This window comes from Eurytemora carolleeae, unplaced genomic scaffold (genome assembly GCF_000591075.1).
Source record: "Eurytemora carolleeae unplaced genomic scaffold, Eaff_2.0 scaffold60, whole genome shotgun sequence".
Classification (NCBI taxonomy): Eukaryota; Metazoa; Arthropoda; class Copepoda; order Calanoida; family Temoridae; genus Eurytemora; species Eurytemora carolleeae.
The window spans coordinates 131,101-203,189 of record NW_019396087.1 but is presented as its reverse complement, the minus strand read 5'-3'; the positions used below and the strand labels follow the sequence as shown (position 1 = coordinate 203,189).

The following is a 72,089-nucleotide window of genomic DNA, read 5'->3' as shown; positions in this document are numbered from 1 at the left end:
CTACAGCAGGAAAACATATGGTGATTATCCTAATTTTATATTTTTAAACCTTGTAAATCGACAATATCTTTAACATTATTCATCAGATATAGGTTTAAAGGGTGCAGTTGTGAATTGGGAATTGTCATCTTTGATGGAGAGTCACTTAAATCACAAATATAGTGTATTTAATTATTTAGGATAATCCTTTTTAGGTTATTTTTGTCTTAAAATGTGGGGGGGGGGGGGTTACTCCCTCCGCCCATGATTTTCCCTTAGAGTTTTAGATCACTTACTTTAAAACTTAAAGTGCTGACGCGGTTCAAAAATAGCTTTAAAAAAGTACGAAACAAAACTTTTTTGGAAGTTATTGAAACATTGTTATGAATACTTTAAAATATATTAATTTTAAACTATAGTTCAATAAATGAAAAATTTAATGGCTTTTCTGATTGTTTATAGATAATAGACTAGAGGCACAAGTCAAAAAAGTTTTTTTTCTAAAATTTGTCAATCTAGACTATATCGAGTATTCTATCAAATTCTAGACCTGAAAATATTGTAAATAACAGTGAGCCCTTCCAAAACGATTTGAGTTTTTGCCAGAAACTCAAATTCCTAAATATTGAAAACATCGGAAGGATTTATTAAATGTCGTTTTCTAAATCTCCAACAATGGAGCTCTTAAAAGATTTTCCTCGCATATTTCGTGGCTATTTATTTATTTTTAAAGAAAAGAGACCAAAAATTTACATTCGGGAAAAAATATCACTTTCAACAAAGCCATTTTAACTTACATACAGTGAAACCCTTAATAACGAAACATCAAATGTCGTATTCTTCACTTTCTGATAACGGAATGTTGCAGATGTTTAGTTTTTTAATTAAATGATTATATGGAACTCTTTAAAACTATTCCCGCATATACATGGCTATTTATTTATTTTCTCAAATACTGAAATTTACGTAATATAGTATAAAACTTGAAAATTGTTAAGACGACATTTGATAAATTCTTCCGATGTATTCGTTATTGAGGGTTTCACCGTATGTCCCTTCGTTATGCTGCAAGCAGCTTCTTCTGCAAAATGACAGCTTGAGAAAATATACGACAGCTTCAGCACATTCAGTACAATTACTAAGATTTAGGGATATATTGCTTCTAGTTTTAATATTCTCAGTAGGAAAGTCCATTAAAAATGTTCAAGGCGACATTTGATATATTCAAAATTAGACTACTTGATCAAACAGAATATATATTTAGAAATATCTACGACATCGGGTTGCAAAAATATAGGGATTAGAAAATCAGAGTTTTTTGAAAAAACAACTCATTTTCTTTGGGTTGGTTTGGAATATTAACTTAGTAAACTGTTCTATAGTTTTCTTCCGATTGTTTTTAGCTTAAAACTTAACTGCCTAATGCCTAATGACCAGAATTTTTAGTTGTGATTCCAAAAACTTTTATTTGTGACTGAAAGCGAACGAAGAAGTCCTTCATTTTATGTTATTTATCAATAAACAACGCAAACTAAACAGTTGTCTTCAGTTTGCTTAATCCAATTACTTTTAAACTGTAAGAATTCCCAACATTTTGTGGATTTTGACTTTGTTTCCTTTTTGTGGCTTACTTACACTTAAGTTAGTTTTCACTGTTCATGATCTAAAAAAGCAGGTTCGTCGGTTGAAAAACAAACTTAAATTAATGTTAAGGATTGTTTTTAACGCCTAAGTGTGGAAGAAGAAATGTAGCTGGAGTTGGAGCTAGGATTCAGGGGTTCACTGAGGGAGAATCTCAGTTTGGAGAATGGCCTCACATGTGTGCTGTATTGATTGTTGAAGAACTTGCCGAAGGTGTAACTGGGANTGTCGTTTTTTTCGAAATAACTTAAAAACGGCTGACATTAGAACGCTAAAACTTGTTTACCTTATCATCTTGATATATGTGAACAATTATTTTTTTTGTGCGCAAATAGGGTAGGGTGGAGGTCAGGAGGACACTAAGCGGCGGGTCGGTGTTTCAGAAAAATTATTTATATTAAATAAGCTACAGGGCTAAAATTTATATATTTGAAAAGCCTTTGAAAAATAAATGATATAACATGTGTCACACGTTAATATTTGTCAAAACTAAAAATACTTATTATTGAACAATTTTCCAGCGCACTTTTTGAACTTTTTTTTAAATCCTCCCTTGCACCCTAATCATAATCAGCATATGCCTTTAAAAGTTGGATTAGGGACATGGTATCACACCCCCCCAATCCGTATTAGACAAAATTAGCCCAATCGGGATAGGGTTAAAGATGCCCAGGCACATCCCTAGATTTTCATACTTATTTATTAAATAAGTACTCTTGAGAATTGATTTAAATTTTGTACATATATTTTGAGGAGTAAAAATACTTAAGAATAATTAAGTTTGTTTAATCCCAGTTCGAAATTTATATACATAATTTAAATCAATTCTCAAGGATAGTTTTTAATATTGGCATTTTTCAATCGAGTTGTCCGAAAATAATGACGACGACATTTTGTAATGTTGATGAATTCTTATTTCGACAGTCTTTGAAAATACATGAATCCTATACATGGATCAATAAACTAACTAATGTTATGAAATTAAATTTTGTGTAAATTTAATTTTTTCAGGTTTCATATTTTCTTTTGCATATAGTACAATTGTTTGTTTTCTTCAGAATTTGTTACGTGTGCAACATTTTGTGAAAAGCGAAGACGAGTTTGTGCCCATCACAATGAACAATGTAGTGTACATGAAAACATTTCAAATACTTTATTTTTCAAAATTAGACTTTTTAAGGTTATCAAAAGTTGGTGTTCCATGCCGGCTGATTTTAAATAGTTGCAGGGTTACTCAAAAGTCACAAAGGATGAGACTTCAATGCCACAAAAACTCTGTGAACATGAATATCTGAAGGTTTTCTTGGTATTCGCTATTCTGTCTTTAATTTTGCAAAAATTGAAGCAAGTTTAAAGCTGCAGGGAACTTTAAAGGTATAATGTACTACAAGATCCAAAACCATATTGTACAGTCGTCTTGGAAGTATTATCCTTTACGGCTAACCCTGTATATTAATGTACGTACAGGTTTACCTACAAAGGATGTGACTTCAGAGACGACTGCACTGTGTTCTGCACTGTATTTTGTATCTCTGTTTTCAGAGATTTCAGATTCCAGCCACAATAGCATAACTTGTTTCTTTCTTTGCCAAAAATGCCATCATAACTATACTTAAGAAAAAAGACTTAATTTAACCTTGGAATTGTCTAAATTTTAAATTCTGATTTAACCTTAAATGCGTAAACGAAAATCTTAAAAAACTGTTTGATTAGTTTTTACATCCACAAACCTAGTAAACAGACTGAATGCTACAAGAAAGTCCAATAAAATTTTTATTTTAATTTTAAATCCTCAAAAGATTATCATGTTTATTTGAGACACTGTGTCATTTGCAACCATTTTTGGTCTAGAGCAGACAACAATATGACAAATGGATAATTGCAATATATATATAAATAATTTATCTGTTTATGCCTCTAGGTTTATATCTCAACATATAACATATACAATACATTATGCGAATGATGTATGTATGCTCTATAATCTGTAAAACTTTACATCTATATATACAAGTTTGGCTGGGGTGGGTGTTTGTTTGTATCTAATAAACGTCAAAACGGCTGAACCGATCGGGCCCAATTTTTTCGTGGGATCTCGCTTGACCCCAGGGAATGTTTATGAATGATAAAAAATTTTAAATTGGTGTTTGAAATTTTTTTTTATTTTAGTAAAACAATTTAAAATCTTGAAAATCCGCGAATTTTTTTCAGAAAATCCGCGAATTTTTTTTTTTCTTTGTTTTTCAATGAGAACATGTTCACAATTGAAATAGAAGATGGGCACGAAGCGCCCTGAAAGCCTAGTTTAAGTATAAAGTTACTCGGCTTTCTATATAACAACAATTTTAGTGTTTGAATGTTGATTTTGTAATTCCATTTTTAATATTGTTTTTTTTTTAAATCGACAATTTTTTCTTTGCACAATTTTTCAAGTTCAGCCATAAACCTTTCCTTGTGTTACATCAGTAGCCATAAATTTAGCGCCTGATCGGTCTATGTTTTCCTGTGCACAATTGCATAGTAATAGCGCAAATTTAAAATTCATGGTGTTGCATGCCACAATAGAAAATCGTATTGCTAGTACAAAAAACCTGCTTTCCATTTTCTCTGTGCATTTTCTCGACGGCTATAAAATTTTAAATAACCTGATTTTTAATCAAGAAAAACAAAAATGTGCAAATTTCCTTTGACAGGTTGTTTGCAAAAAAATTGCAATTTTTTTCGTAACAGTTGTGCAATTCGTTTTCTTATGTCAAAGGCTTTCCAAAAAGCTAAATTTTATCAAAATCTGACAAGTGGAAGTAGGTCAAAACAAAGATTTATTTTGTTACAGGAAAAAGCAGTCATTCAGGCAGTTAGTATTAAAGCCCGGTTTTAGGCCTAAAGGGAAGTCTTTGGGTATGTAGAAAAAGTCAGAAAATTTCAACAGCTTATAGGGTTAGATAAAGATAGAAAGACAGCCCACCCAGCCAAGCTAAACTTATATATCTTTATCATATGAATAAAAAATCATACCATGAAAGTTATTTAAGTTAAATATAAATTAAGTTCAGTTTGTTGAAAGGAAACAAAAAACTTTTGAAGACTCAGAGTTGACATAATTATTGATTTAAGATTGTATGTAACCTGTAATTTTTTATAAACTAAAGCAAAAAAGTGCTTTTGATTTATAAAATGTACATGTCTAGGGTAATAAAAAAGTGAACTATATTGAGGTTGAAGAAAAGTCAATCCAGTCTTCGGATGTAATGCAACTCTTCTTATCAGTTTGGATTCTAGACATGTGGATTCTATTTACACTCCACTTTTTCTTTTATTTGTGAGATCAGAGCCATTGTAAGCAAAAAATGTGTTCTTTAATAGTTTCTTATAATATCTACAGACATGTGTTTATCTTTGCCATCTTTACTATACAGTTGAAACTAAATTATGTACAGAAAATGCAGAAAATTCATCAGATTTAAAGAGATTTAAAGTAGGAAGATGAACTACTAGCCCNACCTCCTATAAGATAAACTGCTAATCGAACAAGTTAGTTGTGTGTTGCCAATAAACATATCTAATCTGTCTGCAGGTCTCCTACTGAGACAACATATGATGGAAAAATGTGTTCAAATTATAATGAAAATTGTTTTACAGGCCGTGATCAGAGAATTGGGGGTGCAACAGTTTTATGTTTTATGTTTAGTCTTTGTTCGTAATTTTTATGTTTTTCATCTTTTGAACTATTTCATTTTTTATACATTTAAAACCTTGTTTATAACATCTGATAAAAGTTATATATATACGTACTGCACAGACTTGGTGTCAAGCTGAAAAAAAAAATTATATCATTGAAGCAAAAATAAGAAGAAATTAAAAAGTGCGACTTGAGAAAGCCTAGAAACTTAAAATTCCAAAAGTCCAAAAATGCGTTCGGATTTTGGCTAACTTCAACAACCTTTAACTTGTGGAGTTGTATTGTTATGTTTTTTTTTTTCATCTAAAACGCATCCACCAAACTAAAAAGTAAGCAAGAGAAAAAGTTAAAAATTCATGTCGGCCAACTTGCGATTGAGAGTCAAGCTTGCCTAGGACAGAAATGTTAAATTCAATTTTATCAAAAGCTTGATAAACCTCAATCTTTTAAATCTCTATCTCCAAGTTAAAAAAGATGGAGTAGTTTCGATTAAAAAATGATTGAAACTAAAGGATACAATATAATAGGACGGAATGAGGAGTAAATGTCTTTAATGGGTTTCCATATGTGATAATATATGAGCCACCATAAAAATACAGGATGCTTGGCCTAGGTTATATGGGAAGATTTAAGCTTAGTGAATTACAAAAAGATGAGGAAAAAACATTTTTTAGTTAATCTTAAGTTGAGTAGCCATGGGCAAACTATTTTTCTCGCTTTTCCCACTTTTTTACTTTGTTACCCAGCCCTTAATTATTCATTTTTAAGTACCGTCAAATTTTGTGAGTTTTAATGAAAAGTAATTTAAAGGATTTTTTGCAAAAAGAAATATTGTTTTTAACTTATAGGGTTGGGTACAGGGCAGAAAAAAAGTCCGGTCTGTGAAAAATCTAAAATAGCCCATAAATTTTTTGTGACTAAAGCTACAGATTTAAAACTATATTATTGAAAGCCCTTGAAAAATGCATGTAGAAACATGTGTCACACTTTGATATTTGTTTAAAAAAAAAAAAATTTTGACCCTTTTTAAGGCATTTTTTTCACCCTCCCTAACACCCAAACTATTAAAGTTATCGGTCTATTTTTTTTTCTTTGAGCTGGGCATGAAAAATTGGGCTATGAACATGCATTTCAACCCTATAACTATTCTCTAAGGTCTTTTTCTAGGGGAAGAGGGCGCCAAACGCCCCTCCCCCCAGGCTATACATAGATTCATACCCCCAGCCTTTATAGGGTTAAGCAAATGTCCACATTTCCATTTGAAAGAATATGACTGAGTTGTCAATTAACCTTTATTAATATTCTTATATTTTTCTTCATTTTTTTATTTAGGACATTTTTAGGGGTTCAATATACAATTTAAAAGGCTAAGAGGCTTATCAAATATCAAAAGTTCAATTACATTTTGTAACATTTTAAAAAAGTTTTAAAACAAAGTTATGTAGCAAATGTCTTACTCCAACAAGGTTCTGAATATTTATTAAACAGATACACCTCAGGATGACTCTCAGCTATAATACTCATGTCTGTATCAATGACGCTCTTGTATCCCGCAATATATGTATTGTACAGATAAAACTCGTGCTGACTTTCAGTTATAATACTCAGTCTGTATCAATCCAGATATAACGCTCTTGTATCCCGCAATATGTATCAAACAGATACAGCTCGTGCTGACTTTCAGCTATAATACTCAGTCTGTATCAATCCCGATTTGGCGCTCTTGTATCCTGCAATATCTATCAAACAGATACAGCTCGTGCTGACTTTCAGCTATAATACTCAGTCATGTATCAATCTAGATATAACGCTTTTGTATCCCGCAATATGTATTGTACAGATACAACTCGTGCTGACTTTCAGCTATAATACTCAGTCTGTATCAATCCCGATTTGGCGCTCTTGTATCCTGCAATATCTATCGTACAGATACAACTCGGATACAACTCGTACTGATTTCAGCTATAATACTCAGTCATGTAACAATCTAGATATAACGCTCTTGTATCCCGCAATATGTATCAAACAGATACAACTTGTGCTGACTTTCAGCTATAATACTCAGTCTGTATCAATCCCGATTTGGCGCTCTTGTATCCTGCAATATCTATCAAACAGATACAGCTCGTGCTGACTTTCAGCTATAATACTCAGTCATGTATCAATCTAGATATAACGCTTTTGTATCCCGCAATATGTATCGTACAGATACAACTCGGATACAACTTGTGCTGACTTTCAGCTATAATACTCAGTCTGTATCAATCCAGATATGACACTCTTGTATCTTTTAATATGTATCGTACAGATACAACTCAATCTCAAACTCAAGGTTCCTCAATAATCTGTATCTTACACTCTGTTCTCGTACATGAAACAAAGAATCTTGTTTAACTGACTTATATTTTCTTGGTATTTAATTAATAAAAGTAATTAAAGTAAATCGTAATACATGGGTAGTGGGTACACGTGGATTTAACGGTTCTCTGTCAATATTCCAGAAAGCTTTGACTTTCGATCACAATTTGACCCATTAAACATAATTTTTTAGCCTTTTTTCTTAATTACTTTTTTGTCGGCATATGCCTTTTTAATGAATAAGCATAGAATAAACAAATCTGTAGGGTAAAAGATTGTTGAATGATAAACAAAATTACGTTTGATCTTCTCAGAAATTAACAAACGTAAAAGTGTACAATCTTAACAAGCAGAATATATGGTTTACTACGACTATTTATCCCATCCCAGAAAAGCTGAGGACATTATGTAATTCAAATAAATAAATAAAGAGATTCTAAACATAACAGAAACAACAATTCTCTTTTTCTGCATTGCATTTTTGGACCAGAAACACTTTCTTATAAAGGTTTTGAGTCTCAACCACAAGCTAAGATTGTCTAATCTCTTTTATCTTTGCAACCTAATGTCGTAGATCTTAAATATTTCAAACTATGAATTCTGTTAAATTAAATAAGATCAAATATCAGAGTTAAAGATGTGGGACTTTGAAATTTGAGTTTGTGACAAAGGCTTAATTTCTCTCATCAACTTTACAAATATTTTTCGTACATTGTACAGTAAGGTATGGTACTCTAGATGCGCTCCGATGCACTTGAAATGTCGTCTTCATAGCAATGGACACTCAAAAGTTTCACTTAATAAGCCAAGTCTATGCCATTTTAAAGTTAAAGTTAATCTATACACATTTTACAATTTTCTCTAGAAGTAATTTTAAAATATAAAAATCACCAAACCTCTCAAGTTCTGTTTACGGATGAAACAGATAAATGCAGCCCCAGGCAGTTAATTGCCTGTTTTCTCTCTATTGTAGCTTTACATTTATTATGTTAAAAAACTAAATTCATTTTTATTTGAATATTTTTTTTACAAAATCAAAAAAAATTTTGACTTGAATTTCCTTTAGAGACTGGTTTACAGATCTAGGTTTAGAATTTGGTTCTGATTTTTTTTCTGAGGTTGAGTAAGTTTGATTCAGTGTTTGGTTTATAGTTTGGTTTATAGTTTGGTTTATAGTTTGGTTTAAAGTTTTGTTTCGAGTTTGGTTTAAAGTTTGGTTTACAGTTTGGTTTAAAGTTTGGTTTAAGTTTGGTTCAGTGTTTGGTTAAGAGTTTGGTTTAAAGTTTGGTTTAGAGTTTGGTTTAGAGTTTGGTTTAAAGTTTGGTTCAGTGTTTGGTTTAGATTTAAGTTTGGTTTAGATTTTGGTTTAAAGTTTGGTTTAAAGTTTGGTTTAGAGTTTGGTTTATAGTTTGGTTAAAAGTTTGGTTTAGAGTTTGGTTTAGAGTTTGGTTTAAAGTTTGGTTCAGTGTTTGGTTTAGATTTAAGTTTGGTTTATATTTGTTTAAAGTTTGGTTTAAAGTTTGGTCTAGAGTTTGATTTAGAGTTTGGTTTAGAGTTTGATTTAGAGTTTGGTTTAGACTTTTAGAGTTTGGTTTGAAGTTTCGTTTTAATTTGGTTTAAATTTTGGTTTTCAGTTTGGTTTGGAGTTTGGTTTAATATTTGGTTTAAAGTTTGGTTTGATTTTGGTTTAGATTTTGGTTCAGAGTTCTGTTTAGAGTTTGGTTTAGGGTTGGTTCAGAGTTTGATTAAAATTTTGGTTTAGAGTTTGGTTTAGAGTTTGGTTCAGAGTTTGGTTAAGAGTTTGGCTCAAAGTTTAGTTCAGAGTTTGGTTTAGAGTTAGGTTAAAAGTTTGTTTCGGAGTTTGATTCAGAGTTTGGTTAAGAGATTGGTTAAAAGTTTGGTGCAGAGTTTGGTTCAGTGTTTGGTTAAGATTAGGCTTTAACATTGGTTGTGAGTTTAACTTACAGTTTGTTTGTTTGCCCAATCATAACTCATGAACCTCGAGACCAATTTGCCTCAGATTTAAATTGAGGGTACTCGGTGGAAGCAAGGCTTGAGTTAAGTGGGTGTGTAGCCTTTTTTCGGAAAAACTTAGTTGCCAGGCAAAAAGGAGGCCGAATTTAAAGAATTTAAGCCGCAGCTTAAATTTGAGACGCGGCTCAACTATGGTTGGTTCCACTTGGAATTGTATTCAATGTTTCAAAATTTAAGCCGGCGCTCAAATGAAACCGGTTTTTGACGGATTTCAGACGCTGCTCAAATTCAGACTCTGGATACCAAAGCTGTTTAGTTTACTTTTATCTTTTCCTTTAATCTGTCTTCAGACTTATGGTTTAAAGTTTATAGAGTTTTGCTTTATAAAGTCTTTTTTATTAACGTTTAACATATATGGAGTGTGTTTACCAATTTACAAACATATTTTGTTTCAATACTTATTCAAGGCTAAAACATATTTCAATAAAATTGAATTTCATCATTTGCAAACTGTGTAAACCTCTTTTTTCACATTTCCTGGATTTGCCACGACTGACAAGCAGGTGTAAGGGGTTGTAGACAACATTTCAAATAATTTTTTTTAAACGGCATAGTTTCAAACCTTAAATCGAGTAGCAACATTGTCGGGTTTTCTTTCTTAAAGAGTGTTTTATAAAAGTCCACAAATCAATACAAGGAAACCACAGTTCACTATAGTTTCAGTAGAAGTAAATGTTTCCATTAACTGATAGCGCCGATATAAAGATTTATCTCTAATTGGATAATGAGATAGATAGAAAGATAGATGTTACCGCCATGCAATTTCTATTGGTTCAGACAACAAACACATGACTGAACTCTGATTGGATCAGGCGCTAATGGACTCGGCATACAGGAGTGAGTTAAAAATGAGGTTACAGTTGTGAATCCGATATGCCACACCATTAATAAAAGGTCACTTGAAACTACGTCAACTGTCCTCTAAGATTAGGAAAAGATATTTTTATTTCAATAAAACTAGAAATCTGTGCAATCTGTTCTCAATTATAAAATAATGTAGAGAAGAATAAAGTTTAAGTTACACGAATAACCTGAGGCAGGTCTGATGGTTTAAATATTAAACCATGTTGTCGATTTAACGTTTCATATTTTTAAACTGGGATATTTATATTGTAACTAGCCTTATAGGGCGCTTCGCGCCCATCTTCTAAATTAATTGTGAACATGTTCTCTTTGTGTACATCGTAAAACAAAACAAAAATAATTCGCGGATTTTCACAAAAAATTTTGTGGATTTTCAAAATTTTAAAAAATTTCATGAAGATCGAATTTTGATGGAGACAAATATTTAACATTTTGATCATGCATAAACCTTCCCTGGAGTCCCTAGATGTCCCACAACAAATTTTGGCCCGATCGGTTCAGCCGTTTTGACGTTTATTGGATACAAACAGACAGACACCCTGACAGACAGACAAACAGACAGACAAGCCAAATTTATATATAGATAGTAAATATTGCAGATAGATAGGTCATTGCATGTGGAATAAAGTTTGATTTAAATATTTCCATTTATATTCTATGTATAATGTATATTCTGACAAGTAGGGAAAATATTTTTATCTTGTTAGGAATAGAACTTTTGGGTTGAGAATGAGATCTATTCTAAGAAATTATAGTTTTACAGTTTTAGAGTTTATATCGGCATATTTTTACAGTTTTAGGATATATTTTATCAACCTACAGAGTGTCTAAAAAACGGGGAATAAGGCCGGTCTACAGACTTGTGTGTAATCGGTATTTCAAGATTGAAACCATTTTTGATATCTACGTATAGTGAGGCCAATTTTAGGCTCGTAAGATCTTAAAATAACAATTTTATAGGCTCCTAAAGTCTGTAGATCTTTTTGTGCAAACGGAGTCTGGAGATTATCTTTATTTTACTCACTCCAGTTGGAAACTTTAAGAGCCTTTAAAATTGTCATTTTTAAATCTACAAGCCTAAAATTTTACGAGTCTGTAGACCCTTTTTCCCTGCTTTTTTTGAGACACCTTGTAGTTTCCCAGTTTTAGGATACATCATGTCGATATTACTACGATTTGGGAATTTTTCATACTTATTGCAGTTTTTAAGATATTTATACTTCGTTTATTAATTACTCAACTTTCTTTTCTATTTACATGCCCGTTCCACCCCCCTCTATTTACACACCCCCCTTCTCTGCAAGCTATATATGGACCAGCATGTTTGCTCAACCTAATTGCATTCTAGATAAAAGTTTAGAATGCATCTTTATATTCTCATAAAATAGTTATTATGCAATCTCTCCTACCCGCCCTATATACGCCCCTAATCAGGAGGAACTCCGCCCTAAGGCGCCCATTTGGTAAGATTAAAAAATAGTTTCTTAAATTTTCTAGAAAATATTGGTTTCATTACTCAAGGTTAGAAGGGAGTTTTTAAACCGAAAGATTCTTGTGCAATATAGAGACATCTCTTAAACTTACATTCATTGTAGATCTTGCAAATGGTTCAGTTCAAATAAATTTTACATTTAAAAAAAAAACTTTTCCTTTTCACCATTTTAAATTGATTTGATTCTCCTTGTTACTTTTCCTACCATGTCTTTTACTGCTCTTCCACGTCAAGCTAAATCGTTTGGAACGTTACTTAGATGTTTTTAATCATGCTCCTTTTACTAAAGTGATACGGAGAAAAACATAAGCTTTGTTTCGGATATTCGGTATCCCTGGTATCCCTGGTATCCCTGGTATCCCTGGGCCTGGTATCCCTGGTATCCCTGGTATCCCTGATATCCCTGGTATCTCTGGTATCCCTGGTATCCCTGGTATCCCTGGGATCCCTGGTATCCCTGGTATCCCTGGTTCCCTAATCATGCACTTCATACACAATATATAAAAACTAGCCTATATGTACTATAATAAACCCTTTATTCTACATGAATAGGTTGAGCGCAGACATAATAAAAGTGTCTGTTGTCTGCAATGCTTGCATCTGCTTGTTGTCTGTATGTTTGTCTGTCTGTCTGTCGGTATTTCAGAATTTACAATAAAGTCACTGAGTCTTCTTTGTTATCATGTTGTACTAAACATTTATGCAAATATATTTAGTATTTGACCAGACTGATGCATAATAGTGGCATCATGGTGCAACCAGATTATGCTGCACATCTGAAATTTTACATATACAGGTCCTGCCTCTAATGATCGAATTTTGCATGGAAAACTGAAAAAATAAGGGTTGTATCAAGGACTAAGAAATGCTAATGATTATTTTGTACCCAGAGTCAGATCCGAATATCTTAGAAGATTTCCTTTTGTCTTCTTTCCTTCCACTTGAAATAATTTGTTTGTTGACATTAAACAATCTTAGTTGTTTAAACACTGAATTTGTATCGTTCAATAACCAACTCGAAATAGCTTATGAACATCACTTTCTTCGCCTATATGTTAAAGTCATATATAATGTATATTCGATATAGCTTTTTTGCAGTATTATAAATGGGACATATTTTCTTACGAACATTTGACTCTTTTCCATTCTCCTTGTTAAATATGATGATGTTTGTTGTTGTAATTGGTTTGGGGTAATATTTTGTTAAATATCATGTTTAAATATGTTTACCTACCGTCCTACCTACTGACCTACCTACTGTCCTACCTACCGCCCTACCTACTGTCCTACCTACCGTCCTACCTGCGGTCCTACCTACCGCTCTTCCTACCATTCTACCTGCGGTCCTACCTAACGTCCTGCCTACCATCCTACCTACTGTCCTACCTAACATCCTATCTACTGTCCTATCTAACGTCCTACCTACCATCTTACCTACTTTCCTACCTACCGTCCTATCTACCATCCTACTATCGTCCTACCTACCGTCCTACCTATTGTCCAACCTACTGTCCTACCTTCCGTCCTACCTGCGGTCCTACCTACTGTCCTACCTACTGTCCTACCTACTGTCCTATCTACCGTCCTACCTACCGTCCTATCTACTTTCCTATCTATCGTCCTACCTAACTCATCCCGGATCTCCCCCCCTCCATCTAACACTAAATTGTTTTTAGGGAAGATCCTCATCATGACGATTTGTCAAATTTTGTGACGTTCATATTGAAATATTGTAAAAATAATTTATTTAATTTTATATCAAACATTATCAAAATTTATTCAGTTCTTAAATATCAAAAAAGTAAGCAAAGCCACTATGCTCTCTAAAAAGTAAGCCATGTTGCAGGTTGAAAATATGTTAAATTTGTATCTATTTTTCAGAAATTATAAGAGAACATGGAAAGGAGTGGGTTTCAATTGTACAACAAATAATGGTGGATAAGCTGAATGAAGATTATATTACATTAGAATGGAGTTAAAGAAAACATGAGTTATATTTCTACTTAAAGAGGATTTAAAGACTGGATCTGGGACTCACAGATTTAAAGTATCGGGACACTCGGCATTAGACTCGATGGTCCCCTTTAGAATTAGGTCGCTCTGCTGCTGGACGCCGTTACTCTTGGCTTCTGGACTCTCAGACTCTAAACTCTGGCCCCACATCGCTATCCTCCTGACCCCTCCTTTCCAAAGAAGGATGGAGTCGGTCCCTCGTTCTATTAGGCTTTGTGACAACTATAGTTATTCTTTTTTATGCTAAAGATGGGATTATTTTTAGAATTATTTCAACTAAGCTGTATTTAAAAGAAAAATGTTCGTTTTAAAGAGATTTTTTTTAAATATTGTACAAAGAACAAGTAAAAGGTAAAGTTGGGACTATAACGAGAAGGAGACGGACCCTGCAGAAAATGCTAAATGTTTCCTCTTAAAATATGACGATCTCAAGATCAAATTGTGACTTCTGTCATAAATATGGTCTTTAAATGGCATATTAATTCAATAATTTCGCAAAGAACTTTTTTATAGCTGCAGACAGCATACATTCCGTGCAGTCGTTTCAGAGCACAAAAGTATTGTTATGAAACTCCCGGTATCGGAACCTACATAGGTTTCATATTAAACGGGGTTTGATATTTTCGTAGATATAATTTTTATGGTTGGATGTATTGAATGTCATGGTTGGTTTCGTTTTATATTATTATTTTCTGGGTTTTACATTAATATCTGCACGAATCTGTAGACCCCAAAAAGAAGAAAAATCGGGAGTTTGATTTTAACACTACTCCTTTAAATTTCCTTTCTTGTGTGGGCAACCCTTCACGTCCTACGTAAGAATTAAACGGTTTTGAAATCATGATTTTTCTGATGAGTCTCTTCTGATTGCATTACATATGCTAATCTAATTAGTAAATGAAGCTATACTGTATCCCTTGCAGTAACTATTATACTGTATCCCTTCAGGAGAGAGGGTTCCAAAATAATTCAGCTGGGAAATTTTTTTTTTTTTTGGGGGGGGGGTGGGGAAAAGTGATGATTTGGAATTTAATTTATAGACAAAAATCACCTTTAGTAAGAATCTAGAAAATATATAGATGGTTTTGTAAATATGTGTATTACTAGCTTGGGAACCCAGCGTTGCCAAGGGTACTCATAGTTACTCCCGCCGTTTACCCGCACATGGTGGATTTTTACCGGGAAACTACATTTTGCTATAATTGTTGACCCTCTCAACGTAGAATCGCCCAAGCTAAGAACATTTCCATGGTTCCCCCAAGTTCTCCGATCAAAATTTGAGGCAAATCGGTCAATGACTTCTTGAGTTATGATCGGACAAACGAACAGACAAACAGAGATTTCAACTTTATATATTTACTTGCTTGGGAACCCAACGAGGCTTTCAAGGTTACAAAACGTTGCTCCTGCCATTTACCCGCACTTAGAAGATTTTACCGGGAAACTAACTTTTCGATACAAAAGTCGACCCACTTAACTCCCCAATCAAAATTTAGGCTAATCGGTCCAGGGGTTCCTGAGTTATGATCGGACAAACAAACAAACAATCACCATTACAGAGATTATATTACAACTTTATATATATAAATATATTACTTATATAGAAGGTATAGATAATAGGACACCTTTGATCTAATATTAGAGTAATTTAATTAAGATAAAAGATATTCAGACAGAAATAAGGCTAATACAGACATTATTGTTTTTATAATCAACAATAATATTAGGCAATATGCTTTCACCTTTGTAAAAAGTATAATACTATCGTTATTATTGTAAACTTATATATTTTCTTTTCTGAATCTATTTTTTTCAAAAAAAGTTTTTTTCAAAAATCAAAATTATATTTTCAAAAATATAATTTTTTTTCTACGAGCAACGCCGGTTACTTCAGATAATTTCATCTGAATAACTATAAATGAAGTAAATAACTCGATATATTTTAGAGCCTTTGTAATTATTTATACATGATTCTTCTTGATCGTTATCTTGATTATTTCTTGTAGCTAATTATTAACTATTAAATGGTAATACGCATCTAAATACTTCAAAACTAAGATCATTAAGATTCTATAAAACACACGACTGCAGTAATGGTATCCAGATTAAGTTTCATAATTCAAACTGCAGAGCATAAAAAAAAAAAATATGTTTATTAGATCAGAGCTGAAAACTTTAGAATTGGATATCCTTGATCCCGATCTGTTAATTAATCTGGAGATTAATAACAAGAGGGGAACAAGCAATATTTAATCTCGAGATTAAGAAACATTAAGAAACAGAGGAGATCAAGCATTGATCTCGATATACATCATTCTAAAGTTTTCAGCTCAGGTTACAAAGAAATAGAGTTTATAAAATTGGAGTTTGTGACGAGTGTTCAGTTCCTGTATATTTTAGAATAAAAACCCCCGCCTTCTTTTACCCTTGACATGTTGTTATATCCGTGCTTTTTGCTGATTTAATACGAAACCCTTTCCGTGAATTTATATTTAAACTTGACACATTTTATAGCTTGGGGTTCTAGGTTTTTACTAAATACTGCGGTTAATTAATTGTAACAAATTTAAGAATTTTGTTAACAAAAATCTAAGAAAAAATTCAAATTTGATTACTTATGTAAAGGCAACAGGCAGAGTTTTAAAGGACCAAATACAGTGTTACAAAAGATATAGTATAAATCAAATAGATTATCAAGTACTGGTATCTATTTGGTATAAATTAAACTGGGATACAGTGATACGTTACAGCCTTACAAAAATACAGTGTTACAAGGATACAACGATTCATTGGATACAATGTACATATGATACAGTAGAGTAATGAAACAGGATAACACGGATACGATGAAACAAAGATACTAGGATATATAGGATACCATGGAACAAGGATACAAAGATACATAGGATACAGTGGAACAAAGCTACTAGGATAAATAGGATACAAGGATACTAGGATAAATAAGATACTAGGATAAATAGGATACAAGGATACTTGAATAAATAGAATACACGGATACTAGGATACAGGGATACAAGTATACATGTAGTTTGAGGATCGTGGTTTGATGATTAGCTCTGCTAAGTATTTTCAAACCACGAAATCCACTCTTCATGCTTTAAATCTCCTCTGACTCCGAATCTTGGGTTAGCATCTTACATTTATCTCCTTTTACAGGGTGCCCACGAACATATTTTTACAACTCAAATCTTAAAGGAACTGTAAGCAAAATTTCAAGTGACCCTTCATGCAAAGACGAAAATACCCGATTTGCAACGATACCAATGAAAGATTTATCTGTTCAAGTTTAACAGAGATATCAATAGTTTTGTTTCTTTAAACTGTTTATTTTCATTAGCGGTTTCTCTGCGAAAATGACATGCGCATTTCTAACTGAGTAGTAGCAATGCAGAAACTCACAGAAATAAACATTTTTGAGTCAGAAAAACGACAGTATATCTTCCACAAGTATGATCGGAGTTTTAAGGGTACCGTTGTATAGTCAGGCATTGTATTTGCTTCACCTATCTTCAATATTGTTGCTCCTGTATTCTCCTATAACCTTGTTTTACATCTGTCCCCAATATCTGTAAAGGAAGTGCAGTATATGTTACTAGTTGCCAACCTTATATGTTGAGACGCTGTAAGTTGTAACATTATAGTCCTTCATTTTTCTATCCCCTTCATACAAAACATTTAATTATAAACCCACTCATTGTTTTAATCAAAAGTAACATAAACCCGTACTATCTAGATATATATAAATAGTAGCACAAATAATGTAATAATCATAGTTAAAACAGAGCACAGAAGTCTAATTATGGTAAAGATTGCAACTTTAATATCGTCTTTAGTTAACGCTGTTTTATGCTTTAATTTATTTTATTATTTCTAAATTAAACGTAAGAATTTGAATTATAACTCCCCTTATTGGAAAGCTATTAAAATAAAAGTTTTGCATTGTAATGTGTAACTGGGGAAGCATGCTCTTCTCGTTCGTTTTCAAACATATAGTTTATTTTCCATTTATTACTATTAAAATCGTGTTTTCAATAAAAAAACGATAGTTTTTTAAAAGTTTGTCACAAAACCTTCGTTTGTATAGTTTTATTTCGTTCGTTTTTGAAAAACAATAGTTTTTTTATTTCCTTGAACATCCAAGTCGTTCGTTAATTGTTCGCTTTTTTATGAACGACACTATCATTCTCAAAATTTCGTTCGTTCTTACCCTTGTCCTTATTATTCTTAGAGGATACTTGGTACATATTCGACATGAATTACAGTAGCTCTTGAAAAAGCGCCCTTTAAGTATGATTTATTGTTGAGAAATCTCGGAAATCTGGTATCTTAACATTAAACAGAATAAGATTCGACACTGATTACCTATATTGAGTAATACCAGGTGCAAAGGAATGATTAATGGGGAGAGTGTCATAACAATGTTACCATTCGACCTTTTTTTTACTATCGTTTGTGGATTTGGTTAAACATTTTGCTTGAAACACCTAAAATTCATTAACATACATTAAATATTATAATATACTGTAATCTTTGATTGAAAAATCTAAAAAATTTTAAATGCGATAATATTTATGATACACCCTGTAAGAATGTAAAGTTTGTGTTTTCAGAACATTAAGTAGGGAGGATCCCAAGTTTACCCTCCCTGGCCGTGAAAAATATGTTCTAAACCATGTAATAATACGCAGATGGATAAAAATACGCACTCCCGCCCATCCTTTCTTATCCAACCAAAAAAAAGAGAAAAAAGGAGGCAAATTAAGGGAGAAAATAGAGAAAAGGTAGAGATAAAGGAGATCCAACGGGGAATAAGTAAAGGGGGGGGGGGGTAATAAGAAAGGGATGAGAAATTGCAAAGAAGGGGGAAGAGGGGGTGGGTAAATGGGGGATAGAAGAATTTTATACCAACCCGGCACACTGAAAAATTCCCAAAAAAAGTCTCCCAGAATGCATGGGCTTACAAACATTCTTGTTCGTTAATTTTCTAACTAGAACGTTCAATTAAATCTTTGTTTCATTGAAATCATTTGTTCAATAAAATCGCTTGATCAATAAATCATTCGTTCAGTAAAAAAAAACAATAGTTTTTTCGAAAGTTCGTTAAACATATTCGTTCGTTCAGCAGATAAACTACCGTTTTTTAAAGTCCAAATGAAAGATGTAAAGAGCGCTGATTAAATGCGAACGATCGTTAGTTATATTGGATCATTTCGTTTCTGTCCGTTTTAGAGAACATAGTTTTTTAACTTTTCTTAACGATCTGATTCGTTCGTTATTTTTCCGAACGACGCTTTCGTTATGGAAATAAAAACACTACTAAAAAATAAACGCACAGGTCTACCACCTCCTGACCTTTACATACAATCTATTATAATGCATACACAACACGTATATATATATATATATATATATATTATTGTATATCTGATAAATTGATATATTGCTACCATTAATTCATCCTATTCAACTTTGCTAATATACCGTTGATATGGTTGGATGTATTCATAGAACTTAAAGGAAGGGTTTAAGGACTATAAAATATATTCTAAAACTTAATTTTTACTATTTGAAGTTTATTGCATTTTTGTCAACGTATTTAAATTTTGCAACGTTAAAAATTATTTCATTTACTGCAGACATCTGCTGTTGCATTTTTTGCTAAAAATATTCGAGTCAATAAAATAGTTTTATGAAGAGATTCTAAATAAAGTTAATGGAATCGTACTACATCATTATAAAGACTGTAGCGGAAGATTGAGTGACCTTTCACAACGAAAAAATTCAAACATTTGTATTGTGAGAGTGTTGCAAATACCTTCTTTTTTTCTTTAAAAATATTTTAAAATTAAAGTTACTTACAGATTTTAGGCAGCCGAGATAAAATTCAAGGGTTAGGAAAATGAAAAAAAAATCACGAAACCTACCCTTAGTAAATAAGATACATATATTTCGATGTTTACATAAATAGTGCACTGCATTTTCTGCAAGGATAAATAAACAAAAAACTGCAGTTTCTGGAAGAAATATAAACAAAAACAGCATTTTCTGGAAGAAATATAAAAAAAACAGCATTTTCCATGGAAGGATGAATAAACAAGAAACTGCAGTTTCTGGAAGAAATATAAACAAAAACAGCATTTTCTGGAAGGATGAATAAACAAGAAACTGCAGTTTCTGAAAACAATAAACTGCAGTTTCTGGAAGGATAAACAAAAAACGGCAGTTTCTGGGAGAATATAAACAAAAAACTGCAGTCTCTGTGAAGAAAATAAACCAACAAATGCAGTTTCTGAAAGGAGTTTATACAAAAAACTTCAGTACACTGTTTGCGTAAACAAAGATGAAAAAACTCTAAAATATGTTTTTTGTCCTATCTTAACTTTCATCTCCTTAACTTAAAAACGGCTAACACTAGAGCCCTCAAACTTTTTCATTTTGCCACAAACTCAGATTTTTAAATATTTATAATTGCAACCCATTGTCGTGACCTCAGATATTTCAAAATAGGAATCTTTTTAGACCAAATAATTTAAGTTTTAAATATCAAAGGTTTACACACAAAAGTTACAAAATAAATGGTTCAGACTAATTAAGTTTGTGGCAAAGACTTAATTATTTTAGCAAAAAAATGTAACTTTATGTAGATATACTACACCGTCAAATTCACACAAGATTTTTTACATGTCGTTTTCCTTTTCCACAGTGTTATGGGTCTCACTGTGTAATATTTATGGTTAATTCGAACTATTTTTATTTCATTGGTTCGGTAATCTTTATTTAATTTATTTTACTAAATCGAATTATTAGTTAGTACGGACTACGGAGTGGGTACAAAATGTCGATTATGTCAAAACGTCTATTATCAAAACGTCGATTATTAAAACGTCGAATAACAAAAAGTCGGTGATACGAAACGTCGACTCCTACAAAACGTAGAATAACAAAAAGCTGATTGTTACAAAACATCGAATAACAAAATTTTTAAAATTTGATTTTAAATAGGCGCAAAAACTTTCAATTACTTTTTTACAAGAAGGGGAGGATTTAGGAGGACGCGAAACATTGCATTGTAATACTGTGATAGTATACAGCAAACATTAATTGTTACTGTAATAGCCTACTCGCTCAGCCCAGAAATTCTCTTAATCTAACCTAACCCAAAATAATGTGAGAGACAGCACATTATTTAATGTTTGTGAGGCCGCTGCGCTTGACCCCCGAGGCTATACTAGCCGCAGCGCTCGGCCCGCGGAAATTGTCTGAACCCAGCCTAACCTAAAATATTGTGAGAGACAACACATTATTTAACGTTTAAGAGGCCGCAGCGCTCGGCCCCCTAGCCTATGATTTCCACAACGCTCGGCCTAACATTGGAACTAAATCGATTATAAAGATTCATATCAAAGAAATCGAGTCTTTGTCACAAACTAAGATGCTCTAATCCATGTATAATTGCAACCATATATCGTAGATCTTTGATTTTTTAAAGTAAAATTTCTCTTAGATACAATAGTCTAAGTTTACAATATCAAAGGTTTACACCATCAGGTTACAAAGATATATGGATTAGAAATTTGAGTTTGTGGCAAAACTCAATTCCTTTGGGCAGTCAAACCAGTGATAAATTGATAATATATCAATTATCAAATATCACTTTTACCTCTATAAAAATCTTAAATGAAAGTATATCTATTTTGTGCATTTTGAATTATTCAGCAATTTAAGCAAAGAGAATAGAATATATATTAGAGGGGAATTTTAATTCCCCTCTAATATATATTCTATTCTCTTTTAATTTAACGTTTTGGGTAAAGATATAACAGCGGCTGAACCTTGCAAATTCTTTCATTTTTAAAGCTTTTTAATTAATGCTGGCAGTAGAAGGAAGCTGTAAACATAAAAAATAAAGATCTAGAAACAGGGTAGTACTATTATTTTAATGTAAAAACAAGAATTTGCACCTTAACACCATATAATTCATAACTATCTCTCTATATTTGCAAAAGTAAAACTATCAAGGACCAAAATGAGATCCAGCGTTAAACCCAAATTACAGAGATGAGTCAGAATGTTTAAAACCTAGGAAAGATGGAACCACAGTAAATAAAAACTAAAGTCAACCTTTTGGGCCACGAGTTAATTTTTGGTTGTGTGTGTCTTAGATAACAAATAAGGAATAGAAATAGGGGAAAAAATAGTCTTGTCATATTTTGGCTCGAGCAAAATAATCACATTTGTGATAAAAGTGTCCTTGTTTACGGATTCCACAGGCATCTATTTGAATATTTCGAGAAACCAAGTCTAGTAGGGCTGGTCACGTTCCGACTTTTAAAATCGTTCCGTTCTAGAACGAGGGCCTTCAGCTACATCGTTCCGTCCTCGTTCGTTCTTTTTCCAATCATTCCATCCACGTTCCTTTCCGTTCTTTGTGTTTTAATTCGAGAACAGGTCCATCCCTGTTCCGTTCCATTCTTTGTTGAGAACGGTTCCATCCTCGTTCCGTTCTTTATACTCAAATATTTATCTTTCGGGGCCTAGGTGAACACCGCCCCCCCCCTACGCGAGGGATTGAGGGGCACGCAGGGGGGGGGGGTGCTCATTTAATATTACATCTGGAGATTTGTTGGAAAAAAACCTGAAATTCTTGTTTTAGAGGCAGTATTTTTAAAGCTTTTCATTATCTTTTTGTTAGCATCATTTTGCAAATTTCCTTATTCATTTCTTCAAAGTTAAAAAACCTACAAAGCAGGTTAATTAATATAGAATAAATTAAAAGGTTTAAAGTGACTTCAGACATAAATTTAATTATGATTCACAACAATACCCTTCAAAGCTATGTCTGATCAAGTATTGCATATCCATGTTTCCTATTTTTTTTAAAGTGATTATTTTCATTTGTGGTTTCTCCACTAATGTGACTCATGCATTTCTTGCTTCAGAAACGATGGAGAAATGACACCACAATCGTTCTGAATCGGATATAACAGATTTGAGTCAGTGACCACTTAAGAAATAGTTGAACCGGCGGTTTTAGGTTATAGTTCAGAGACTTCTCTCCAATTAAATGAATTCCGTTCTTATTTGTGTAATTTTTAGGAAGGTCGATAAGAAAACTTTTTGAACCGCCTGTATTTGCTGCAAAATTAGAACTCGTGCTAAACTGATCCAAATCTAGCATCATAAATTGGCGTACACTTGATGTTTAACAAATGCAGATCCATCCAAGCAAGGTACTAATGCAAGGAAAGTTATTTCAGAGGTATACCCATTTTTTTGTACTGTAGTGTATTGTCTTTGGGCAGAAAAGTAAACACAAGACGGATGTCACAGCCTGACATGGAATCCCTTTTCCACAAAAATAATAAATGAAATATTCTGGTCATTATGTGAATTATTATGTGAATTTTCAAAATTATTAAAATTAAATGCTTTTTCCTCCTCGGATACTAAACGAACACTGATGCATCTATTCTTGTTTGCAAATTCCGCCCAGAACGAACTTCTTTCCTTGCATTAGTACCTTGCATGCAAGCATAGAATAATAACCACACAAATAGAACATTAGATGCCGCCCTTTCAAGATTTTGGGTTTGTTCGTTCACAATAACCCTGAGGCAACAGCCCAGAGCCCGAAATTTAAAAGAGTATCGTTGAACGAATCTCTCGAGTTTCCTTTTTGGGGTTTTAACATTTTGTAGATTTTGATTTAAGAGATTTGACACAAATGGAGAATGTGAAGAAACCAAATAAAAAATATTTAATAACTAAAATATTGATATCCACAAAACTGCCTAACCCCATTCGTAAAACCCGGGTTTTAAAACTGGTTTTCATAACGATACCCTGTCTTAAGTTTTGGGCTCAGGAGTTACGCGCATCCCGCGTTGAATTACAGCACAAAGAGAAAGCCTGTTCTAACTCCTTTTGGGGATCTGCTTCAGGTTTATTGTGAACGAAAAAAAGTCGACATCTAGTGTTCTATCTGTATTTTTATTTAATCTATGTATGCAAGCAACATAAACACAAATACTCTTATATCTCAACAAAACATAATTATTTGCATTACTCGTGTACAAGAAAAAATATGCGTATGGAAGGGTATTTATTTTAAAATGGAATGGGCATAGCAAGATATTTTACGACATGGTGTGTGAATGAAAGGGGGGGGGGCTATTTTAGATTAAATAATTTTATTCTACTCAGATACCATGTTTTTGAGAATGCAAAAATGTGTATTACTCAAATTTAGAGAATCAGGCGTAAATGCATCATAGATTTAAGATTAGCCCAGCAGCAATAAAGCAATATACAAGCTTATTGAAGGATTTACTAAATTGATTAAAGTTAAAATTATGCGGAATTACTGCAGTTCGACTTGGCGACCTCGTTATTGCTCTAGTTTTCAATTTACACTTCATTTGGCTTCATCATAATATTATTTCAGATCAATATAAATTTCAACCTTAAAGTACATAAAATGTAATGCACTAACATCCAAGACGGACAATTTATGTACATGAAGTGTACTGCACTAAAATCCAAGACGGACAATTTATGTACATGAAGTGTACTGCGCTAACATCCAAGACAAACAATTTATGTACATGAAGTGTACTGCACTAATTCATCCAATAAGGACAATTTATGCACATGAAGTGTACTGCACTAACATCCAATACGGACAATTTATGTACATAAAGTGTACTTCACTATCATCCAAGACGGACAATTTATGTACATGAAGTGTACTGCACTGACATCCAAGACGGACAATTTATGTACATGAAGTGTACTACACTAACATCCAAGACGAAAAATTTTTGTACATGAAGTGTACTGCACTAACATCCAAGACGGACAATTTATGTACATGAAGTGTACAGCACTAATATCCAAGACCAACCTTATGTACAATAAATTGTACTGCACTAATATCTAAAAAGAAAATACAGGGTTTCCCACAAAGGATGAGACCGTAAAGACGACCAAAAACTCTTAAAATCTCAAAGTTAAATAAAGTCTTCTTAGTTTAATATAGTCTTTTATATGGCTTTTTAAAAATTATTTAGCAAAGAAAAACAACTTTAAAGTTGTAGGCATAGAGTAATAAAACGAAGAGGTGAAGCTTAGCTCAGAAGTACACAACCAACCTCCCAATTAATTAATTAATAGAGTGGTCGGTTGTGTACATCACGATATGTTTACGTATCTAACACTGTACACTTGTATGGAATTGACCAATTTTTAGATTTATAGATTTAAATCCATATTAAGTGTCTATCTAATTATCAATACTAATATTCAAATATCTACATAAAACCACCCCTTAGAAATACGATCACTCAATATACAAGTGTACAGTGTTAGATACGTAAACATATTATGATGTATACAACCGAGGTCGGGTTGTGTACATCTGAGCTAAGCTTCACCTCTTCGTTTTATTACTCTACAGTTGTAGGGAATCGTGAATATGAGAAAACCGACAGTCGTCTCTGAAAACTCATCCTTGTGAAAAACTCTGTATGTACATAAAGTGTACAGGCGCTTGACTCAGTATTTTACAGATTTTATTTTAAAAATAAGTTTTACTAGTTTAACTTTAAAATGTTAAGAGAACGCAACTCATAAGATAAAATATACATTCATAAATATTAAGGATTTGAGATATTTACAAGGTTAAAGGACTCGAGATTTTTATTTCGTATTTATCTTTAGAACAAATAGAATCACAAGAAAGGTATTAAATTATAAAACAATGAAATGTGTCCGATATACTCGGTAAAAAATAGATCCCATATGAAAATGGGATTGGTCCATTTTGTAATGAGGGATGGGGGGAGGGTGTGTGTTTATATATAAAGTATAAAGGAAGTGTTTGGAAGTATACTGGAAATGTTGGAATATGTTGGAACTGAAAGTGAAGTGTTGGGATATGTAGTATGTATAAAGAAAATGTTGGGATATGTTAGAAGTATAAAGGAAATGTTGGAACTATAAGGGAAGTGTTGGGATTTGTTGGAAGTATAAAGGAAATGTTGGAATATTTTAAAACTATAAGTGAAGTGCTGGGATATCTTGGAAGTATTAAGGAAACGTTGGGATATGTTTGAGTTATACGGGAAGTGTTGGGATATGTTGGAAGTATAAAGGAAATGTTGGGATATGTTGAAACTATAACGGAGGTGTAGGGATATGTTGGAACTATAAGGGAAGTGTTGGGATATGTTGGAACTATAAAGGAAGTGTTGGGGTATGTTGGAAATATATGTATGAAGTGTTGGAATATGTTTGAACTATAAAGAAAGTGTTGGAATATGTCAAAACTATAAGGGTAGTGTTGCCGGATATGTTTAACTAAATAAGTGAAGTGCTGGGATATTTTGAAACTAAAACGGAAGTGTTAAGGGATACGTTGGAACTATAAAAAAGTGTTGGAATATGTAGGAACTATAAAGGAAGCGTTGGGATATGTTGGAAGTATAAGGGAAGTGTTGGGATATGTTGGTAGTATAAGGGAAGTGTTGAGATATGTTGGAACTTCAAATCTTGTTCTTAAATATTGTAATTGTGTTCTTAAATATTGTAATTGTGTTCTTAAATATTGTAATTGTGTTCTTAAATATTGTAATTGTGTTCTTAAATGTGTGGTTAAAGATATTAGCCTGAATATGGACTGTACTGTGGATTGAATAGAACCCAGAGTTGATGAATGGTTCGAGTCATCAATGTATAGTTTTCGTATAAGGATTTACAAGGGTGAACACATTTACCAGCTAGGCTTCTACCGGAATCATGCAATTTCGTTCGGAAACTTCATTTGTAAGTATCGATTAATTATCGGGGTAACTTGGCGTACAAAACCACCAACCATTTAGACTTGAAACAAAGATAGATCTGAATTCAGTACCACGTAGAGAACTCTAGATAGATAGATCATCGTGGTGATAGATAGATAGGTAGATACATTGTAGGATAGATAGATAGATAGATAGATAGATAGATAGATAAATAGATGAAGAGCATATTAAAAGAAACAAGAAAAGCATAGAGATAGAAAAGAGATAATGTAATGTCCAGCAAACGTACAAAACTGTGTGTTTGTTATATTTCTAATTCTAACCATGTATAAAATTTGGATAGAATTTAGAGAATTAAAGATTTATAGATATTCTGCAGACAAATAAAGGTATAAAGAGCATAGATATGTTTGATTTTTAACTACAGAAAATAAATTAAAATTTTCGAAAAAACAGTTATAGCTCATTCTTACTGATGCAGATTTGTGTACAAAGAACTTTTGAAATTTGTACTGCACGAATTATTTTTCTAACGAAAATTTGAAAAAAGAACGATTTAATTGAACAATCGTTCATCTGTAAAACGAACGCAAAAAATGGAAAATAAAACGAATTTATTCGAATTTTTACCTGACAACTGGATAAAACAAACACGATGGGTTGTTAAGGAACGATGAACGAACAAATAAGAAAACGAATGCACCAATCTCTAGCGTTACGACGTTACGTTATGCCGGCAACATGTAACATATATTCACACATAAATCTTTTGATGCTCTGTTTTATATATAAGATAAATGGGTTTCTTCATAGATAGATAAATAGATAAAAAGATATATATATACTCAGCTATATGTAGATGGATACTCAGATATGTAAATAGATAGATACTCAGGTGCAGATAGATAGATATTCAGATGCAGATAGATAGATATTCAAATGTAGATAGATGGAGGAGTAAGGAAGAAAAATGAGAGTATAGGGTTTAGCTTGGGATACAGTTTAGCTTGATGGAACATCATACAATTGGCAGTTAGCAGTTCTACCTATACATTATACAAAGATAGCTTGTAATATAGATAGCTTACAGTTCTACCTATACATTATACATAGATAGCTTGTAATATAGAGAACTTACAGTTCTACCTATACATTATGCATAGATAGCTTGTAATATAGAGAACTTACAGTTCTACCTTTACATTTTACATAGATAGCTTGTAATATAGATAGCTAACAGTTCTAACATTACATTATACATAGATAGCTTGTAACATAGAAAGCTTGTAATATAGATGGCTTACAGTTTATACCTTTACATTATACACAGATAGCTTGTAATATAGAGAGCTTACAGTTCTACCTATACATTATACATAGATAGCTTGTAATATAGATAGCTTACAGTTCTACCTTTACATTATACATATATAGCTTGCAGGTCTACTTATGCATCATACATAGATAGCTTGTAATATAGATAGCTTGCACTTCTACCTTTACATTGTACATAAATAGCTTGTAATATGGATAGCTTACAGGTCTACCTATACATTATACATAGATAGCTTGTAATATAGATAGCTTACAGTTCTACCTATACATTATGCATAGATAGCTTGTAATATAGATAGCTTACAGTTCTACCTTTACATTATACATAGTTAGCTTGTAATATAGATAGCTTACAGTTGATGTGAGTATCGTTTTATAATCGGTGTGAGTATCGTTTTATAATCGGTGTGAGTATCGTTTTATAATCGATGTGAGTATCGATTTATAATCGATGTGAGTATCGTTTTATAATCGGTGTGAGTATCGTTTTATAATCGATGTGAGTATCGTTTTATAATCGATGTGAGTATCGTTTTATAATCGGTGTGAGTATCGTTTTATAATCGATGTGAGTATCGTTTTATAATCGATGTTTAAATGGACTTTAAGCCTAATTTCAATGTAAAGATGGCAATGACCGATTTACAACGGTACCCTTGAAAGCTTTGAGAATGATTAAAATATCCTTGCAATTTCAATTGCGGATTCTCCGCGAAATTGCACTTCCACATTTCTGATCAAAACAAGGTTTCAAGGGTACCGTTGTAAATCGGGCATTGCTATTATTTGCATGGAAGGTCACTTGAAATTAAGTTTTCTAAAGTAAAGATAACATTTTCAAAAATGTTGATATTTCCAAAATTCGGTTCTACCCTAAATGGATTTTTTTGGAAAGAACAAATGGATATAGAATTTAAACTTTTTCTCCTGGATTGCATTAGTGCATCTAAAGTATGAATTATTGCAGTTAAATCTACAGTTTAAACAGAACCAGGAAAGTTTTTCAAAAAATATTAAAATTATTGTGGCAGGCGCCTCCCTGAAATTCCATTCCATATTTTAAACCCATTTTTCTTCGCCTTCTCCTCCTTTTTACCTTTTTTATGCATTAGCTTAGGAACTTGACACAAATTATAATTTTCAACTTGATGAACCACGAAACCTTTGATATTTTAAATTCTGAATTTTATTAAATTAATAATTTAAGTTTCCCGTTTGCAGTTTGCACCATCAAGTTTAAAAAAAAAGATTATCTAAATGTGTTCAGTGGCCGAATTTAAAGAATTAGAGCGGATGTTTAAATTTATGCCGCGGTTTAAATATGGTTGGTTCCACTTAAAATTGTATCAAATGTTTCAAGATTTAAGCCAGCGCTTAATTTAAACCGGGTTTTGGTGGATATAAACCGCGGCTCAAATTCTTTAAATTTCATCTCAGTTCCCTAATTGCACTTATTTGGGCGTTATTGCTATTTTATTGTTATTTTTCCGCTGAGACCACATTGTCCATTAATCATTAGTTTGATGTATGATCAAGGTTCAATGTAACCCTGCACTTCTCCAGAATTCTTCGTTTTCGTTTTAAACTCTCTTTTTAAGTGGATGTAGAGTTTTTTATTGTTTTTTTGGGAGGTGGGGGGGGGAAGGAGGGGAAAAGAGGGGAAGGTCGAAATTTAAATATCAAAGTACAAATATTAAAAAGGGGATTTTGCAGCAGTGTCGTAGAACATGAGGGCCGAGCGCTGCTGTCAATTTGTTAATTTAAAAATCGTTGGTTTAGATTAAATGCTTGATTTGCCAACTTGAGAATTTCCTGTCGTTTGAATGTAATTCTTATTCTTTTTTATATTGAATTATGGAAAATTTAGACTCTTGCAGAAGATATAAGCTTAACGAAGCAGAATAAATCGTTCTTTTTTTTTGGCTAACGAACGATTTTAAAAATCGTTCAGGCTTAATTTCTTCTGCCATGGAGTCAAGATTTTGCATAGTGTTTTAAAGCAAATTTTTAGATAATGCAATTTTGAAATATGTTCAACTTCTTAGATTTTTGTTGGAGTCTTCTGAAAGGGTAAAAATGCTTTATGTTTAAAAACGGAAAACCACAATGCCTTACTTTGGTAATATTCATATGTTTTGCATTGTCAAATTCATTGCATGCATAAATACACGTAATATTGTTGTTTTTAAATTAAAAATAATGAAAACGCTTAAAATGTTGTGCAAGTTTAATATCTGTCCGCGAATATTTGGCAAAAAAAACCATGAAGGAATTCTTTCTGGGTAATTATAAGATTGCAATATTATTTATGCAAAAACTTAAATCATAAATTCTGCTGCAAGGTTAATTTTTGCAAGAGTAATGATATCTTTTCTGTGCAAGCTTGGATTAGAACTATTGCGAAATAGATAAACCGCTACTTTTTTGTATGAAAAATGTTCACAAATAAAATTAGAGGTAAAATTGTTTAAAATTTATCCGGTAAATGGCTGAATAATTATGAAGGTCCGGATTAAGTTAAGCTTTACATTGCATGTCTTGAAGTCAAACCTTATAGAGTTCATTAGCTAAGGTATTTTAATAAAATAAAATTAAAAATCGGAATTCTTGACAAAAGCTGTAGACTTTTCCCGATGTTGAATTAAAATGAGTTAATAGTTTTTTTCTTTTTAAGTTTAAAAAGAGAAAAACTGAAAACACTCTTTTATCTCTTCTAGTTTCCTAATGAAGGTTAACTTTACACAAAACAAATTAAGTTTTTGGTCAAAACTTTGTAAATAGTTTTACTGAACAAATGTTTACCTTTCAGGGAAGAAGGAGGAAAATATTACTATACGGTAATATGTAAACCTTGCCATATAAAATTATAAACGGAATAACATTTTTAGCTAAAATTGTTTATTTTCAACAATCAGAATTTAAAAAAAATACGATAATAATGTTAATTGCTCAGATACACGATAAAAGGGTACTGATGTGTATCAGACATTCCATATATGGAAGTTTGCTTGAAATTACGTATAATCAATTTCTCAATCATGTATGGCCGGGGGATTTTCTGATATCTAATATTTTTACAAGTAAATTTTTAAAAAGTTGAGCAGTGTCTGAAGAGTCCTGGCTAACAGAACGTTTAACCCATTTCGTTTACTCTATTTAGTATCAACCCTTTCCACCTCAGAAGAAAATGAAGAGAAAAAACCGTCGTAGATAAACCGTAGATAAAACCGTAGATAAAACTGTAGATAAAACCGTAGATAAAACCGTAGATAAACCTAAAATCAAAGTTAACTACAAATTAGGAAATTAAACTCTACAAATCAATATTATTAATTTGCTACTTGATAAAAAACAAAAACAAAAAGTATTCAAATTTCTAGTACCACCCAGTCCCCACTCTCCACCTCTCATCTCCCTCTCCCTTGCTTTGGTTATGCCTCTTCCTTTAAATTTTCCAGTGTGCTAAGTGTTACCTTATTCCAGATGCTGATTATAAACATTGCTAAGTAGTAATTAATATTACCATAGTGAGGAGTTGAGGTTGTTTAATGTCCAGGCGGTAAGATGTATATCCGACATGTTTATACTCTACTTGGCAGAAATACAATTGTTAATTAATAGATTCTAGTTTCGTAATAAACCTTGCTGATAAGCTCAGATGTGGATGGTTTTATGTTAAATTTCGTAATTTTTTCTAAATAATTGTAATAAGACCAAAACTTTTTAACACTTTTTATAGCGCTCTCAATGTTAATTTGTTTTGTTTTTTAAATAGAACACATTTTTACATCTTTTCTTGTACACAGTCATTCCTCTTAAATGAACGTTTTCTTCTACAGTCTGTTCTTTTATACAGTCCTACTTTAAACACAACGTCCTGTTCTCTTCGGCCTTTTGTCCTCTTCTGTATTTCGTCCTCTTTTAATCATAGTGTGTCCTCTGCTTCAGTTCGACCGTGCATACAGGCCTTCTTTTTTAAATATCCGTCCTTTTATTACTGCTCGTCCGCTTTCTGTCCATCCTCTTTTTTATAAGTGCTCTTTTATTATAAGTCCTCTTTTATTACAAGTCCTCTTTTATTATTAGTCCTCTTTTAATACAAGTCCTCTTTTATTATAAGTCCTCTTTTATTACAAGTCCTCTTTTATTATTAGTCCTCTTTTATTACAAGTCCTCTTTTATTATTAGTCCTCTTTTATTACAAGTCCTTTTTATTATAAGTCCTCTTTTATTACAAGTCCTCTTTTATTATTAGTCCTCTTTTATTACAAGTCCTCTTTTATTATTAGTCCTCTTTTATTGCAAGTCCTCTTTTATTATTAGTCCTCTTTTATTACAAGTCCTCTTTTATTATAAGTCCTCTTTTATTATAAGTCCTCTTTTATTATTAGTCCTCTTTTATTATAAGTCCTCTTTTATTAAGTCCTCTTTTATTATTAGTCCTCTTTTATTATTAGTCCTCTTTTATTATAAGTCCTCTTTTATTACAAGTCCTCTTTTATTATTAGTCCTCCTTTATTACAAGTCCTCTTTTATTATTAGTCCTCTTTTATTACAAGTCCTCTTTTTATGTTAGTCCTCTTTTATTATAAGTCCTCTTTTATTATTATTCCTCTTTATTATAAGTCCTCTTTTACAATTCGTTCCTTTACAGTGTGCCTTCTTTTACAGTTCGCTCTCTGTTATACTTCCTCTTCTACAGTACTCCCTCCGTTGTTCTTAGCTCCTCCTGATATTTATTGTATCCTATCCTCATCTACAGTATGTACTCTTCTACCGATACCGGTTCAATTTGAATTACCGATTTAACTTCTTTCCTAACTTTTTTTTTGAATCGGTGTTTAAAATTCGGATCGGAAGTTGATAGTTCTCAAATTCATTGAATTCTGTCTTTCTGACGTATAAATCTCTTGATGATGACACAAGAACTTCCTAATTCCGAAAGTAGAATATCTGTTTCTTAAAGTTTGTTTTGTAAATTTCTGGAGATAAATTAAACAATGCATTAGCATAATCAAATTATATTATAACCAAACAGAATCTCATTCTGGGAATTCATATTTTTCTTTTAAAGACAAAAGTTAAAGCGGATGATTCACTATTAACACGTTTTTGTTTTGTTGTCTTTTTTGTCAGAAAGAATAAATATAATTCTCTTTGATTTTATTTATCAATAAAGGCTGTAGGCGGTTTGGTACACGAAATACAGGGTTATCCAAAAGGGATGAGACTTCAGAGATGACTTTACGGAATTATATACTTTGATTCCCTGCAACTGCAACTTGCTAGCTGAAGGGCCCGGCGTTGCCCGTGAAAAAAATTGGAAAAATAACACCCCCTGGCCACCCAGTGTCCACAAAAAATTTCAGCCCATTCGGTCCAGCCGTTTGGCCAGCTATAGACAACATATATATAAACGAATGTCTTGTTTTATTATATAGATAGTTTAAGCTTTAAAAACATAAAACAAACTGACTAGCTTATAGTTTGGAAGTCCACAAAAAATTTCAGCCCAATCGGTCCAGCCGTTTGGCCAGCTATAGACAACATATATATATATATATACGAATGTCTTGTTTTATTATATAGATAATTCCGGCCCTGCGACTATAAACTTTTTACTTTCTCATTAAATAAGTAATTAAAAGACTATATCTAGGTCAGAAAGTTTATTTCCACCATATGATATTGCATATTTCAAGAATTTTAAGACCTCTTTTACACTCTTGTATGCCAAGTCCATTAGCCTGATCCAATCAGGGTTCAGTCAAGTGTTTGTTGTCTATTCTGAACCAACAGAAATAGTATGGCGGTAACATATATCTTTCTGTCATATCCAATCAGAGTTATTAATCAGTAAATGGAAATATTTACTCCTTCTGAAACTATGGTGAAAGTTTAATTCAACCATGATATTGAATATTTCAAGATTTTCATGTCTCCTTTACAGTCTCATTTTTTGTGGGTAACCCTGTAAATGTGCGAAAACATTTCAAATGAACCTGAGTTTAAGGGCGCATCATCTTCCATTAACTATTACAAATCTGAGTCCGAATTTGATGAATTTGAGCCGCGTCTCAAATCCGCCATAAACCGGTTTCAATTGAGCACCGGCTTCAATCTTAAAACATTAAATACAATTTTAAGTGGAACTAACCATATTTAAGCTGCGGATCAAATTCTTTAAACTCGGCCTCTGGTTTCATTAGAATCTGTTGTTCACCTTCTCACGACCCTGTTTTCTAGTAATTAGCAAACAGGGAGGAGTATACTAACCCCCTGTAATATTTGCAAAATTAAAACATGAAATCAAATCAAATTGAGCTTTTTCTACTGTGTCATATATCCAATAACTTGGCCCTTCTCACCCTTTTAAGAATTGGAAAGTTTTAACTCGTCATGAAACTGCAAACATGTCAATATCCAAAAAATGTTAAATGTCTGTTTTCAGAATTTAAGATGTCTTCCGTGTTAAAGTGCACAAAAGGCATTTTTATCCGATGTCAATAAAGCAAATATGCAAAGGAAAATAGTTGCATGATTTGAAGATTTAGAGATAGAAAACTTCAGTTCTTATACTCGAGCTTGTAAGAAAATGAAGAAATAAATGGAATTAGGGAAAAGAAGGGGGGAAGGGTGTTTGGAGTATCACAACGACCAACTTTTTTGTCATTTAAGTAACAAAAAATGAAAATGTTAAATCCGGAAATAGGTATTTGTAAATTGTAAGTTTTATTTAAAAAAATGATCTTCACGAATATTTATGGGAATTTCACATGCTTTATATATAATGATACTCTTTATAAAATTTGTTCCAAGTGATTATTTTTCTGGCAAACACATGATATCCTTGATTATATCATATATCATGGATTAATCATAAAAATCTTTCATCATACAGGGTTACCCAAAAAAGATAAGACTTTACAGGATGCGTACTGTCTTTCCTTATATTTTTGACTATCTGCAACTGTTAAATTTTTTGTTGTCCATATCATGAAATAAGCCATTTAAAACCGCAGAAGACTGACGTTAAATCGTCTTATCTTAAGAATTTCAAATATTCTTTACAGTCTCATTCTAATGCAGGCATATTTCCTCATGTTCAATATAACTAATGAAACGTGAAACGAACGAAAACGTTGAGTGCAAGATATATTTGTCCAGGTGTCATTAGCCTTAAATCGGCCAAAATAAAGAAAGAAGATTAATTGATTTGCTACGTTTGTGAATAGCTACGTAATGTAAAACACATATCACGATTTATCTTAATTGCACTGTAAATAACTACGTAACATGATTTGCTTAATTACGTTGTATATATTGACGTAAAACTTGTAATTACGTTGATTTCTTTTAACTTGTAACATAGAACCCCCAAATAACTTTAGTTGGAATAGACTCTGTTTTGATTACGGTGAGAGAGTAATTACGAGAAGCTCCTCAAATCACTTATTGAAAGATAAACATAGATTGGGAATTGGTTCAGATAAATAGTGTCCTGATTGACAATGATAGTGAAGCATTGGTACAGATAAATCGTGTCCGGATTGACATTGATAGTAAAGTGTTATTGAACTGATTTGCTCTTATGCCGCGTAGACCAACGAGATGGATTGAGTTGTGCCTGGATTGATACGGGTCTAAACGGATTTATTGGAGTAGGGCATTTACTACAAGCATTCTTAAGAAGAAAAGCAATAACATTTGGAACACTTTGAAAAATTTGAAAAATCGTAAAAGTTCAAATATAGTTAATACTAGTTCACGCAAAAATGCCAGTTCGATCCTTATTTTGCAGGAAGCTGTGACTTTCGATCCTAATATAACCAATTAAACAAAAGAAAACACTTTTTTGAAGGCAAATGAGATATAAATGAAAGAGTATAAAAAGACGAACTCCATAAATTTAAAGATCATTGAATTGTATTTAGACCTAAAAATGACTGAATTAAAAAAGAAACAAAACGCATATTGCAATGGTAAGTCCAGGGTGGCTGATAAAAGAGAGTTTAGTTCTACATTATATGTGAATAAAGTGACATAGTAAAACCGTAATGGTGGCGTGGAAAATGAATATTTAAAGTTTTTATAAGAAAGGAAAAATATATTTTTTTTATCGTTAACGACGACCCTTCGTTAACGATCGTTAACGACGACCCTTCGTTAACGATCGTTAACATAATTGTCAATAAAAAAGAATTCAAAAACGATCGTTTTTTTTCAAAAACGATCGTTTTTTTAAAAACAATCGAATAAAAAACGGTCGCAAATCGTTTTTATAAAAACGATCGTTTTCAAAAACGATCACTATTCGTTTTCTAAAAGTTCAAAACGAGTGGGTTGTTTTTAAAAACGATCGTTTTTTTCCGAAAACGAAACGATCGTTTTTGAAAACGAAACAAAAAAACGATCGTTTAACGATCGGTTAACGATCGTTTACAAAAACGATTAACAACCCTACCTGCAAGGATATCGAAATCAAGCATTCAAGATTATCAATACTCCATCAAGAAGTTCCCGCATCTCTAAATACTTCTCACAAACTCTCATCTCTAATGCCTTTACATGTATTTTCAACCTTCTTAATGTTATACTTCGAATAATGAACCCTGCACATTACATAAATTGTCTAAAAAAAAGATTATGTAAGAATAGTAAACTAGACAAAAAACCATAACAACATGTAAAATTACGAAGTAAAATTAGCATGGGAGAATGCACACAATAATTAATGGTTAAAAACTATTAAAAAATCTAAATTCTTGAAAGCTTAGGATAATTTGATCTAAGAAGCAGTGATGCACCCAACCAACCCACCAATCAACTAGTCAATGGGAACCTTAACGTCAGGCTCTATAATTTATATTCTAACTAAACACCAATTATGAATTCAATAATTCAACATTTTGAGAAGATGACAAAAAGATATTTGCAATCTGATTTTTGTCTATAGTAAAATTACTAATCATGTTAAAAAGATTTTTTCTTCGAAAACTTTAATAATTCATAATTGATTTTAAAATATTACTTTCGATGATGATTTTATAAAAACTAATAAAGAAATTGATTCTTTGTCAAAATCTCTGATTTGCTAATCTTTATATCTTTGAAACCCATGATGTGGTTAACCTAAAGTATTTCAAACTATTAATTCTGTTCAAATAATCTAAATTTAAAATATCAAAGGTTTACACCATCAGGTTGCAAAGATATAGGGATCTGAAAATGTGAGTTTAAAAATAGTCCAAGAAAAAAGGTTACCTGTTATAACAGGTATAGCAATATCTACATGTTAGCGTTCTAAAAAGATACAAGAAACATTTTCTAGCAGAACTTTTTGAATTAAGTCTGGTCTGCATCCTGCACAAAATTATGATGATAATAAACAGCTTGCATTGCTTTATATGATCCAGTAAAAGTTACTAAAATTTCAGCCAGAATTATCGTAAAATGGGTGTGCACTGTGGGGATATTTGATTAAAAATATTAGAGGCTATAATCAATGGTTCTTTATGTTAATGTATTCTTTTCTGTTAATAATCAAATTTAAATCAAATTTAAACAATCAACTTACTGTACAATGTGATAATTACGATACACGATTACGATTTATTTAATTTGATATTTTGTTATTATTTAATATAGTTATCAGCAAATTCTTTTTGACAATTTTAATGATCAATACTTTTTTTCTTTTTATAGAATTGAAATATTGCAAATCGTTTTTCTTGCACGCGTAAATAAAAACACTTTAAAATGTGATTATAGTCCCTTAATTTGAATTAGCTCTGGTTTAACCCTGAGCTCTTGATTGATACTTAAACAAATATGAAATAATTCCAAAATTGATTGCTACAACTAAACTGCAAAATTAAATGTTTTTGTGATAATTAAACTAAATATTTATTAATCCGTCTTCTCCTGCCCTTCCGTCATTTTATTATACCCAGTTAACACGGGATAATACACAGTCATCCAAATCCCCCTTACCCACCATAACCGCCCATTTGATATATTGGGCCTCATCTCCCATTGACCAAAGTGGATTAATTTTACAATTATCTTTAACTGACCACACCCTGTATTAGCCCCCTAGCGTCCTCGTTGGTTGGATCCTGAATTATTGTTATGCGCTTATGTACAAGATACTTTAGGTGAACTTGAAAAGTAAAGAATTAGTATTTATTTACCGAGTCTAGCACCAAATTTAATTTTTCATGACAGGTTAATTTACAGGATGATTGAACGAGTTTTTACCAAGAACCAGACTGGACTGAAAACCATTAATTCTCTGAAAATAAGGATATCCAATCCATGTCGTTCATCTCCTGGCCTTTGTAGAGTGATAGTGTTAGTTCATACACTTTCTTTTCCAAACTTCTAGAAAAAAAAAGGAAGAGATGAAAGAACTTTTTGTTGTTGGGAATCTTTGGATCAAGCATTTATCCTCATCATAGCAGATATCCACGGATTGATTTGATTCTGTTTTGATATACTTGGATGGTCATACCCTGCAAGTAGGGATGTTAACGTTTTCATTTTTCAGAAAAACGATCGTTTCGTTATGATAACGACGACGAAAAATCGAAAACGAAACGATCGTTTTTTTAAAAATTTCGTTTTTTAAAAAAGGTCGTTTTTAAAACGATCGTTTTTCAAAACGCTCGTTTTTAAAAACGATCGTTTTTATAAAATTCGTCGTTTCGTTAACGATCGTTAACGACGACCCTTAGTTAAAGATCGTTAACGACAACCCTTCGTTAACGATCGTTAACGAAGAGAGGAAATTGACCTAAAGGGCATCTGTACTTATCATTGATTAGTTTTTAAGAAAATATCAAGGAGTTTAACTCCCCCACAACTGTTAAACTTCATGTAAGACGACATCCAATAAAGTTGCATGTAATTTTTTTTCCAAAAACAACCGTTTTGATAAAGTTCGTGTCCTGCATATATATGAGGATGTAAATGTGATGGGAAAAATATTTAAAGTAAAACTGAAAGGTTAACTTTTTGCTGAGTAAAGAGGTGATCTAGGAAGGATGGTTCAATGGGGGCACACCACAGAGGAAAATTTTGCCCAATTAAGGAATGTTAGAAATATGTATACAGTAAACATACTAGAGTTGTATGTAAGTAGAATTTAGAAAGTTGTATACCCGAAAAATGGGTCGGTATCCTTTAAATCTTTTTTTTAGGCCTGTAGCTGGAATGCAAAAACAATTGTCGTATTACTGGAATATTACTAATTTCTAATAACCTTTATCCTTTGCTACATAACTCCGCTCTATCCACTTTAAATTATTCATTGTATCAGTCTTTTTTAGAACAATTGCTTTAACCCTATAAAGGCGGTGGGGTCTGAATCTATGTAAAGCCTGAGGGGGGCCTTTGGCGCCCCCCCCCCTAGAAAAAAGGCCTTTCAGAATAGGCATAGGGTTGAAATGCATGTTCATAGACCAATTTTTCATGGGAAGCTCAAAGAAAAACAATTGGACCGATAACTTTAATAGTTTTTGGTTTTTGGGAGGGTGAAAAAAAATACCTAAAAAAGGGTTAAAAAAATGAAAATTTTGTTTTTTGTTTTTAACAAATATCAAAACGTGACACATGTTTCAACATGCATTTTTAAGGGCTTTTAGATCTGTAGCTTTTGTCAAAAAAACAGTTATGGGCTAGTATAGATTTTTGTTCACAGACAGGTCTTTTTTTCCGCCCTGTACGTATAAATAAAAAAAATATTATTTAACAAATCCTTAAAATTACTATTCATTAATAGTCACAAAATTCCACGGTGATGGTGTCAAAAATGAGAGTGCTAGGACAAAAAAACTCCAGGGGGGCCCGAGCCTGTTTAGGGTTAACTCGAAATAATGTCAGAATAGCTAAACACCCATTTTAGAACCTTGTTTTGTAATGTTAAAAAAAATAAGTATTGCATGTTGTTCCAAATTAAGAATCCATCCATTCATCAGAAGTAATTCCTCGTCCTGTTCTCCCTGTTCTACTGCCAGGTGCCAACTTTAAGATATATTAACACAGAATAAACAAAATAATTATAATCAATTCTTCACGTTACAGAGGGGTAATTCGTTTTTAAAGGAAACCCCTCCACCTCACCTATTTATTGCACTGTATTGCCCCCCTCCCCCAGTCTCTTATTATAGCTTAACACCAAAAATGTGAAAATGGAGGTTAAAATGAAAATCTGGGATAATCATAGAACTTTGAAAATGAAAGACGACTTTTAGACTCAAGTTTTGACTTTAGATAGTCCAATGAACATGAGACACAGCAATTGCGCTGTGTGAACAAACTATTTTCTTTTTAATAAGTTACTTGTACAACTATTTGCTTCCTAATTAACTGCTTTCTGGGTCTTCCTGTTTTATTGGATTTTCTAGGAAATTTATAATAAAATACATAAAATAACAATTTGACACGTTTTAATTTTCACATAACAAACAAGGCTTTTTCTGTCCTGCCCCCCTCCCCACTCCTCTCCCTCCCTCTCAGCTAATATATCTTCTTCCTGTTGAGCGTCACATCTGCCAACTAATGTTTTCCAAGAAAGGATAATTTCATGGATTCTAGTTTGTCTAGAGTGTCTAGTTTGCATAGTTTTTCTTGTTTGTTTAGTTTTTCTAGTCTGTCTAGTTTTTCTTGTTTGTATAGCTTGTCTTGTTTGTCTAGCTTGTCTTGTTTGTCTAATTTGTCTAGTTTGTCTTGTTTGTCTAATTTGTCTAGATTTTCTAGTTTGTCTAGTTTATCTAGTTTGTCTAGTTTGTCTAGTTTTATTTAGTTTGTTTAGTTTATCTATTTAATCTATTTTGTCTAGTTTGTCTAATTTATCAAATTTTTCTAGTTTGTCTAATTTCTCTAGTTTGTCTATTTTGTGTTGTTTGTCTAGTTTATCTAGTTTGTCTTTTTTTCATTAAAGAAGTGTCTTTAATTATCTATAAAACAAGGAAGTGAAATCGATTTGAAAACAGTACATTGTACAGAATTAAATAGAATTGTTATAAATATGTTTGTTTGGTTCTATTGTCATCATTAACAGATGGTTTTAACAAATAAAAAGTAAGAAATTCCAGTTCAAACTTCACTTCAGGAATCCTTCAGGCTACAGCTTTAGATTAACATTTGGCATTCTAAAATCATTAATTATCTTACTTGCACATCACTTTCTTTACATTTACACTCAGGCACTTTAGGTACATTTTGAAAATAGAAAGCGTTTGCTTTAAATCAACTAATCTTCTGGCGTAAATAGTATAAAAGGCTTATGAAGACATAAATATATTTAAGATGTATGCATTTTACATTAAGCCACTTCATACATTTTCATAATTCATACATTTATCCATTAATACATTTGTGCTCTTACTCAGCAATTATACACCGTAATAACGTTTAATTGGAAGTAAATAAATTCTAAGAATGTTCTAAAAATATCAGTAGATCTAATTAGATTAAATTTTGAAAGGTTTATTATTTTCAATAGTGGATTTTCTACGAGATAACTTGTGCATTTCTTCCGCAGACTAGAGTACAGGCAAGGGGAGAAAATAATAAGAATAAAATATTTATTAAGTTAGAAACACGACTATATCTTCCACATTATCTAGGGTACCATTGTGAATCAAGCACCATCTTCCAAATAGAAGGTTAATTACACAACGATCCCTCTAAGTTATATTGGGTCTGTTTGTCTGTTGTAAGAGTGTCTGTCTGTTAGAAGACTTTTCTATTGCAGCTTTCTATAGTTTGATCAATATATTTATCAAATTATCTACTAGATTCCATTATAATTCCAGTTCCGTCAAACCAATAATGTTTTTCATATATTTTACAAACATCTAGACAACATAAACTTAAACCAAAAAAGAAAGATACCTAGGCGACGACTGTACGGAATTTATTAAGTTGTTTGTCTTACATTCAGGAAACTTGGATGTTTTCTTTGACATATTATTAAATGAACTATCTGAAGGTTAAGTTTATGGAAAGATCAAATTTATGCTGTAGATTTTTAATTTTTTAGATATGATGAAGTCTCATGTGTAGTGTATAACTCTAAATTCGATCCTTTTCAAGCTTTCTAACCCCTGGTGAGGTCGGGAGGACACGTTTCTAATAAACTAAAACATCAAAAAGTAACTGATCACTCTCCTCAAGCTCTAATATCTTTACATCCTGATTTCGTAGATCTTTCATTTTTAATAAAACTTTCCACTTTGCTAGATGAAATATGTGAAGTTTGAATAATCACAGTTTCAAATTATCAACTATAGCAAAGATATACAATATAACGATGTTTTTTTTAGGCTTAAAAGCGTAAACGTTCTTACTTATACACTGTACAGTTTAGACAAGTGAACATTTCTGTTGCTCTAAGGGAGAAAAATCGCTTTGAGCGATGCAATTTGGACAAGTGTCCAATAACTTTCTAGAATATTCCAAAATGATCTCACATTTTGCAGATCGAAATGGAAGTCCCGCTTTACGAGGAGCCCTACACGGAAACCAAACGACGAGATTTTGACACCAAAGTAGTGAACAGTCCTCAGAAAATAACTAGGAACAATTAACATCTTTAAATTTGTCAAGTGCTACAGTGCTACAGTGCTAACCAAACAAATACTCCTCCCCATTTGACCCTTTTTTCATCAATGTTTTATTCAAAATAGGACTTTATAAACATAATCATAATTTTAATTTCAAATTCGAATTAATTGCTCGCCTTAAAGTTTGATTTTCTAATCAGTATATATTTGCAACTGGATGTTTGTAGACCTATAAGTTATTCTGGACCAAGTCGTCAAAGTTTGAAATATAAAAGTTTAAAAAATTAGGCGCAATAATTATAAATTAGAGTCGAATATTCAGATCCTTTCTGATTGTGAGGAATTCAATAAAAATATAATAAACAATAAACATATAGACATACAGTTGTAACCAAAATAAAGCGATACGAAAGTCGTCTTTTTGTATTAGAAACTTATTATTCTTGTTATCACTGTATCCTTTTCTAATTCTTTTTAGAATATATATATATATATATATATATATATATATATAAATATATTATATGATGGGCTGATTTTTGGTAGCTAATAATTTGGTAACTAATTCATTTTGGTAGCTAACAATTTTGTAATTAATAATTTGCTAACCTCAAAATTTGGTAATCTCACAATATGGTAACTAACAATTTAGTAACTTGACAATTTGGTGACCTCGCCAAGGTTTGGTTAAGACAATTTCTGGGCCAAGCGCTGCGGCTAGAACAGGCTAGGGGGCCGAGCACTGCGGATATATTTATCGAGTGTTGCTGTTAGGAAAGTCTAGGGGGCCGTGTTTACAAACAGTTTTTTGTCATGCTAAACTTTTAAGAAATCAAACATATTGTTTTTTTTCTCTCTATGTATTCAATAAATAAAAATACAAACTATCATCGTTTAACATAAGTTTCAATTATACAAAATGTTAGTTACCAAATTGTTAGTTACCAATTTGTTAGTTACCAAATTGTCGGTTACCAAATTGTCAGTTTACCAAATTTTCAAGTTACCAAATTGTCAAGTTATCAAATTGTTGGGTTACCAAATTATCAGGTTACCAAATTATTAGTTATAAAAATGTTAGTTACCAAATTATTAGTAACCAAAAATCATATATATATATATATATATATCCTGAAGAATTCCCAGCATGAAACATAATGTCGATACAATAAAACATCAAATCATGTTTTGAATACTTCTCTACATTTTTCAAACTATGCATCGACAATATTTTGAATTTTTAAAATACAGAGTTGTGCCATCTCTTTCATTAAAACTTAATTTAAATCAAAACTTTGTCGTTGTTCAAAGATGTGTTCTTGTGTAGAAAGTTTAAAGAGAATCGTATAACTAGCGAATATTTGAGGGAGCACTGTAGAAAACACGATCTTTACATGACTCCCAGATTCAACACGGTCCTCTATCTGCATAATAAGGTGTACAGCTTGAACATAAACAAACTGTGGAATGATAAAAAGATGTATAAGCAATCTTATGAGTATTTCATCAATTATAAACCAAAAAATTTGACAAAAATTGGTGTTTCGTGTTGATTTTATGTTAAAGGCATGAATTAAATCTCCCTGCAGTATTTTTCCTGCTTTACAATTTTATGTAAAGTAGTAATCTCTTTTTCTTTATTTGTTTGTTGGTATGTCCGATCATAATTCATGAACCCCTTGACCGATTTGCCTCAAATTTGAAATAGGGAACTAGGGAGAAAAATAGTTAAAATCGTAATTTTGCCTCTGGATTTTTGAGACTGCTTTCTAGGTGCTTGAGAGGTTTAAAATTTTTCAAAAAGTATATTGCCGAAAGTTTATTTAAAAAAACGTTGTGATAAATATTAGCATATGTTAAATGTTTATTTTTAAATATGGCTTTTCAAACATTTAAATTCAAAGTTTTTTAAGATATTTTAGATTTTACCCACTTCGCTTTTTCTGATGAACAGACTTTTTTATTTCACAAATGGAATTGAGTCTTTGCCACAAGCTCTAATTTTCTAATCCCGAATTTCTTCAATCTGATGGTATATGAACCTGTGATCTTTGCCAAGAAGGGATTACAAAATAAGGGTTAGTGGCAAAAAATCAGTTCCTTTGTCCTCAATTGATCTGTTAGAAAATTGAAAATGTTTGAGTGTTCTAGTGTGCAACCTTTTTTTAAACTATGTAACCCCCCCCACCCCCCTCCAACCAGAACAGAGTTTATAAAGAAAATAACCTCTCTGATAAAGAGAAAATTTACACTCAATAATTTTTCTGCTCTAATATCAATCTTATATCGAATTTTAAACATAATTTAATGGAAGATTTTTATTGGCGAACAAATGCTTTAATTCTAACACATGCTATGTTTGCAAAAAATCGAAGAAAGCAAAGACGACTTTACAAAAAAAAAAGAATTAAAAGATTAAAAAGAGTTAAAAAAGATACTTTAAAATGCCCGTTTTTAATAAAACTATTATCTCTTTCACACTTTTTTTTACTTTTTTAACATTACAAATAAGTCTATAATTTTTATTTCTAAAAGTTGTTAGTTCATCGTCGAAAAATACTAACAATCCACCACCAATTTATATTCAATATAGTGTAAACAATAAATCTGTAACTTTCCTTATCTGGCCTTTCCTTTTCCTTTTATTTCTATTTTTATGTGTTTTTTAGAATTGGGGGGAAATATTCCCACAACCTCTACTTTTAGAGGTTTTTAAATTTATTCTCCTGAAACACTTAATTTTGTAAGTTTTTGTTTTATTTCATAAATAAATAATTTTGTACTTTACTAAAGTTGTAAAATAATAATGTTACAGAACAGTTCTCATATCTCATGTTTATTGGACCGGCAAACTAAACTCTTCGCATTTTCCCGAAGGATAAAAACTTATAAAGAAAATAAAATATTCTTCGATATCATAAAATGTTATTTTTTCTAACAAAATAAAACACTAAAAAAGAAGGTAAAAAATGGCAGAGTTTGTGTTGACAAAAAAATAAGAGTTTTAAAAAATCCAATTTAAAAATGAAGGGGTTCCATGAGATAGAAAACCTGGATGAATATGTTGGACTGAAATGTTTGTGGCTTGAAAACAATTGTATAACAGTAATTAAGGTAAAATTTTACTCTTAATTTGAATTATGAAATCCAAAATTGAAGGAAACATTTTTGTTAAATACCTCTGTACGATTCTCAAGATTTATTCGATTCAATCTGTTTGAGAGCGAACTATTCGGGTTAAATAAAGTTTTCAGTACTGTAAAAATATTTCTTTATTGTTACAGCTTTATTAAACTTAATTGAAGAAATTCCTGGAACGAAAAGATTTGCATAGATAACATAGAGACACAAAGATAAAAGTGCATAAATTTAAAACGAAAAATTAATTAATTCATTATAGGCATCTCAATTTAAAACGTATTTTTCAAAAAGAGTTTAACTTGATTGAAAAGAATATGGAATATACAAATCCTCTTCATCTGTTTTCAAAGAAATATCATTTCTAAGAGAGACTTAATCAAAATTATTCAAGGAAGACTTGCTTTTTAAATTATATTTAAATAAATACGTACTGACAAAACTGCAAAATACTCATCAGAAGTAGACATAATGATTATCATCATCAGTCCTAAAGCTATTCCAAATGTCTGATAGGCATTGACAACGCCGGTTACTTCTATTAGTATTTATATAATTTAATGATTCAGTGATCAAGTATCAATTTAAATATTTTAATTATTTCCAGGGACTCGAGCACTTGGTTCGGATAAAATGCCTCTTTCTACACGATAACAGGGAGATAACAGTCATTCTTTGCATTTATTCATCCTTTGCATTCATTCCTTGCAATCATTCTTTACATTCATCGTTTATATTCATTACTTGCAGTTATTCGTTGCATTCATGCATTGAATTCATTCTTTTAATTCGTTCTTTGCATTCATTCTTTGCATTCCTCCATTGCAATCATTCATCCTATTCATTTCTTGTAATTCTTGCATTCCTTTCTTGCATTCTTTCCTCTAATTTATTCATCCTTTGCATCCATTCATTGCATTACGGTTATGTTAACACGAATGTATTTGTGAATTGAAGTTTAAAGGGAGTGACCGGCTATGTACGGTAGTTGAACTGAGTATGCAGTGTTGTGGAAAACTTCTCTCGGATTCATTTGAGACATATTAAACTTTTTAAAGATCTGTAAATCCTGAGTTTGAGCGCAAATTCGACGTTCAAAACTCCTACTTTGGGGTGGATCTTTAATAAGTTTAATGTGTCTCAAATGAATCCGAAAGAAGTTTTCCACAACACTGCATACTCAGTTCAACTACCTTACATAGCCGGTCACTCCCTTTAAAGAACTGTTTCCGCAAAGGATAGAGCATATTCAAGGACTGACAAGTCTACAGTGTCTTTCTAACCTCAATCTCAGGTGAGCTTTTACATTTTCTCTTTGGGTTTGTTTTGATTATAAACCTTTAGATTTATCAATTATCCAGGTAACAATGTCTAACATTCAGTGCGGAAACTTTAAATGAATTGAGTCCTTGCCACAAACTCTGATTGTCTACACCCAATATATTTGCAACCCAATGTATCGTAGACCATTGTTATTTTGAACTCTGAATTGTGTTGGATTAAATAGTCTTGAAATAGGGTGAGACAATTAATGGCAAGGATGTTTTAAAAAGAAAAGCTGGAACCTAATTTATTTTGTCGGACCACAAGATTTACACTGGACCTTTCTGTAAGATTAACAAAACAAAAGTTCTGAACTCTGTATTTATTAAATTTATTAAAAGACCAACTGAAATGCCTGTGGAATTAAAAAGTTTTTTTTTACTTTTTTTAAGCCTATGTGACTTGCAGGGTACCATGGGTTCCCTTAAAAAATTTAAGCCCATTTGGTCCAGCCGTTTGGCCGGCTATACGGAACTTATTTACGAATGTCTTGTTTTATTATATACAGGGTGTCCCGCATCATATTAGACCGAGAACGGGTCTAAATTACGATTTTCGGGGCTAATTAGAAAATTTCATTAGAATGAATCCTTTTGAAAAATATTATAAGGCTTATATAAGAATTTTCTTGCGGAAAATGATAAGTTTTTCGAGTATTGGTTTATTTTGGTGTTAAAGATTGGAGATAATCTAATATGATATGGGACGCTCTGTAGATAGAGAAATGTGCGTGGTTTAAGATTAATATACCAATATCTCCTTACTGAGATATCAAAGGGTACAATTAATCATCTACAGATTTTATATCTAGTCTACGGTCTCTTTGGTTTTCGCAAAAACTTCTGTAAATTATAATATAGAATTTTAAAACACATCACAAATTACTCAAAAACAAAAACAACAACAAAAACGGAAAAGCTTAGTTAAAATAAAATTTTCTACTTATCTTTTTTTGTTCAGCAACAATTATATTTGCCACCTGGTGAACCTGAGGGACCTGCCCAATCTCCACATCCTCTCACTCAGCAGAAACAAACTCTGCTCCGCTGAGAACATCGAAGAACTAGGAAACACAACACATGTCTTGTTTAAAACTTTCAACAATATTTGAGAATAAAGTATAGAAACTTCTTTGTATAAAACTCTAACAATTTGAAGTTTTTATAAAGAAAATATTTGGTTATCGGCAAAAATGTTAACCATATTTTTTTTTAGAAGACAACCCGCTCCCCCCCCCCCCAAATCAGCTTAAGTAAATTGTGGAAAGAAAATGATTTTAAGGCTCTTGGGGACGGAATTTTCGTATGGAGTATCGCTAATCTTGATAGCTTGATCTCGATATCCACCAATGATGGGAATTTTTAATATGAAGATAATACCGTACTTAACTGACATTGCTCAAAATGGAGATCATTGTTTGATATTCACGATAAATACAAAACTTCTGACTTTTGGTTTATTTTCAATATCAAGAGTATCTTTTAACTTTTCTTTGAAAATTGTTTGAAGATAAACTTTTCAGAATTTTGAAGGTAACTAATCTATAGTCCCAGACAAGGCGAAAGGTTTTTATTTGATAACGATTCTCAGCGACCGAAGTTCGAACTCGATTGTGAACACTTTTAAATTGATATATGTTATGCCTGAAACCGGTGAACTTTTCCATCCCTGACTTCCATTACGATATAAAAGAAAATTCGAGTGATCCATCGTCGCGAGTCATTGAGAAATATGCCAATGTTTAAGAAGTAAAAGTATTAAAGCTCTATTAATATGACATTGTCATGTGTATTGTTTGATTAGAGTACTGCAAGGAGTTGTCTGTACTGGATTTATCAAACAACTCCCTAGATGGACCAGGGAATATAAACAAGTTTTTTATAGTTTTTGCAATTTTTAAACGACATGTTCAATTGCCGGTACTAGTTTTCTGATCAAGGATAATGCAGAAATCAATTGTGGTTTTCCTAAATTAATGAATTGTGGTTTCCCTGAATTTATGAATTGTGGTTTCCCTAAATTAATCAATTGTGGTTTCCCTAAATTAATCAATTGCGGTTTCACTAAATTAATCAATTGTGGTTTCTCTAAATTAATCAATTGTGGTTTCCCTAATTAATCAATTGTGGTTACCCTAAATTAATCAATTGTGGTTGCTCTAAATAAATGAATTGAGGTTTCCCTAAATTAATCAATTGTGGTTTCCCTAAATTAATCAACTGTGGTTTCCCTAAATTAATGAATTGTGATTTCCCTAAATTAATGAATTGTGGTTTCCCTAAATTAATAAATTGTGGTTTCCCTAAATTAATGAATTGTGGTTTCCCTAAATTAATGAATTTTGGTTTCCCAAAAGTAATGAATTGTGGTTTCCCTAAATTAATGGAGTGTGGTTTCCCTAAATTAATGAAGTGTGGTTTCCCTAAATTAATTCATTGTGGTTTCCCTAAATTAATGAATTGTGGTTTCCATAAATTAATCAATTGTGGTTTCCCTAAATTAATGAATTGTGGTTTCCCTAAATTAATGAATTGTGGTTTCCCTAAATTAACGAATTGTGGTTTCCCTAAATTTATGAATTGTGGTGTCCCTAAAGTAACGAATTGTGGTTTCCCTAAATTTATGAATTGTGGTTTCCCTAAATTAATCAATTGTGGTTTCCCTAAATTAATCAATTGCGGTTTCACTAAATTAATCAATTGTGGTTTCCCTAATTAATCAATTGTGGTTACCCTAAATTAATCAATTGTGGTTGCTCTAAATATATGAATTGAGGTTTCCCTAAATTAATCAATTGTGGTTTCCCTAAATTAATCAACTGTGGTTTCCCTAAATTAATGAATTGTGGTTTCCCTATATAATGAATTGTGGTTTCCCTAAATTAATAAATTGTGGTTTCCCTAAATTAATGAATTGTGGTTTCCCTAAATTAATGAATTGTGGTTTCCCAAACCTAATGAATTGTGGTTTCCCTAAATTAATGAAGTGTGGTTTCCCTAAATTAATGAAGTGTGGTTTCCCTAAATTAATGAATTTTGGTTTCCCAAAAGTAATGAATTGTGGTTTCCTAAATTAATGAAGTGTGGTTTCACTAAATTAATGAAGTGTGGTTTCCCTAAATAAATGAATTGTGGTTTCCCAAAACTAATGAATTGTGGTTTCCCTAAATTATTGAAGTGTGGTTTCCCTAAATTAATGAAGTGTGGTTTCCCTAAATTAATGAATTTTGGTTTTCCAAAAGTAATGAATTGTGGTTTCCCTAAATTAATGAAGTGTGGTTTCCCTAAATTAATTAATTGTGGTTTCCCTAAATTAATGAATTGTGGTTTCCATAAATTAATCAATTGTGGTTTCCCTAAATTAATGAATTGTTGTTTCCCTAAATTAATCAATTGTGGTTTTCCTAAATTAATGAATTGTGGTTTCCCTAAATAAATCAATAGTGGTTTCCCTAAATTAATGAATTGTGGTTTCCCTAAATTAATGAATTTTGGTTTCCCTAAATTAATCAATTGCGATTTTCCTAAATTAATCAATTGTGGTTTCCCTAAATTATTCAATTGTGGTTTTCCTAAATTAATCAATTGTAGTTACTCTAAATAAATGAATTGAGGTTTCCCTAAATTAATCAATTGTGGTTTTCCTAAATTAATCAACTGTGGTTTCCCTAAATTAGTGAATTGTGGTTTTCTATATTAATGAATTGTGGTTTCTCTAAATTAATAAATTATGGTTTCCCTAATTTAAACAAGTGTGGTTTCCCAAAATTAATGAATTGTGGTTTCCCTAAATTAATGAAGTGTGGTTTCATTAAATTAATGAAGTGTGGTTTCCCTAAATTAATTTATTGTGGTTTCCCTAAATTAATGAATTGTGGTTTCCCTAAATTAATAAATTGTGGTTTCCCTAAATTAATGAAGTGTGGTTTCCATAAATTAATGAATTTTGGTTTCCCAAAAGTAATGAATTGTGATTTCCTAAATTAATGAAGTGTGGTTTCACTAAATTAATGAAGTGTGGTTTCCCTAAATTAATTAATTGTGGTTTCCCTAAATTAATGAATTGTGGTTTCCATAAATTAATGAATTGTGGTTTCCCTAAATTAATGAATTGTGGTTTCCCAAAACTAATGAATTGTGGTTTCCCTAAATTAATGATTAGTGGTTTCCCTAAATTAATGAAGTGTGGTTTCCCTAAATTAATGAATTGTGGTTTTCCAAAAGTAATGAATTGTGGTTTCCTAAATTAATGGAGTGTGGTTTCCCTAAATTAATTAATTGTGGTTTCCCTAAATTAATGAATTGTGGTTTCCATAAAGTAATCAATTGTGGTTTCCCTAAATTAATGAATTGTGGTTTCCCTAAATTAATCAATTGTGGTTTCCCTAAATTAATGAATTGTGGTTTCCCTAAATAAATCAATTGTGGTTTCCCTAAATTAATGAATTGTGGTTTCCCTAAATTAATCAATTTTGGTTTCCCTAAATTAATGAATTGTGGTTTCCCTAAATTAATCAATTGCGGTTTTCCTAAATTAATCAATTGTGGTTTCCCTAAATTAATCAATTGTGGTTTTCCTAAATTAATCAATTGTAGTTACTCTAAATAAATGAATTGAGGTTTCCCTAAATTAATCAATTGTGGTTTTCCTAAATTAATCAACTGTGGTTTCCCTAAATTAGTGAATTGTGGTTTCCCTATAGTAATGAATTGTGGTTTCTCTAAATTAATAAATTGTGGTTTCCCTAATTTAAACAAGTGTGGTTTCCCAAAATTAATGAATTGTGGTTTCCCTAAATTAATGAAGTGTGGTTTCCCTAAATTAATGAAGTGTGGTTTCCCTAAATTAATTAATTGTGGTTTCCCTAAATTAATGAATTGTGGTTTCCCTAAATTAATAAATTGTGGTTTCCCTAAATTAATCAAGTGTGGTTTCCCTAAATTAATAAATTGTGGTTTCCCTAAATTAATCCAGTGTGGTTTCCCTATTATAAAGTAACTCGTGTATTTCTAGCAAACACAAGGAAGAAAGAAATTATTGATAATGAACGATATGTTCCTCGAATCCTCCATGTAAGATTTGTTACTCAGTAAAAGGTGCGTAAAGCATATCAATCAGACATGATATTATTATATATTGGTCTGATGTAACTAACTCATCAATCTACTTTCAAGACGGGAAAATATTAGCTTTCTTTTGTCTGCATTAAAAGTTAAATTTTTCGAATGCTTTTTTATGGATTAATCTATTCATAAAACTTGTTTGTCCCACCAGATGTTCTTGAAACCATAAGTAGGATTCAAAACCTACACGTTCTCACGCTAACAGGTAGGTTCAGAAACCAGGTAGGTTCATTAAGTTTTTGCCACAAACTTAAATCTTCGGATCCCAATATCTTTGCAACCTGATGTGCAAATATTTCAATCTTAGATTATTTGATCTGTAAGAATTTATAGTTTGCAATATCTAAGTTCTACGACATAATGTGTTACAAAGGTAAAGGGATAAGGAAATCAGGAAAACTCAATTTATTTAAAGAATTTTAGCTGCGTCGCTGATCTACCTACATGTCGGTTCAAATTTAAACCACTGATTCAAAGTTAAAGATTAGAGAAAGATTTGAATCGGTGGTTTAAATTTAAACCGGCTGTAGGCAGTTCAGCCAGGCCTACGCCTGGCTCCAATTCTTTAAATTTGGTCTCAGGAATAATTTGTTTTTCTGTTTCAGTAATTTTTAAATTTTTATTTTCTTTTAAATTCCGTTTTAAGGCTGAGGGTTTGAATTTAAATAAATATTGCTTATTAGCTAGTAGATGAATAATATCGAGGAACAACTCTGATTATCTTATTTCTATATCTTTGCAGCAAAATGTCGTAGATCAAATTGAAATATCAAAGATTTGCACAATTAGTTTGCAAAGATTTAGATTTAGGGATTTAAAAAATTGATTTTGTTGTAAAGACTCATTTTGTTTTTTGTTAAATTCAGAACTCGGTTTCAACATTTTCCTTGTTTTCTACAATTTTCTATATTCATGATCATGTTTTGTTCCAGGGAACCCCGTGGTTCGAAAGACTAAAGAGTACAGAAGGAATATGATCAACAAGGTATTTTTCTAAAACTTTAATCCTAGAGGAAACCGAGATTTCAGGGAGGATAGAATTTCATTGAAAAATAGAATTTCCGTGAACATAGAATTTCAGGAAGGATAGAATTCTAGGGAAAATATAGTTTCAAGGAAAATAGAATTTCAGTGAAAATAGAATTTCAGTGAAAAGATACTTTCAGTGAGAAGATATCTTCTGGGAGAATAGCATTTCAGGGTCAAGAGATTTTCAGTGAGGAAAGAATTTTAGAAGGATAGCACTTCAGAGAGGAAATAATTTCTGAGGGGAAGGAATTTAAAGAGGGATAGACTTTCATGAAGGATAGAATTTTAGGGAGTACAAAATTTAAGAATGGAATTTCAGGAAAGATAGAAATCGTGCATGGAGGGAAATATTAAAATTTTATAGAGAGGAGAAAAATTAGTACAATATTGGTTAAAATAAAAAAAATAATTAATTGAAATAATTATATTAATGATATTAAAAATGGTAATGACTATAACATTAATAGGAATTATAAAAATATCAATGTTCTTGGGAATCTTTATCTGCATTTCTCAATATTGAACATTTCTTATCTATATTTATGATAGTCAAGAGTATATACGTTAGATAATTTTATATAAAACATTTTTTCTGTATTTTTTAATACTCATCTTAAATATATTAGTTAATTTCTAATCAAACATTTTTTTATCCGTATTTTTTGATACTCATAAAAGATGCATTAAAAGTTCTTGTGAGTTGTATGGTTTCCTTGAAAAACATATTTAAATTATTAAACGGGGGGTAAATACGTGGGAAAATTCAAAAAGAAACTTTTTAATCCGCCGATTATGAAATCTGATTTAAGATGTTCCTAACCTTTTCTTCTTCAGTGCACTGTTCTAACCTTCCTGGATAACCGACCAATCAAACCAGTTGACCGCGCATGTATCTCTGCCTGGCTACAGGTATATATAAAAATTGCATTCACGGCTTTTTTACTATGCATGAAGCGGTCATGGCTTCAGTACTGTACATGTGGTGGTCATATATTGTATATGTATAATGCATATATTAAGAGCTCATTTTTTGTACACTGTATACAGATATTGGTCTTATTGTTTACAATGTACAATTTAGTGCATTCATGCACTGTCATTAATCGTACACTGTACGCATAGTGAAACACATGCAGTCATATTTTGTACATATATCAGTACATATATCAGTTATATTTTATGCTGCGCAAAAATTTTTAATTATATTTACAATATATTAAGCAAATGTAAAGTGAAAGTTTTTAAATAAAAATTTTTAAATCATGGAGAGTTGCCATTTCATAAAGAGACTGTAGACATGTCCGATTCACAATGGCACCCTTAAAAGCTTTGAATGGTCAAGAACGAATGATTTATCCATGTTTTATCTACTTTAAAAATTGATTATTTTTAAGTGGTTTCTATTAAAGAGTTTTGCAGATTAATGCTGCAGAAGAAAAAGAGGAAATTCCACAATTCCACACATTTCCTGATACTCTCTATCTTCCACCTAGAGTGAAATAAATGGAGGGGGAAGGGGGCATATCCCAAGCCCCCTTCTCTAATGTTGTCTCCATTCAAATCATACTTTTTTAGATACTGGTTATGTTTTATGCGTATTAAGTATATTATGCTCTGGTTGAGACCTAGATATACACATTTATCCTGTTTCCGATATTGGTAAACCAATAACATCTTATTTACCATCTTATTCCATACTATCTCTTCTTCTTCTTGCTTAGTAATCAGTATAAACCCTCTGTGCGTACATTAAGCACGTTCATTCACGTTCATTTGGAATTCTGTTGCACGGAATTGTGCAGAATTTTGCAAAATTGTGTGGAATTGCGCGGAAGTGTGCGGAATAACAGGGAATTGTGCAGAATTACACTTGAGCCAGGGAGAGGATCTCTCATAGCGGGTCCTGGCTTCACAGTTCGGAAGAACCCTGCAAAGAGTTGCACTCATAGCTTATCCTACAGAGGAGTAGCGAGTAAAACATAGGAGTTACATAAAATAGGAACTCCTTCTTCAGCTTGTCTCAGCTGAAAGAAAGAATATAACCTCTGATGGGTATACAAGCCATGCACAATAATACTTTTTTTTACTTGAATGGCTGTTTGGACTGGTCTACTGTGGAGGATTCCACCTGATGGGGCTTTAAGGCTTCCAGCTCCCCATTTTGCATAAGCGGGGCAGTAATGGGTTTCCTTAAATTCCTCTTAAGTTGGAAAGACGTAAACAGGAAGGAAAACAGGGAGCAATCCCTCAAACCCTTCCTCCTCCAAACCTTCTTATCTTTTTCCTACCTGCTCCACAACTTGATGTCACAGGAACAATTTTAAGAGGCCTCAAAGCGTAGACAAAAGAAACAAGAAGCATTAAGAAAGAAGAAATTGAACGGGAAAAATTGGAAGGGAAATCTCTGATGATATTCTATACACTTTGATATTTAATCATTTAATCTGTTAGTTGATCTGACTTGTATATTTTTAACTGCTCTATTTCAATCTGTAAAATCTGTGGATTTTATAAACTTGTACAGTGTACATACTATACATTCATTTTATAGATTGTTATCTGTATCTGTGGCCTTCATAGTACATTTGAACTTATTTCTCAGTTGAAGTACTATCAAAGATTTAATGAAAAGCTAGAAGTAGCTTAACCACACAGACGTAGTTCAAACACTACTCTTGTGTGCCAGCTTTCAAGTTGAATAAATGTTGTTAAACTACTTCTACTTGTTTCAACTATGTCTTGCTATTGAATAAATCTGGTTCTAGTTATATGAGCAGCCATTATTAATACATCAGTATCTTAACTTTCCTATAAACATGTATAAACAACTTTATCTGTTATTTTATCTATCTAATCTATGACCTGTATAAACCACTTTATCTGTTATTTTATCTATCTAATCTATGTCCTATATAAACCACTTTATCCGTTATTTTATCTATCTAATCCATGTCCTGTATAAACAACTTTATCTGTTATTTTATCTATCTAATCTATGTCCTATATAAACCACTTTATCTGTTATTTTATCTATCTAACCTATCTATGACCTGTATAGTCCACTTTATCTGTTATTTTATCTATCTAATCTATGACCTGTATAAACCACTTTACCTTTTAATTTATCTATCTAATCTATGACCTGTATAACCACTTTATCTGTTATTTTATCTATCTAATCTATGTCCTGTATAGTCCACTTTATCTGATATTTTATCTATCTAATCTATGACCTGTATAAACCATTTTATCTGTTATTTTATCCATTTAATCTATGTCCTATATAAACCACTTATCTGTTATTTTATCTATCTAACCTATGACCTGTATAAACCACTTTATCTGTTATTTTATCTATCTAATCTATGACCTATATAAACCACTTATCTGTTATTTTATCTATCTAATCTATGACCTATATAAACCACTTTATCTGTTATTCTAATCTATGACCTGTATAAAGTACCTTATCTGTTATTTTATCTATCTAATCTATGAACTGTATAAACAACTTTATCTGTTATTTTATCTATCTAATATATGACCTGTATAAACAACTTTATCTGTTATTTTATCTATCTAATCTATGACCTGTATAAACCATTTTATCTGTTATTTTATCCATTTAATTTATAACCTGTACAAACCACTACATCTGTGGTTTTATCTGTCTAATCTATAACCTGTACAAACCATTTGAAATTCGGTTATGGTGATGGACCAGACCTCTGTAGAGTAAAAAAAGTATATATTACTTCAACATTTTATTGAAAATATATTTCGGTCTGGGTTGACCCTTGTCTGTTCTTGATTTTGTTACTGTCGTGAAGATTAAAAACAAACCACTTTATCTCTTGATTTATCTTCTTAATCTATGACCTGTATAAATCATTTTATCTCTTATTTTTCCTATCTAATCTATGACCTGTAAAAATCATTTTATCTCTTATTTTTCCTATCTAATCTATGACCTGTATAAACCATTGTTTAGGGAGGAATAGAGGCAGAAAAAGAAGAAAGAGAAAGATGGCACAGGTAAACTATTTCAAAAGAAACAATTCTTGGAATCAGATAAATCATTTTAAAGGAACAAATCAAACATTTTTTAATGATTTATTTTGATAACAAATTAAAATAAATATTCACGTCAGGAACCCTGTTTTCATATTTAAAAGCAAAAGCTTTATTTATTAAAAATTTCATGAATTATCTACAAATTTTTAGAACAATATTATTGTTATTATGTCTTAATGTGTTTCAATAAATGAAATATCTGTTATGTTATTCATGGCTAGTTAAGAAAATTCAGGTGGGCTGAGAACGGTTTTAATCTATATTTATTAAAACAAGACATTCGTATATATAAATGTTGCGTATAGCCGGCCAAACGGCTTGACCGATTGGGCTGAAATTTTTTGAGGACACTCATGGGTGGCGGGGGGGGGGGGGGATATAGGCTAAAAAATTGATTTTTTCAATTTTTTTTCCACTGGCAAGTACTTATGTTTATTTACTTAGTAATTTGTCAAGTTTACTTGATTTTAAAACGATTATATATCTTACTTCTTCCATATTTGTATGCTGTTTTGTCATAACAATTTTGATAAAGGATTTGAGTCCTTGATTTACTAATCCCTGTATCTTTGCAACCCAATGTCGTATACCTTAGATATGTCAAACTGAATTGTTTCAGATCAAATGATCAAAGTTTGAAATATTAAAGGTTTACATAATCAGGTTGCAAAGATAGAGGTAGTAGAAGTTTTGAGTTTGTGGCAAAGACTCAATTCCTTTTAGATTGATAATTGTTCAGGGAAGAATTTGAACGGCAGCAAGCTAGCATAATAAGTTTAGGTAAAACTTAAACTAAAAAATTTTAGATTTTCCAAATTTCTTTTATTTAGTACATTTACATTTTAAGTACATCTTGTGAACATTTAATTTTTTTTGAACGAGTATTTTCCTTTTCACGTGTTACGTTTTTAAATTATTGAATTTTTTAAATTAACCCTAGTAGTACTGTACGTGTATTTATATAAACTGTATAATTAACCCTTAGTACTGTGTATATCTAAATAGTAAGGAGGAGGGATGAACGGTTGGCCCAGCGTGGAATATTAACAATAGAAGACCAGATCAGAGAAGCAGAAGAGCAAAATACAAGACTCAAAAATAGACTAAATAACCAGGCATGTAGAATACTTAACCCTATCCCCGCTGGGGTACTTGAAAACCAGTATACGCTGGGGGGGGGTCAATTTGACCCCCCCCCTCTAAATCCCATGTTTTATGTCTTAAGGATGATAGGACACCATTATACTATAAATTGGTTAGTATTGCTGTTTCCTCTAACTATAAAATATTTTTGCCAACAGAACTATATTTTTCCTTTCTCCACGATGGCCCCCAAAATTACTGTTACAAACCGTCCTTACACAAGTTGATCTAGAGACTAGATTATATGAATATAAAAAAATTGGAGGGGGTTGTGAGATAATTATTGTGTTTTGTCTAAATTACGATGCTTAAAATTGTATTCCCTTATTAACTACTAGACTATCAGGGCGTTTCGCGCCAATCATATATTGAAACTTTTAATTGTTGCTCAATCTTTCTCCATTTCTCTTCGATAAAACAAGAACATTTTTTTGCGGAATCACAATTTTTTTCTGGATTTTCAAAACTTTACGAAATCTAACATTTTTGAAGACTCTTTTTTGTAATTCTGAGGTCATGTGAGGTCCCACCCAAAATTCGAGCCCAATCGGTTCAGCCGTTTTGAAGTTTATTGGATTCAAACAAACAGACACCCAAACAGATAAGCAAAGTAAATATAGATAATTTGACAGGAAAGATCAGCTCTTGATAACTCACCTGAAGAAGAACCCCCTCTACTTGAGAATATTTGTCAAGGGGAGGTAAACACATTTTACCTGGTTAGATTTATCATAAAATAGTTGAAGGGGGGAGGGGGCTGGGGGAGGATCTTAATTTTTGTAAAGAAAAAGGGGCCCTCTTACCCCCCCCCCTTATGAAAAGCGCGATGTTAAAGTAAAATTTTTGCGATTCATTTTCCTAAAATATTTTAAAATAATTTAGAAAAATATTGACAAATATTTGAAAATATCCATTAACATGTTTAGAAATATTTACCTTTTCAACCGTTAGTACTTAAAAAACAAACAAATAAACTGTACTTAATTTATCATTCATGCATGAAAAATATCAAACAGAATCACAGTTTAAAAAGTGAGGGCATTTTCACTAATAAAGTAGCTTCAAATCTTTTATTTGAAATTGTACAAGGAGCATATTCATTTTAGCTTTCATTATCTTATGTTGTGATTAAAAAAGAGTAAGACTAAATTTTCATGAATGCATATAATTATATTTAGAATGACAAAGTTGAAGAAAAGACAGAAGGTGAATTGTTTGCTCAACGATTAAAAGAATCCTTTGCTGAACTGCTTAATGCTGACACTATTACAACTGCTGATATTAATCCAATTCTAAGTAGCGCCAAAACTGTTATTGATGCATTAGATACAGCTGATGTAAACCCTGCCAATGTTGATACTCAATCCAATATTGATAACAGTCTTAATTCTGATGAACAAAAAGCCAATGAAACTATTCAGAAAGACACTGATTTGGAGAATGATGTGACTGAAAATGTTTCAGAATCACTAGATGGGAAAAGCCAGGGGGAGAGTTGTAATCCATCTGAAAATGAGTCTCATGAAACAAAATCAATTAAACATCCAAATATTACTTATGAAATAGAATCATATGCAAGATTAGTTGAGGGATGTCAAATTGAACCATCCATCTTTATGACACCACAGGATAACATCTATAAAAATTCCGTCAATAAGATACAGCAACAAATATCTGAATCGTCTGTCAATGAGATACAGGCCAAAATCTCCGAATCCTCTGTCAATGAGATACAGGACAAATTCTCTGAATTGTCTGTCAATGAGATACAGGACAACATCTTTGAACCATACATTAATGAGATACAGGGCAAAATCTCTGAGCCCCAAGATGACTGTCTTCTGCCGCCCAAAGCTAAATGTGAAAGTGAGATAGGGGAGGTTGATATTGAAAGCACAGCAAATTTTTTAATAAAATTAAAAGAAATTGAAGAAAAGGTTTCTGTGGGCAAAGGAAAAGAAATCATTACAGAGAGTGAAACAACATATGATTTCTTAGATGATGAAATAGTCAATCTAGATGAGGATCAAAACAAGTTTGATGATAATATCGAAAAACAGAAATTTGACAATGACATTACTATCAATGATTTTCAGCAAGTTGTTGAAACAAATCACAAAGAACTTCCCCAAGGATTTCAGCAGATGAAGGATAAAGTTTCAAATGATAATTACGATGATGATGATGACATAGAAGAAATACCAAGAGATGATGAATTTTACCATCCAAGTCCCAAAATAATAGAATTTCTAGGAGTTGATATAGAAACGGAGAACATGAATGATCTTGACTTGGACCCTGTCAAAGCTTGGGAAAGAATACAAAGCTTTAAAAATTTTACATCAGCTGAAGTTTTACACAAACAATCAAAAAAAGATTTCCAAGGTAAAAAATTTTTTTTTAACACATATTGTTAGAACTGAATCAAACAAAAATTATTCATTTTCTCCTAGATGATCCATTTATGAGCACCAGAAAATCGGATGTTCTTTACTCAATGGGAAAAGTTCTTGATAATTATGACTTTGACGACGAAAAAACTGATAAAATATTAGGTACATATTTTTCGTCATATCATCATAACCAATATTTAAAGAGTTTTCTGTTATCCTTATTAAAACCTTTATGTTTACTCTGAATGAAACTCAGATAAAAATATTTTGATATTTCTATATTTCTTCTTCGCTTTCTTCTTGTTCCTCTTTCATAAATCTTTAAATCATATATTGGCTAATTTTGAAAAAAAAAATAAAATAAAAGGGATGTTCTTGTAAATTAGCCACTTTTACAAAGAGAACTATTTTTAAAAAGATCTTGTTTTTTTCTGAACCCTGTATTCATTTTGAGTAAAATGTCTGGTATTCTTTTCTTGGAAAGCTGAACAGGTAATTTGTAGTATTTCAATGTCAGATCTGAATTTATTGCTTGCACATGTTTGCTAGGGTCAGCTTTACACATTTTTTAGATAATTTAACTCCGGAAAGCTTTTTTGAAGGGACCTCTCCCCATCCTGTTTTTGTCTATGTTCCCTATTGGTAAAAAAAAGATAGTGTAAACCTTAAAACACCGCTTCTAATTTTCCTGTCCTTCATTTTCTTCTTTTTTCTTGTTTATATTGTTTTTGCACTTTAATGCCTTTCCTAATATTCCTTTTAACATCCGAGGTGTGGAAAAGGTAGATGAGAGAGATTAGGAGATTTGTACGAAGAAGGGTATAGGGGATTGCACCCTGTGTTCCTTCATTTTATACTGTTTCCCAGTTAGGGGAATTAAGGAAAACCCATAACTGCACCCCTTATGCAAAATGGGGAGTTGTGAGCCCTGTTCTATTATCCTTTTTTTTTAATTATTGGGCCTGGAATATAATATTTACAATTTTAAAAAGGCCCTTGAAAGAAAATATAAATTATCATAATATTCAATCAAATATTTGACAAAAATGAAAATATTATGTTTTCTCCAAATTGTCTGCCCTGCTTTTTGCAGTTTTTGGAACCAACTTGCTTTTTAACAATTAAACTTAGAATTTTTAAAATGAGCTGACCTTAAGAAATTTGGCCAGGATGTAACATATATTTCATTTAAATGTCTATGACATAAAGTAATTCTCTCCTCAAAAGGGGTATGCCTGATTCATTCACATGGTTCCCTTTAAATCTTTGTCTGGGCGAAATGATTGTGATATCTTTGTTTTCTACCAGAAAAGTGATAGTGACTTGCGGATTTCTGCAGCAGGGACGATAATGCAAATTAAGAGAATTCATATTTTTTCATGACAGAAAAATGAGAATCAGGCATGGCGACACTTTAAAAGATTGAGGGTCACAGTTGATTAATCTGTTTCCTAGGCCCTGAGATATTGCGGCTTCAAGCTCGATCTAGGATGAGGTCGGATGATACAGTACTTTCCGATCAAGATGTTCTTAATATTGGACGTGGTTTGATCAATACTAGAGATAGTTCAAGCTCAAGAACGGAGAACATTAAAGTAACTGCCAGTAGATTTACACCTCTACCCTCTATTAGTTCTTCAGATAGCGAGGATTCAAGCAAAGCATCGGTAACAAAAATAATAAAAGAGAAAAAATCACATATTTAATATTATACGCCAATTTTCGGAGTGAGAAGACAAATAAAACTATACATTTCAATTTTCATGATGTTTCTAAAAACGAAAAAAATAGATTTGTTAAATAAGAACGTCTTATTTACAAGTTATGAATAAAAAACTTACTTTGAAATATAAATGTTAAGCTTTAGACATTTTTATATTACTTTATTGCAGGATGAACATTTGAATGTTTCTTCTGGAGAACACTTTTGGATAAGGTCTAGTAAAGCAGCTTCTCCACTACCAAACCTTGATTGCAGAGCAGCTTCTCCACTACCAAACCTTGATTGCAGAGCAGCTTCTCCACTACCAAACCTTGATTGCAGAGCAGCTTCTCCACTACCAAACCTTGATTGCAGAGCAGCTTCTCCACTACCAAACCTTGATTGCAGAGCAACATCTCCACTACCAAACCTTGATTGTAGAACAACATCTCCACTACCAAACCTTGATCGTAGCGCCTGTTCTCCTCCTACCACCATTAACCCTAGAACCCCATCCCCTCTTCTCCCAATCCCTGATCAAGGTTCAGCATCTAAGATTCAAAAACTAAACTTCCAAAAGCTGACACCAATTAAAACTTCTGCTGGCATGCTCGCAGAGTTCAATATTCAATCAAACTCTACTCCAGTCGTAAAACCAACAGAAAGAATAAGTTCGGCTGGGAACACATTATTCAGTTCCAGAGAGGAACGTGTCAAAGTTCAAGAAACACTGATGTTAAATATTGTAGAAAATGGAACTGAAGGTTTAGGGGATAAGAATAAACCTATCCTTCAGAGACCTCTAATAGAAGAACTAGACTAGACCTTTCTAATAAAGTTCCTTGATAGAATAACTATATACTAGACCTATCTTACAAAGACCCATGATAGAGAGGAGTATTAGACTAGACCTATCCTACAGAGACCCATGATAAAAGAACATTAGAATAGACCTATCCTGCAGAGAACCCTAACAGACGAACATTAGACTAGACCTATCCTACAGAGACCCCTGATAGAATAACTATAGACTAGACCTATCCTGCAGAGACCTATGATAGAAGAACTAGATTATAGACCTATCCAATAGATTCCTATGATAGAAGAACTAGATTAGACCTATCCTACAGAGATCCTTGATATAGTAGAACTAACGTAGACCTATCCTACAGAGACCCCTGATATAGTAGAACTAGATTAGACCCATCCTACAGAGACCCCTGATATAGAAGAACTAAATAAGACCTATCCTACAGAGACCCCTGATATAGTAGCACTAGATTAGACCTATCCTACAGAGACCCCTGATATAGAAGAACTAATTAAGACCTATCCTACAGAGACTCCTGATATAGAAGAACTAAATAAGACCTATCCTATAGAGACCCCTGATATAGAAGAACTAAATAAGACCTATCCTACAGAGACCCCTGATATAGAAGAACTAAATAAGACCTATCCTACAGAGACCTCCTGATATATATATAAGAACTAAATAAGGTCTATCCTACAGAGACCTCCTGATATATATATAAGAACTAAATAAGGTCTATCCTACATGAGACCCCTGATATAGAAGAACTAAATAAGACCTATCCTACAGAGACCTCCTGATATATATATAAGAACTAAATAAGGTCTATCCTACATGAGACCCCTGATATAGAAGAACTAAATAAGACCTATCCTACAGAGACCTCCTGATATATATATAAGAACTAAATAAGGTCTATCCTACAGAGACCCCTGATATAGAAGAAATAAATAAGACCTATCCTACAGAGACCTCCTGATATATATATAAGAACTAAATAAGGTCTATCCTACAGAGACCCCTGATATAGAAGAACTTAACTAGATCATGAATACCGTTGTCTGTCTTTAAAATTTAGTTTATAGTTGTAAAGTGTTTGTTGATTTTCTAATAAATACATAAAAAATTGCGACTAAATATGTGTGGGATGGGAAGTACAAGGTATATTTTCACCTAAAGTGAACCTATCATTAGAATCAACTGATCAACTACGTTTAAAATCTAAATAAAAATCATGTTTCATTTACTTACAACTATTGAAAGAAAAAAATCAAAACTAACATTTTAGTCTTAAAATAATCAAAATTACACTTTTTGTAAAAATCTTTTTTACATTCTTTTTGGACGACTATATATCCTTGCTATATTTAGAAACGATGAAAATATGTAAAATAAATATGCTTTTTGTATTTTTAATCAGGCTAAATTGCATTCCTTAAAGTTTATTTAAAGCTCATACAAAGCTGCTTTAACACTTAACAATCCAAATAAAACATGTGTCCAACAAAAACAACTTGTTAAAACGTTATCCAGAGGCTGATTATAAGTAACAGTTCTTTTGTCTAAATAATGATGGATTAGAGTAAGCACCTTCACGTGTATATCTATATATAAACTAGCCTTAGAGGGCGCTTCGCTTCGTAAAACAAAACAAAAATAATTCGCGGATTTTCACAAAAAATTTCAAGGATTTTCAAAATTTTTCAAAATTTAATGACGATCGAATTTTGATGGAGACAAATATTTGAAATTTTGATTTTTCATAAACCTTCCCTGGGGTCCCTAGATGTCCCACAAAAAATTTGGGCCCGATCGGTTCAGCCGTTTTGACGTTTATTGGATACAAACAGACAAACAAACACCCAAACACCCAAACAGACAAGCCAAATTTATATATAGATTTGTCTTGTCTGTCTGTTTGTCTGTCTTGGTGTCTGTTTGTTTGTATCCAATAAACGTCGAAACGGCTGAACCAATCGGTACCAAACTTTTTGTGGGACATCACGTGACCACAGGGAAGGTTTATGTATGATAAAAATTTTAAAAAAATTTGTTTTAAAGGTTTTTAATTTTGTAAAAAAAAAATTCTTGAAAATCCGCAATTTTTTTTTAAAAATTCGCAAATTTTTTTCTGCTTTGTTTTGAAATGTAAACAAAAAGAACATGTTCACAATTTTAATAAAAGATGGGCGCGAATCGCCCTAAAAGTCTAGAAAGAAGGGCGCGAAGCGCCTTGAATTTCTAGTATATCTATATATATTCTATACACGCTTATGATTATACATTATACTCTATACCTTGGTGTAGATGATACGGTAGTCTAAACAAATCAATTATATAACACCATTAGTGGATTCAGCATGGATAGGTTTAGGATCATTCAAATATACCACCTCCTTGAGCTATTCAACTGAATATATAGGCATTAATAAACAGAATATCTGAAACATAATCAATTTTAAATTTGGATTAAAAAGATAATATATTTCTGCTGTTTCCAAAAACCCAAAGGTGGGAACTCTTGCATTGTGTATAGCAAGATCAATGCTGCTTGATCTTAATTTTTTTTTCAGATCTACGGATTAATATAATTTCTATTCGAAATCACGTGATGGTCATTTGTCAAGCCCTGCAGAGATAACATTAATTGCGGAATCGAGCATTGACCATCAAATTCAAAAGTCTCCACATTGGATATTGAGATCAAGCGTTCAAAATGTACAATTTTAGAAAGCAGCACTATTTCACATTTTTGTTTGACATTCCCGTTAAGCTTTGGATTGTCTTTACAACTAAAATAGTCGACACGATTTCTCCCTTTTAATTATAGATATTTTCCATATTTGTTTGTGCATCTGTCTATCTGTCTATCTGTCTATCTGTCTATATGTCTATCTGTCTATCTGTCTATCTGTCTATCTGTCTATCTGTGATGCTATCAATAAAATGTATCTTGACAGTTTAATCCTATGGATTGGCAGGTTGGCTGCTCAAACACTGTTTTCAAATTTCTACAGTTTAAATGAAAATATAAATATATTTGGCAATTATAGTGCTTCCTCCCACTGTCGAAATATTTACAAGTAGTTAATAACATAAAAATTACACTTTTTCGATTTTTAAAATGTTGATGAATGAAAACCTCATAGCTGTTATAAGCATTTACTTTTATATTCTGACATGAATTTGGCTATGCATTTTACCAAGAATGTTTCTTGGTATATCTTCTTTACTTTTTACCATTAAGCTTCAAAGTTAGAAACGTTAGAAAATGGGGGAAAGGGTGTAAAGAAAAAAAGATAATTATATTGCTTCTTTTCTAAACTGATGGATCTCCTGCGTAAAGGAATTAAGTTTTTGCCAGAACCTCAAATTTTTGGATTCCTATTTCTTTGCAGCCTGATGGTGTACAATTTTGATATTTCAAACTTAGATTAATTGATATAACACAATTAATAGTTTGAAATATCTAAGGTCTAAGACATTGGATTGCAAAGAACTCAGAGTTTGTTACAAGAACTCAGTTCCCTTTGAAGACTACATTTACGTGTGGTTAATTTATAATTATAACTGTTTAAGTCCAAAGGGGGCTCTGCTGCCGACGCCCTTCCCCTCCTTCAGTTCCACTTCCGAGTCTGTATTCATCTATCTAAAAGTCTACCCAGACTTCCTATATGAATATTTCTAATATATTTATAGCTGTGAAGATTAAAGCGTAATAATGTGCGTGTAAACACGTCTAGATTGATAAAACACTAATGTTTTTATCCACTCAATCCTCACTTATTGATCAAACTGACCTTCATGGGATGAGGATGAACCTGAGTGGGATGAGGAATGATTAAACATGATAAATTCTATGATTATGGAGGAGAAGAGGAGGGGGGTGGGGGGGGCTATATTTAAGAACAATTTATTGAGCTTGTATAGTTTGTATTAAGCCTATTAAGTATACCGGAAAACGTTTACAGAATTATCTTTATCATTAATATTTGTGTAAATTATACCGGAAAACGTTTACAGAATTATCTTTATCATTAATATTTGTGTAAATTTGATAATGGTATTGTTTAAACGCAATACAGGAGGTGGGGAGGGGGGGGCGATAATTTTAAAATAGTGGATTGTCCGATGCAAAACAACTAAATTCGAAAATATTTTAAAGGTGAGTGAGTTCTTCCTTAAAAAAAATAATCAATCCCAATTACTGACTTAAAATTTACAGAACTTAAAGCCATAACAAAAAAGATTTGCACATTGTTTTTACCTCAACATGACATATCATAAATATTAACAAGAAATGCTTTTGGAACCGTTTTGCAAGCCTCCCACGGCAGTAGCACTCTGTAAAAATTGAATTTAAGTTGTAAAATGTTTAGCTAAAACTTCAAGAAAGTTAGTTAAAAAATTTAAAACCTCGTCTGAGCAAAGAAATTATCCTTGTTTTTTATTCAAATATTTTTTTTATTTTTTATTTATGAATAAGTAAAAACTATGAAAATGTTATACTTTTAAAGAGATATCAATGATATCTATCAAATAAATGCTTTAACGGTACCGTTGGCAATCGAGGATGAAGCTGTGAAACGAGGGAAGAGGGTTCACATTAAATCTTGTCGCCTGTCTCTTTAAGATAATTTTGAGTGTATGGATGGGGGGGGGGGTGCAAACTACTGGCCTCGTACTAAAATCAACAATTTCAAGCTTATCAGATTTACTGCACTCCACTCCACTGTGCTGAATTCTGAGTGATCACTTTAATCATGAATAACACAATAAGGAAATAGGCAAATAACTACTAAGAGATAATAGAGAAGGGGGGGGGAGTTCTTTGTTTGAACAATTTTTGTTACTTTTCCTTCAAAAACTTTTTAAAAAGTTTAATAAACCCAAAGAACAGAACAATAGTTTGTCAAATATTTAGCCTTTTCAATAAGTTTTTAGCAAAATCTAAAATCTTCTTTTAAAATGCACTTTTTGGACTTCAATCCAATTTATTGCTTTTAAATAAAACTTCTGTCGCAAAAAATTTTACAGCGCTTATTTTCGTCTGGAAAAATTCCTTTTTTAGTTTTGAATATAGATAAGGGTTTTCTTTATCCGAAAACCTTAAATGCAAGGGGTTAATTTAAAGTGAGAAAATCCTAGATGGTTCGAATACTCTAATGTAATTATCTATTTTTTGTGTTGCATTTATGACATGCACAATAAAATGATAAAAAGTTTTCCAAAAAAACGTAATCTTTTTATATTAAGTAGTAATCTTTGTTTGTTTGTAAGCTCAGATGTCCGATCCTAACTCAGGAACCCCTTGACCAAAGCGCCTCAATTTTTGATTAGGGATCTCGAGAGAACCACGGGAATGTGCCTAGCTTGGTTTTCAAAATTTAAGTTGAGTGGGTTGTCTTTTTATGGGAAAGCTCCAGGCAAAGCTGTGTTCCCAAGCTCATACACAATAAAATTATAAATTTTACAGAAACAATTATTTGAATAAAAATCCATGCCCGACCAAAAAACTTTCCCGTCGTGTGTATTTTTGTTTTTTATTTTTTATTCCTACTCTGTAAAAGAAAAGAAAAAAAACTGAAGATGTATGATGTAGATATATCTATGTGTATAAATATTTGCCTTTACTGTAGTTGTTTTTTTTTGGTTTATTTGTATCCAATAAATGTCTAATATAGATGTAAGAGTATAATATGTCTATACAAGGGAAGGTAAGGTCATAAAAGAATTTTGTACTCAGAATAAACCAAAGAACTCATTTTCGGTGACTGTGCAATTGTATTTTGGCTGTTTGTAAACAAACGAAAACGAAAGTTTTGAAACATAAAATCAAACCTCACTCGCAGTCTAGAGTTAAAAGTTTGGGGCACACACTCCCGTCCTTTATTCTGTACACAACTTGGTCTACAGGTTGGTCCGGTACTTTTACTAAGCATACAATGCAGTATTTGGTTAGACGGAACATGTAAAATTAACAACGAAAAGGCATCCTGTCTGTATTGACAAACTTTAGGTCCTATTTTGACCTCTAATTCAACATCCGTTAACAATAACAAGAAAGACTTTGCTCAATTACTTTTAAATAAATAGGCTGCAGCAAATAGCATTAAAAAGCAAATACAACAACAATCGTCATGATAAAGGAGTAAAACTAAATAACCAGGACTCCTAGTTTACCGTGAAACCGATAATTGGCAGTTCCAGCTAGTATTACATAACTTTCACAGTTTCATCCTTTAACCCTTCTTTGATTTTTCAGTTTTCTCCTTTGTGAAGAATTTTAGAAATATTACAGATTTCACAGAGTTCATATCTAGGAGGGGAGGAAGGCCAGCCACAACAGCTTCTCAGCCAAGCCACATATTCTCTTTAATTTTTCGTCCGAGCCATCTCGGAATCCTCATTCTTCGATTATTATGTTTTTTAAAAATTCCAATTCTCGAAGATTAAACTATTTTTTAAAAATCTGGCTACGGTAGGGGATAAAATATGGATAGACTAAACTATTGCGTTGATTACGGTGTTAGAATCTTTTAACCCATGAGAATGATGTCGAAATTTATTTAAGTAAAATTTCTGCCTTCGTAATGGCTAACCTTCACAATAAAAAAAAATAGCAAAATACCTCTGCCTATTATTTTCCCCATGGAATCACCTGGAAAAATTTTATGGTTTTCACTATAATTAACAAAAAAAGATTTAAGTTCTATAAACTCGGAGTTATTTTCGGCATTCTACACCTGTAATATCTGAAAATGCAAAAAAATGAGTACATTTTTAAGGTCAGTAAAGTTGAAAACTTTAGTTCCATTGAAACATTATTTTTCGATTTACAAAAATTCAATATTTCATTCATGCCCTAACGTCGCCCGATTCTTAAAAAATAGTTTATCAGGGAGGATTAGACTACACTAAAAAAAAAAATGGAAGGATGAGGCTTTCAAGGTGGCTTGGACGAGAAATTAAGGACAACGTGGCTCGGACGAGAAATTGTTGTGGTTGCCCTACCTCCCCATTTCCTCCCCTCGATATATGCATCATCTTGAGAAAAAATATGAATTTAAATCCTGAGTATATTGCGAGAAACTTGATTATATAAATTATATAAATTACAGCTCTTCCCTCGTCCCTTGCATTATACCATGCAATATCATTTTTACAACGTGGGGGTCAAAAAAGGAAGATTGAGTGTAAATATTCAAAGGGAGAACTCGTAGATTTTAAAAAGGGGGTGTATAGGATATACAAGCAATCATTAACATAAAAGTGATTTAATTTACGATGTACGAATAATTTCCTCAAATTATGGCATAATTAGTATTTTAAGATAAGGATAACTTTTGCATTTGAAATTTATCTAAAACTCTTTATAGTCTGGCAAACCAATGAATTGTATTTAACTACACTTTGAAAAGAGAAACTAAATAAAAACAAATTAAGTCTTTTTGTGTTTTTCAATTAAGGAAAACTCAAAATAAACAATGTACTAGGAATAAAAACAGATGTTTAAATACAAAAACAGAGCTTCGAATTTAATTGTGAGCATGTACCTATAAATTAATAAATAATTGTGGAATCCATTTTTCCCGTTAAGTGAAGTTTTCCGTATTTACTATTGCATACTTTTTTGGTGGAAAGTATGTTTCAAACATTTGTTATACTATTTTTGGCGGATTGAGAGTTAGAGATGAAAATAACGCTGTATTCATGAATGTTACCAAAACATTGACAGATTTTTTAAAAAATTCAAAATGTTACATTTGCCCTTCTGGCCTGCATGTATAGGAAAAGATGGCTTAACAGTGCCACTGGCACTCTTCACCTAGTTGTATGTTATAAATAAATAAAAAATATATAACAGAAGATTATCCAGGATCATACAATGGATAATATAATAATAGAAAAACAAAATTGTTCTTATAATCCTTTTCAGTGTTTATTTGTCTTTTATTAATCGAAATATAGATATAGATATATTCATTAAATGCTAGGCTTTCAGGATACTTTGCACCCCTGTTCTAGCAAAACTGTGTGTGATAAAATTTTGCTATTCGAGCGGTCGTTTTTTGCATTAATTGTAAACCTCAAAATGTTGTGGATTTTTTCTGTTAAGATATCTATAGATTTCAAAAAATTTAGAATAGACATTTTTTCACAGAAAATTTTTTCTCTTGTAATGGTCCATTTCCCTTTGCTGGGGTAATGTAAGTGGTCAACTTTTATTATTCCCAGATCTTTTTAGCCGTTTTGACTTATATAGATAGATAGATACATAACGTTTATAGCTAAAATACGTGTATCTGCGTACAGAACGAGTTTACAATTACAAACTGATGATTATTTTAACAGTACAAGTATAAAGCAATTAGGTGGAAAATAGCTCTTGGCTGTTTTGATTATTTTTTCCACCTAATTTCAATAATGATAACAACAGATTTCAATTAAATAGATTTAAGGAAAACTATTAGAGATCTGGGTGCGATTTTATAGTTTATACATTTATTAGAATAACTAGAGTTTAAAGTAATTTTCTGACATGTACACAACAAATATAAAAG

General features: G+C 31.9%; 1 protein-coding gene and 1 long non-coding RNA gene across 2 annotated transcripts; both read left to right on the top strand.

The window, feature by feature from the left end:
• Positions 1 to 44,116: 44,116 nt before the first annotated feature.
• LOC111718334 (uncharacterized) lies at positions 44,117 to 46,582 on the top strand. Its single transcript, XR_002769028.1, has 3 exons — positions 44,117 to 44,222; positions 45,817 to 45,900; positions 46,532 to 46,582. It is a non-coding gene; the product is annotated as an uncharacterized LOC111718334 (long non-coding RNA).
• A 5,940-nt stretch (positions 46,583 to 52,522) lies between these two features.
• LOC111718326 (dynein assembly factor 1, axonemal homolog) lies at positions 52,523 to 64,223 on the top strand. Its single transcript, XM_023493888.1, has 11 exons — positions 52,523 to 52,575; positions 53,303 to 53,355; positions 54,234 to 54,308; positions 57,391 to 57,434; positions 58,213 to 58,253; positions 58,479 to 58,588; positions 59,249 to 59,317; positions 59,795 to 61,001; positions 61,070 to 61,171; positions 62,465 to 62,676; positions 62,902 to 64,223. The coding sequence occupies exons 2-11, from the start codon at positions 53,344 to 53,346 to the stop codon at positions 63,532 to 63,534; spliced, it is 2,505 nt and encodes an 834-aa protein (XP_023349656.1). The 5' UTR covers positions 52,523 to 52,575; positions 53,303 to 53,343; the 3' UTR covers positions 63,535 to 64,223.
• The last annotated feature ends 7,866 nt before the right edge of the window (positions 64,224 to 72,089 follow it).

Bases quoted from the DNA above. Each gene is read 5' to 3' on its own strand.
- LOC111718326 (XM_023493888.1), top strand. The intron at 61,002-61,069 runs GTAAAAAATTTT...ATTTTCTCCTAG, and splicing joins ATCAAAAAAAGATTTCCAAG to ATGATCCATTTATGAGCACC. The intron at 62,677-62,901 runs GTAACAAAAATA...ACTTTATTGCAG, and splicing joins AGGATTCAAGCAAAGCATCG to GATGAACATTTGAATGTTTC.